At 39.5% G+C, this 60948-nt stretch overlaps 2 protein-coding genes and 3 non-coding genes across 5 annotated transcripts; 1 reads left to right on the forward strand and 4 right to left on the reverse strand.

Annotated features, from left to right (window-relative positions):
- The first annotated feature begins 16137 nt into the window (after positions 1–16137).
- LOC121506689 (tripartite motif-containing protein 16-like) lies at positions 16138–18127 on the forward strand. Its single transcript, XM_041782532.1, has one exon. The coding sequence runs from the start codon at positions 16150–16152 to the stop codon at positions 17824–17826; it is 1677 nt and encodes a 558-aa protein (XP_041638466.1). The 5' UTR covers positions 16138–16149; the 3' UTR covers positions 17827–18127.
- Positions 18128–41195: 23068 nt separating this feature from the next.
- Positions 41196–41268, reverse strand: trnaf-gaa. The gene has a single exon. It is a non-coding gene; the product is annotated as a tRNA-Phe (tRNA).
- A 390-nt stretch (positions 41269–41658) lies between these two features.
- Positions 41659–41731, reverse strand: trnaf-gaa. The gene has a single exon. It is a non-coding gene; the product is annotated as a tRNA-Phe (tRNA).
- A 1466-nt stretch (positions 41732–43197) lies between these two features.
- Positions 43198–43270, reverse strand: trnaf-gaa. Its single transcript has one exon. It is a non-coding gene; the product is annotated as a tRNA-Phe (tRNA).
- A 4007-nt stretch (positions 43271–47277) lies between these two features.
- Positions 47278–48955, reverse strand: LOC121506677 (G-protein coupled receptor 22-like). Its single transcript, XM_041782520.1, has one exon. The coding sequence runs from the start codon at positions 48953–48955 to the stop codon at positions 47402–47404; it is 1554 nt and encodes a 517-aa protein (XP_041638454.1). The 3' UTR covers positions 47278–47401.
- Positions 48956–60948: the final 11993 nt, after the last annotated feature.

Below are 60948 nucleotides of genomic sequence, written 5' to 3' on the forward strand. Positions count from 1 at the left end.
TTTTAAAGTTTTAATCTTTGACACCAATAATAGGCTGTATCCCTAATTTTAAGCTCACAGACCAGCTGTCACAAAAATAAACATTCATTAGAGTAGACATAAAACATGTATTTAAGTCTTTTACAATAAAAAACACAACAGGATATATATGTTCAATACACTGTAAAGTGGAAATTAACTATGCAGAGGAAATTAAACTGTTGTTGAGAGCAACGGATATAAAAAGAAAAAGGGAGGGAAGTGAAAGCTATGACCTTGAAAGACATGGGCCGAGTGCAGCGTGGGGCAGTTAGCAGGAGCTGATGAGGTTGAGCCAGACACAAACAGAGACAGTGGGATGTGCAGCCAACAGGAAGCTGGAAGCCAGCTCTTTTCCTCCAAAGAGAGCACATCTGACATGAAGATAGAAGATCACTTACTAACAAGATCAGAGCGTTTTTTCCATCCATGACAAAAGGGACAGGACAGATTCTAATCTGTCTAACAAGCTACATTAGGGAAGCAGCTAATGGGCTTCTAAGTCTTTTGTTTGTGACCTGTTCTCCTTTTCTCTGACTGTAGGTCAATAAAGATTACTTTGGTAACAGTCACAAATACAGAGTGAGTCGGAGCTCACCAGCTTGCTTTTTCGGTCAATATGGAAATGTCTTAATGTCTGTAAAATGCACAATGTTATAACCATAAACAGTGTCATGAGGGAGCACTGAGGATACTCATAGTTGGCATCATCAGTCCATCATAATAAAGGCTAATAGACCATCGTAGTTTCAGAGAAAGACATTTGCAAAGCTGATGTTCAAAGTTCATGGATAATGCATTATTTAGGCCACAAATATCCATTACCTAGGTTCCGTTCATTCATCAATTCATATATCTGGGCTTAATTCAATGCTGCTCTTTAGTTATTGCCATGGGAACAATGTAAACAATCAAAACAAGCCATAAACATGTTTACTGTCTCTCTCGTCCTTATTTAATTTCTTTGAGCCTCTGCTTTTGCTAATTGGTTAAGCACTAATATGCTTCACACTGGAACACTGACTGATGCAAAGCTGTTTCATGGATAGTATGCAATACCTGGTTCAAAATCTCTGGCTGCAGCTTGTGGACTCCAAAATTAAAGATCAAAGGACAAAAAAAATTAGCTTTGTTCAGTCTTTCTTGCATATAAGGTGATGGTGCATGCCAGGAAGATTGATCAACCTTAAATGCCTCTTAACCACAAAGAGGCTTTTACTCCATAAGAGTCAAACAGAGGCAAAGTCAAGCGGACAAATGTCTCACCATTCTCTCCCTGATCAACACATTTATGGGGATCAAAGGGCTCACTTAGCAAACTTAATCCGCGAGCTCTCATCCATCAACAATAACAAAGCAGCAAAGGCGACTGGGGGAGAGCGGGAATGCCATTGAAGTTCTCAAGTGGGTCGAGGTTTCATTGAAATGAGGGCTGCAGCCGCCCCACAGGGCTTTACAGCACGTTCAAGCATCCTCAAAATGTGATCAGCTGATTATGTGGACTCGTGTGGAAAATGACGGGTGGTGGGGGGGGTTTGAGGTGGGGAACACTGGAAGAAAGTGTGATTGAGGTCAGTCTTTTGCCCTTGTGTGGCCATGGACATCTGAGGAGGAGGCTAATATGAATGTGATGACTGAAATAAGATAGAGAGCACATGCAGAGACGTGCTAGGTTATAGAGGGATAAAGGGACAAAGTTCAAAAATACAAGCAGACAAAAAATAATAAGTACATCTGAATGGGTCTCTATTGCACGGTTTTAATTTACAGTCAAAAAATACACATTTTCCTTGAAAAAAAAAACATCATTTGTTGGGATTTTTTTCAGGAGAGCAGAAGGTACAACAAAACCTACTCACCTCTTCCCATCACTGTCAGGAAGCAATAAATACAAAATGCAGTATAAAAAGAGAACAACAGAAATTCCTACTGCACTCCTAGTAACATATCATAATGGTCATCTGTTTCTACAACCCAATATCCATAAAAGTTGGGACATTGTGAAAAATATGAATAAGAACAGAATGTAGTCTGCAAATCCTTTTCGACCTACATTTAATTGAATTCAGCCCAAAAAGAAGATATTCAAGGTTCTTACAGGTAAACTTTATGTTTTTCGGAAATATGTACTCTAGACCTTCTGAATGTGATGCCGGCAACATGTTCCAAAAAAAAGTTGGAACAGGTGCATGAACAGGTACCCAAAAAGTATAGTTTTTTAGTGGAGCAAAGTGAAATGTAAAAGCAGTTACCATTGGTCCTTGCATACCCACCATCCTTTGCCCTCCACTCACTTGCTTGATCTAACAGTGCAAAAATGGTGGATGCAAAGAGTGACGAGGGAGAACTGAGTGACTTGTTGCTGAGGTATTCTTGTATCTTGAGATTTTGGTATATAATTATTATCCAGGCCATAAGCACTACTAAACATCTGCAGTATCTTCATCTGCACATCAGATGGTGGCTTGTGAAATTAGAGTTGATAACCATCTGGATGGTCTTTTTCCTCAGAGGACTTTACAGACATGATTTTCAAAATAATTTGAAATGTGGGCTCGCCAGACACAGGACACTTTTCCACTTGAGGTCCGTCCATAGACAAGCTCAGGCCCAGAGATGCTGTTGGTACACCTGTATGTTGTTCATGTATGGCTTTTGTTTTGCATGTAGAGTGTTTTAATATTTTTGGATGACACAATGTGCTAAGATAACTGACTTTGATTTTCCAAAATGTTTCCAAGCCCACATTGTGATATTAATCACAATGATGCTTGTTTTTAATGCAGTGCTGCCTGAGAGATCAAACATCACACGTGTTTAATGGGGTTGTTGCCTTGCCCCTCATGTGCAGAGGTTTCTCCTTTTCTGAATCTTCTGGTGATATTTTGGTCTGTAGATGGTGATCTCTCTAAACTTCTTTGCAACTGCAATGTTGAGGAATGTTGGACTGTATGCCCTCAATGTCTATCACATTGAAAGCTGGTGTTGTCGTCACTTTTTTGGAATTGGGACTGGCAAAACTACATTGGATCTTCAAGAGTACATAAAGACTGTGTGTGTGAGCTGTGATATAGCTGAGAGAGGGTTACCATGTTACTATATAAACAGAAGTACTAGAGAGCTCTATGAGCCAGGCTTAAAAATATCTATTTGTTCCAGATACCAATCAATACTGGACTGACAAGGATTTCCAATGGTTTAGATTTCTAGCAGTTAAGACCATACTAGGTTTCACATTTCTGGATCTGTATTTCAAACACATCATCCACTGTGCATTACACTGTAAACTACGTAGTTTGTGTTTTTTCCTACTCTCTAGACCTAATCTACTCCAATAGCCTTAAAAGATTTAGGATGAGACAAATGATCTGAATGAAGGGGCACACGTCTGGATTTACCTGTGGTGATTTACACTGTCCAGGGGAAAATATGCACAGATACGACTCCAGTTCAGCTTATATTCATGTGCACAGAACACTAAAATACCATGAAGATCACATACACAGAAAGCTGATACTGGCAGAAACAACTAAACTTGAAAAATGTGCACATGTGCAGTAATATACTGCAAAATGTTTTTAAAATAAACAAAAATAATCTTCCTTTGCTGACCAGGGACTAAGTGCAGGTGTAGTGGAAAAAGACTAATCCTACCTGAGTGCTGATCTGCAGGGTCAATTTCCAGACCGATTACCTCACATGACATCAGACAAGATAAACCCACTGACCAAATCCTTAAGGGTCACCAAACAACTAAGCCCCCACTAAAAATACCACATGGTGTAAGCAATCCTGACTGAAGACGAGCTATTAATAGGTGAAGTCCATTCAATGCCAAGAGACAAATAAACATAGGGATCACAGAAAAGGGAAACAATTCACTGGCTGCCACTGCAGGCTAACAGGATGGATGCTGATGTCTTTTACAGCACTAACTGGTCAGGTGCTCCACATACTTAATGACAAAACAAGCAACAAAACAACTGTAAAGACCGCACAATAGACCTCATTTTCATTATTACTGAACTGTGAACAGATGCTGTCACAAACACTGCCTAAAATTCAATGAAAAAAATGTAACTGCTCCATGCATTCATGTATAGCTAGGAAACATTGTTTACCAAAACGCCTGAGGAAAGAGAGAGGAGCCCGAAAATATAGTTTAATGCTTTACTTTAACCTGACATGCCAGATTAACTGTTTCATATATCCATGGCATGGGTATATTTCAAATTCATCTGGGAAACCTCCCATACAGAGTGTTAGTGAAAGGCAGGACTTTTCATAAAGTTCTTGGAAGGTGATTAGACGAACGCCCTGTCACATGAGGTAAAAAACATGTGCAGCTCCAGTATGAACCTGAGCTCTACAAAAACGTCTTCACTACCAAGATAAGCATCTGGTGTGGTTATTTGCTCTTATTTTTAATTAACGAATTTTAGTCCCAGTCTGATTAAAGTGCAGCTTTTCTACATCTACATCCAAGCTGACCGCTACAGTGGTAGAAGTCATTGTGTACACAGAGTACAATTCAACCCCACCTGTAACGGTTACAAACTCATGAAGAAGCAGGTTGGGAGAAGTATGAAAACATCTTTGCTGTCATAAAAAGCTTTCAGTGTAACTCTTTGCTCTTGTTTTAATAATTGTGGGCCAGTTCTAATGAATCTGCTGCTCTGGCTACATCCCAGCCAACTGCTCCACCATTTTTTATATATTGTACATCCACTCACCCTATAAATTCATGGCAAATTGGTTGGCAGAAGAGTGAAAAAAAAAACCACCTTTTTATTTCATAAAGAAATATGGTCTGGTTCTGATAAAATTGATAAAATATTATTACTACATCTGAGCTAATTGCTAACACCAGCGGCAGCTATTGCTATCAGCTTCCAGTACAACTTAAACCCTACAGCTACCGCCTTGTTCTCTTAAAAGGACGCTGATTGGTCAGACCCGATTTCAGGTCTAGTACAAATGTTGTAGATTGGAGCGTAGCAAGATGGCTTTGCCGGATAACAGCGATAGTGTCTGGCAAATCCATCTGCTTTGCAAGGTTATGCTAATTAATAAACACACAAACAGACTGAAATGATATTAAGTCTTAACAGTGCATATAGACAAGGAAATAGAAGGCAATAATTTCTCAGAGCATTATCTCAGTTGCACTATGCGAGCAATGCAACTATCTTTTATTACTAAGGAAACAAGTGTCACTTCCAAACCACTTTATTTATTCAAGTTTCTTAACAAAACCCAAATCCCTTTTCATGGAGTGACATGCGCTTTGATTATAGGCTCCTTTAATAAATATTTTCTGGAAATGAATAATAAACAGCATGGCAAACCTTCCATTTTAAATGCTGCATTTAAAAACCATTAGCTACAAAACTGTTAAAATATTTAAGGATGATAGTCACTAGAGAATTTTAACTTCTCCCTGTTCCCTCATTCCAGTCTGTAAATACCATTCGATTATGTCATTGCCATCTCTATTTAGTCTGTGCTACAAGGACTGCAAGTAATAATATAATGCAAGTGGTGCTTAAAAAGGCCTGAGCTCTACACCATACAAGGTAGGACAATCAACTCTGACAGCTAACGGGGGGGAAGACTTCTTGACTGTGTGACAGTCATGTGCATGAATGCATGTGCGTACGTGTGAGCAATGGGGGCTCTCAGCAATGAGATCATCTGGTCCTCACGCGCACCCATCCCGGACCTGTTTCCTGTCTAATATCTCTAATCTCATCCTGACCGGGGGGGTAAAAGATGCTCCAAAGGACACAGGGAGAGGGAACAGAAAAAGGAGGAGAGAAAGACAGAGTGAAAATGTAATAAAGAGGACCACACCAGGTTTCTGCTTTGACTGGCCTAATTAACTTGTAATGAGAAGCACCAAAAATACCCTAATGTCCTCGATTAATCTTTCACTCATGTCGTCTTTTTCAGAAACTTTGGTGAGTGACAATGGAGGCCTATTATAAAGACTTACACGGTTAAAGCCTGTCAATAGTGCTTGTAGTCAAGTACAGTACATTGAGATGTTTATTGATAAATCTAGCCTGACTCACTTTAGGAGAGTTAGTCCTGCACTGGTTAAGAGTAAGTGACAGAGAGTTTAAGTTTGCTTAGAAGCAAAAGAGGTCAAAGTTGTTTCAGTTACAGGCTGAATTAGGTTTTCACATTATATTTATACAGTTTTCCTGATAATACAGAAAAGTTTTTTTAAAGGAAACAACTCACTGCTGTTCCTTGTTCTTCCTTTAACGAAGAAATGTCGTCAAGTTCTGATAAAACTGGCGCTTTAGCAGCATCCATGCTAATCTCTTCTGCCACATCTGCACCAGCCTCTTGTTGCTGCTTTCTTACGTCACAACTCCACCGCGCCCAAAATTACTGCCCCTCGTCGCTGATTGGTCCTGTCACTTTCTAACAATTTCTAACTAATTATAACCAGGAATACATAATCAGTGACTGGACCTTCCAGATAATCATCACTTGATACATATTCACTGCATTCAATTATTTCACTAACTGTGAGAATACAACTATCAATTGTCTGGACCTCTCGTCAGTCACTTTAAAGGAAGATGAACATTTATACAGTCACATATCTTACCATTTTTATTTAAACAAAATAACTTTGTAGAAATCTGTTTTCACTTTGATATTAAATTAGGTTTTTGTTAAAAAGCCAAGTTATATTGATCATGATTGACATAGACTTTATTTTTTCACAGGCCCTGTAGTTGGCTTGCAAATCCAGCAACAAAAGAAAAAGAAGAAACAACCATGGCAGCCACTCACATCATCATTTTTATGGGCCATAAGCACAGTGAGGTCCATCCTGCAGGGTACTATGAATGTTTTACTATTTTTGAGACCCCACCAATAACCCTTTTACTTCAATGTAAACCATGCAACTCAGAGGATGAAATGTGCCCATACTGTAAGGATATGATGGTTTTGAATAGACAGAAGACCTAGGTCCCTAATCCAAAACCAACCAAGAAAAAACAGGAACAGAGCTTTGTTTACAGCAAAAACCATGTCACATTGACCTGAAAGGCAAAAGCATCAGTGTTGGTTGAATGTTTTTTTCAGGTGTCCCACTTCCATGGTCCTCTTGTGTCTACAAAGTCACTGGCAAGGTTTTCTGGCACACTTTAATGTGACAACACAAGCTTTAGTGTCATTATGTTATAAGCCAATTTCTTTTGGCCTCTTGGAAGCCTGGTTTAATTCAAGAAGAAGGGGGGCGAAATGTGGGTCCAAGATATTAGACATCTGTCATACAGAGGGAGGGGTTTCAACAAGTAGGACAGTAAGGATGAAACTGAGCAAGCATCTAACTGGGAAGAAGGGTAGATTAAAGCACTGAGCACTCAAAGGAAAGAGGAATGGAGAGAACATGCTGTAGAAAAAAACAATCTCCTGCCAGTGGTAAGCCGTCCAACCTCAAGTATCCAATTTAATTAAACACAAACAACCAAAAACAGAGATGCTCTCTGATCATAGCTGTCTTTAGATTGTTGCAAAGGAGATGGCAAGAAAAAAAAAAGTTTTTAAGCAGAACATTTAGGTCTTCTATGACTTAAAAGGGTACAGGGTTAAAATGTTTCCTCTTAGTCTGGATGATAAGGTGTGTCTGGTAACTAATAATCCAGTTGTTCTGCCAAAGCAGTGATTTACAGTGATTTAATTAATCAAGGAGCCCTGATAAAGCCGATGACTTAGAAACAGGAAATAGGGATATGCACTTCTTGTATTTAGGTGTAATCTGCCCACACTTCTCAGAATCATTAGACAGAGACCCAGCTGGCTGCACTCCATTGACACAATGCAGTGCTCCAGCCCTAGTCTGGCAAAGAGTTGCTGACGGGTCCTACTTAATGCCTCGCCTCTTGCACACTGTGCTTTCATTGTTGGAACAAGATTTCCCATTCACTGACTAAGGCGTAATACACAGCACATCTAATTCTTCATCAGGCTTTTTTTATTCTGCATAGATCTGATTTCAAGCTGTCTTTTTCTGATACATATTCACTGTCATTACAATAAACTAATTTTCCTTTATTTGTTTTGTTTCTGGCATTTGGCTCATACAGGCTTTGACTTGACTTTTTCTATGGCCTTTTGAATGAATTCCTTCTCTGCAAATGAGAAATGCCAAAGAGCATTGGTTGACCCATTCTCCAGTTCAGTTATAAATCTTCATAGATATGACAGTGGTGCAGTTTCCAAGCCCGCCCAAAGACATGGCAGGGCCCCTGAAAGACCCAGAGAATGGATTCTTAGCAAGATATGGATTATAATATCAAGTGCATCAGAATAGCAGTGGTGTTGCTAGCCTTTTGGCTAATATGTGTCTTTCTTGGCACCTCAGATCAGATTTTGGAGCCGCCGTGTATGTGTTTTGTAACTTTTTTGGCATGCTGACATCTTCAGAGTCCTTGCATGGCTTAGGTTAGTAAGATGACTGGGTATAAAAGGAACATTACAGAGAGGCAGGGTCTCTCATAAGTAAAGATGGGCAGAGATTCACTTATCTGGGAAGATCTGCATCTTAAAAATGTGGAGCAATTTCAGAGAAAATGTTCCTTATTGTAAAATTGTTAAGACTTTTCAAGCCTTTTGTTGCCCTCACTTTTTTGGATGGATTTATGAGATTGCAAATCATTTTGTCATTTTTAATCATTACATTTTACACAGTGCCCCAACCTTTTTGGAAATGGGGTTGTAGAATGACTCCATGGGCAACCTTCGCAGTTTCTCTACTCCCTAACAGCTCTGCAATCTGGTCTGAGGAAACCTTTGGCTGATTGCCTATTGTGTGGACCATGCTCAGACAAAAACCTGGCATTTTACTCAGAGAAAAACAGTGAGTTATTCTCAATGTACAATTTGGCAACAGTCGCACAGTCATGAGAATAACACTGAGTGTCCCTTTCCAATAAAATGTGGAAACAACACATGAAACAGCACAAAAGCCTCTGTCCTCACCCTCTCCAGTGTTTATTTAAACACAAACCTACAAACAATCCATTTCTGTTAAGTGAGACAGTAACATGGTCCGTTGTCATAATTTCAAACTAATGTTGACTGAGAAAGGCAGGTAAACGTTAGGTCAACACTAGATATTCATGATAGTCTCCCTGTGTTTGGCAGGGACCTTCGAGTTGGGTTACATCGTTAGAGCAAGTGATACCTGTCGCTGTATCAGTGTCACAAGCACCCAGGCTTGCTCCCAACTCTGCCGTATTGAGGCTGAAGTCAGTGTCAGGTTAATCCTATAGATAGGGGCCCCTTGACATAGTTGTAAGTCAACAACACTCCATCAGTGATTTCACATGTTGCTCTGTGACAGTGGAGACACTTGAAGGCCTGCCAAGACAGACAAAACACAGCACAGCGCTGATGCTGCAGTTGTAGAGGCGGTGTTGAGAGATAAGTATATGTGTGTTTTCAATGGATAGAATTTCAGCACAGCAATAACTTATCAAATGAAGACACTTATCTATTGCTGGACTTTGTTGCACTGAGACATGAGTACTATGCTTTGCAAGCACCACTTGCTTTATTTCACTCGATTGTCAGGGGGTCCACGTTTTTCTATGTTGTAGCCTGTAACAAAAATGTAGAGATAAAGCTAGAATGTATGACTAGTTCATGTCACCTGGCACAGGATAATCAAGTCAGAAGTAGATTAACTCTGCAACAAAGCAGAGAAGAAATATATAACGCAGTTGAGGTGAAGAATGTTCTTGAATGGACAGTGTGTGTAAAGCTGTAGTTGTGTACAGTCTAAACAAAGGAGGTACCTGTTTCAGTCAACTTCACATAACCTGCTCTGACATCCCTGGTTTTATTAATCTAAGATGTATATGTGTGTGGCTGTGTCTGTGTTGATGTCAGTACGGTTTGTGCATCCTTGACATTTTCTCACCTTTAGAGTGTGTCATCTCCTATCACACGTGAGGTGACGAGATGGAGGGCTGCACACTTCTCACACCAAATATAAAAACACATGCACCTCTCTTACCATAAATACCAGCACTCACACGCCTTATCACACACTATTGAAAGCTGGGCACTGATATAAACACCATGGCATGCTATCAGTGTAATTCCCCAAGGCCAGCTATCTCCAGACACTATGCTACTAGGACTCAGGAGGTTTCACAGAACAAAGATTGATGGTTAGATTCCTGGTAAGGTTTAACATTTGCTCTGAAAGTAAGATATTGTCAGCATGATACCAGTTTCTGCAGACATAGCATAAAACACTAGCCATCTGCTGATATTCACAATAAATATATCCGCAGTAAATACCACTATATGTGTAGCAGTCTGTGGAGTTATAGGCTGGATCAACACACCCACGTGAGCGAAAGCCTTTTTCTTTGTTCATCCTCAATTCTTAAACTTTAAAGTATGTTATAAAAACTGAAGTTTTAGGTCTGAACCAGTTATACTTGTGTAAATCTGCTATCTCAGATTTTTTGAATGCTACAAAACACCAATCAAAAAAAGATTTATAATTCGGAAATGTATGTTTGACAACTCTAATGATTTATGCACTCAGTACTTACTCCAGAGATTCTCTATGGGGTTCAGGTCAGACAAGTTGACAAGTCCTGCTGGAAAAGGAAATCAGTATCTCCATAAAGCTTTTCAGTAAAGGGAAGCATGAAGTGCTGTAAAATCGCCTAGTAGATGGCTGACAGCATTGACTCTGACTTCATAAAGCACAGTGGACCAACAGCCACAGATGACATGGCACCCCAATCAATCACTGACTGTGGGAACTGAAAACACTAGACTTCAAGCACCCTGAATTCTGGGCTTCTCTGATCTTCCTCCAGTCTCTTGGACATTGAAATGTAATGAAATGTAACTCAAAGTTTACTTTCATCTGAAAACAGGGCTTAGGATCACTGAGCAAACGGTCCAGATCTTTTTCTCCTAAGCCCAGGTGAGACGCTCATAATGTCTGTGGTTCAGGACCGGCTTTACACTGGAAACATGACACTTGTATCTCACACCCATCTCCTGGACCCATCTGTGTGGTGCCTCTTTATACCCTGACTTCAGCCTCAGTCCGCTCCTTGTCAAGCTCCCCTAAGTTCTTAAATCTGCTTTGCTTGACAATCCTTTCAAGGTTGTGCTCATCTCTGTTGCTTTTTCCTGCCAGTAAACTTTCCTTGAGTATGCTTTAATACAGCACTCTGAGAACAGCATGTCTTTTCAGCAGCAACCTTCTGTGGCTTACCCTGCTTGTGGAAAGTGTCAGTGGTTGTCTTCTGGACATGTCTGTAATCTTCCCAATGATTGTGGCTGTGTGTACTAAGTGAATAAAGGCTCAGGAAATGTTACCAGTTGGACATCTCTACAATATTCTAACACTTTGAGAGAGTGGATTTCTGATATTTGTGTGCCATAATCTGTACTCATAATGATTAAAACAAACAAACGTTTAAATATTAAACTTTCAGAGTGATGACTAGAATATGTGGAACTTTCACTTTTCGAATTAAACTACTGCAAAAAAAAGAACTTCTCATAATATTCAAACTTATTGAGATGCACTGGTATATCGGTAAAATGAATACCCAAGTACCAGTATATTGGATATTTGCAAAAATCCAATATTGTGCATCCAAATTGTTCATGTGTACTTGAGCAAAATACTCAACCCAACACTCTTCTTGAAGGCCGTGTAACTGGTGTATGCGTGTGTGTCAAAAAGTGACGATCCTGGTGAGCAGGTTGGCACCTTGCATGGTAGCCTCTGCCATCATCATTATAATGTAGTCTTCAAATGGTTAGGACAGAGCAGTAATCACTTAAGAGCCTTCACCAAGCATTTTCATATTAAAAAGAAGTATGACATAAAATCTGGATGAGTTAGGTTCAGAAACCTGAAGAATACAATAAAGAAACCAGAATAAGTTGAAGCTAATACAGACAGAAAAAAAATGTGAAGCCATGGCTCCAAACATGATATCATAATTTTAAAAGGGAGCAGACAAAAACCTGCTCCATTCAGGACACCTAATACTGAAAATCAACACAGTGTGCACGAGGCACACAGACTCAGCCTTGGCTGACTGCTACCCAGATGAATATTAATCCTTGGAAAAAGCCTGCACACGTGCAAAAACATAATACGGTAATATAGGCTCCAAGACAGAGTACAGTTACAGCAACTTAGAGGCTCAGTGCAGAGTGACCTAGAGTGCATTTGCGTGCACACTCATGCTCTAGCAAATGCAAGTTAGTATCCACATATACCATGTCAAAGACAGGCAAACATACCTAAGAGTTAGTAATTCTTTCTTCTGTGACATTTCACAAGATGCTTGGGGCTATGAGCTAGGTTAGGAGCTACTGTAATATTCTGCTGTAAATCCTGAACTCAGCATCTCAGCACAATGAACATAAAACAGTCCTGTGACCAGGATGGCAAATAATCTGTTTCTCTTGAAGTGTTTCTTAGATGTTGCTCTGTTTATGCAGTCCTTATTAAAGCTGACTCCTGTGGTAATCATATTAAATATAATGATAACTCCTCTGTGTAAACTTTAACACCTTTTGCAAATATATTCACATCAGATAGACATTTAAAATATATCAATTATGTGTAGCTAAAGCTAATATTCTAATATCATTAAATCATTTTGTTGGCATCCAAATAGGGCCAACTATCACTGAAAATCTAAGTAGGTCAAGAAGCAAATCATGATGCCCATAATTACTGTGGCATTCGGTGCTAAATAATGAAGAAAAACATAATTAAGTGTGGCTTAACGGTGGAGCTTACATTGTAGCATATCAGTAGGGTAAAGGAGGGAGAGTGAGTCCAGCCGTAAAGCCCTAAAGTAGCACAGGTGAGAAACAGCAGGGAGCTCTGTAGCCCGTTCTGTGATGAAACGCGTGGTGTGTTTACAGTCAGTGTGGGTAGGGACGTTGGCTGTTGATACAAAGCAGTGTGGGCTGCGCTGGCAGCAGTGCAGCGTGTTTCTGTGCCATAGACAGATCTGCACTGCAGTGCTTGAGTGTGCACGTGAGGAAGAGTGCACATGTCAGAGGATTACAGAAGAGCCCATCCATATCCCCCTCCAAAAGACCCCCTCCCTCTTCCGACAAAATCTGCACCCCTTGCTGCACTAATTTAGCCTTCATTTCTGTTCCTTTGTAGAGTGAATATTCAGAGCCCAATTTTCCCTAAACAGACACGTTTATCCACTGAATACACATTTCAAAACCGTATACCTGCTGCCTATGTAACAATAAAACATAACAGACAACATTCAATCCATTTAAACTGATATCTAAAAACAGATATCTGGTCTAAATGTGCAGCTTCATTCTCATAACACATCTAATTATTCTCAATGACTGCAGCACCCTCAGTTAATAACTTGCACATCAATAGTCTCGATATTCAGGCACCTTTCTGTCACCTTTTTTTTTTTTTACCTGAGCCAAAGCTTTGTACCTTGGTAGTAGGCTGTGCAGTTGATACATAAGTAGGGTGGTGTAAAGGGCTCTCAGACTCCCACGGTTTGGGATGCTGGGCCTGATGATGGTTTCTTCATAGGTGCTGAAGGGAAAAGCTTGGCCTTGTTCCAAAAGAACACCTGAGGTCCACAAAGAGAGAGAGAGAGAGAGAGAGAGAGAGAGAGAGGGATAAAAGAGAGTTAAATGATGCACAGTGGAAAAGTACTGCAGCATCTTCGATGCAATACTGATGTAAGACAAAAAATACACACCTGCATGCAGAACACAAACTCCATCCCCCCTCCTACCACTGTTATCCAGGTGTTTGTACAAAGCAAGACAAATTGTATATGCTTATGTGTTCAAAATGAACAAATGTGCAAGTTGTTCTCTTCTAAAGGATGTGCTGAGTAAAAAACAAACTAAACGTCGAATTTGGCAACTTTTTCTGTTATGGATGAGCTGATTGGATGACAGAATTTTTCAACAATAGGAAAAGTTGTCAGCATGGAAACGTGGAGAACAGCAACTAAAACACATGCTTTGCGCTTCTGTGGGTCTGTCTGAATCAAATTTGAAGCAGTCTGCCAGCCTTCAGGTTCTGGTTCAAGTTTAGTCAGGCGCACACTTCAGCTGGCTGGGAAGCAAATTTTCAGTCACACGCCTCTCTTGGAGGTCAGGCCAACTTTCTCATTTGTTATGCAGTGTACAGGGGAGACACAACAGGCCATGGCCAAACAAGCTGCTCCCAACTGGTTGGATGGATTTCTGGCATGTTTGATATTTTGGTTGTGTGACTGCACACTCTCCCACAGTGGGGGCAGAATCACAGAGCTGAATCTCCAACTTTGAATCTCTTCAGAACAACACAGTTGCACAGCAGCTTTTATTACCATGAAACCAGCATGATGTGCCTTCCCTGACTAAAATAAAGGAAATAAACAAGTAAAAATAAGCCTAACTGCAGACCTCTAGCTTACATGGATTATTTGTTATTAGTTAGCTGCTACTTGTGTTTGCTGGAAAAAGCATTTATGTGTGTGTGTGTGAGAGAGAGAGAGATAGCCATAGTGGTTTTGCATTGTATGTATCTATTTAAAGTTAAAACAGGACAATAGACCTGACTTCAGCCTCTGAGTGTGAGATCTTCAAAGAAAATTTCCACTGACATTTCCTTACACTCTGTGCCGACTTAACTCGTACAGTATGAGCACTACTCAGTCCCACTGTGTGAGCTGACACTCCACCATGACTGTTGTAGAGTCATCTTAAAATCACAGTGAACACACAGCTTAACATTAAGCAAAGCTGTAACTTTGGGTAGATTTGTTTTTCAGCAAGCAAAATAACAACATCTATTATAAAAAACAACACCATATAGAAGAGGAAAAACTATTTGAAACCTGGCAAAAATTTTATCACATAACATATAATGTACTTGTGTAAAATTTCGCCTCTAGAGGGCTCTCAACCTAAACAATAACACAGGATGACGTGGCAGACCGCCTCTGCCCTGATTAGCTCCACCAAGTTCTGCTGTTTGCTTCTTGTTTTGAACTGAGGACTCTGTTCTACAAAAACCTCCCACCATAAGGTGTATTTACATAGAAAATCACGTTCTGTTTTCATTCATTAAATTCTCATACTGAGGGAGAAATGCATGGGCATAGGCACTTTCTGGTGCACTGGAAGTGATATAAAAAAAACGCCTTTTTCTCATCAAACTGTTGTTGCACTTTATCTTTCAACAACCTCACAATAATAATTCATATTGGTAAGCCTTGTTACGTTTATTCTGGTGTATGCCAGTTTACTGCCTCAGGTTTTGTGTGTATTTCTTCTTTCCCTTAAATTTCATGAGCTTGTTATGTTTTTCATCAGTAAAAAATTAGGTTTGGTTTAGGCTAGCACTAAACTTTTATTATAATTATTATAAATCATAAATGCTTAAGAATGTATGGATGGTTTTAGTCAAATGGAGGCTAAATGGGCCCTTCCCCACTTATATAAAACAATTATAGCCAATGAACAAAATATTCTGAAGCACCTCCTTTCAGCGAATAAAGCCAGAGAATTACAGGATATATCAACATGTGAAATATAAATACCCAACATGTAAACCGTACCTCAGCAGACTGTAATATTTTTATATCTCTATTGGGTAGGTGTGACTTAAAAATATATATGCTCACTATTGGTGCAATATCTGTTCCTCTGCCATGAATAAGGCATTCATTGCATGCCATTTTCACCAGTTCTTTTTTTTGGTGTATCCATAGGTATCTATCTAACTATAATTTGCTTTATATGGTGACATATTGGGAGGTTTTGAGGATTTTAGTAAATGATTTTCAGAGTTCTTTATGGTACTGTTCCTCTTCCTGAAATAAAGCAGAGCAGAGAGATAGCCACTCCCACTTCTTGTTTCTGTAATCAAACACAACAAGCTGCAGTATGACCGCATATTTCCTCATTTCCTCTCCCTCCGATCTACAGTTTGATGATGGGTACAATCAACATGAGCTTGCAATCACTGCACAAACACATGGTGTGTAGATCAGAGGTGAAACTAGTTTGACTTCTACGAAAATGAAACTCAGACAGTTGTTGTCACTCTGAGGTGAAATGGCGCAGAAAGGAGTTCAGCTGGACCGGGAAACTTTCTCTTGTGTGATCTGTTTGGATCTACTGAAGGATCCAGTGGCTGTACCCTGTGGACACAGCTACTGCATGAAGTGTATTAAAACCCACTGGGACAAAGAGGATGAGAAGCGAATCCACAGCTGCCCTCAGTGCAGGCAGACCTTCAAACCAAGGCCTGTCCTGGTGAAAAACACCATGTTGGCAGAACTAGTGGACCAGCTGAAGAAGACTGGACTCCAAGCTGCTCCTAATGATCACTGCTATGCTGGACCTGATGATTTGGCCTGTGACATCTGCACAGGGAGAAAACTGAAAGCCTGCAAGTCCTGTCTGCAATGCCTGGCTTCTTACTGTGAGAAACATCTTCAGCCTCATTCTGAAGCAGCCCCGTTAAAGAGACACAAGCTGGTGGAGCCGTCTAAGAAGCTTCAGGAGAACATCTGCTCTCGGCATGATGAGGTGATGAAGATGTTCTGCCGTACTGATCAGCGGTCAATCTGTTATCTCTGCTCTGTGGATGGACACAGAGGCCATGACACAGTCTTAGCTGCAGCAGAGAGGATCAAGAGGCAGAAAGAGCTCGAGGCGACTCAACAAAACGTCCTGCAGAGAATCCAGGGCAGAGAGAAGGATGTGAAGCTGCTTCAACAGGAGGCGGAGGCTATCAATCAATCTGCAGATAAAGCAGTAGCTGAAAGTGAGAAGATCTTCACTGAGATGATCCGTCTCATGGAGAAAGGACGCTCTGATGTGAAGCAGCAGGTCAGATCCCAGCAAGAAACTGAAGTGAGTCGAGTCAAAAAGCTTCAGGACAAGCTGGAGCAGGAGATGGCTGAGCTAAGGAGGAAAGACATCGAACTAAAGGCCCTGTCACACACAGAGGATCACAACCAGTTTCTAAACGACTACCCCTCACTGTCACAAGTCGGTGAGCCTGCAGACCCAACAAGCATCCACATACGCCCTGTAACGTACTTTGATGGTGTGACAGCAGCTGTGTCAGAAGTCAGAGATAAACTACAGGACTTTCTGAGAGAGAAATGGACAAGCATCTCACAGACAGTAGCCGACGTGGATGTTTTACTGTCAGATCCTGAGCCAAAGACCAGAGCCGAGTTTTTAAAATATTCATGCACCATCACCATGGATCCAAACACAGTAAACCCATATCTTTTATTATCTAAGAGGAACAGAATAGCAACACGCATGGGTCAAAAACTGTCTTATTCTAGTCACCCAGATAGGTTCTCTGATATGTGGCAGGTCCTGAGTAGAGAGAGTCTGACTGGACGTCGTTACTGGGAGGTGGAGAGCAAAGGGGTTTCTGTAGCTGTCGCATACAAAAGTATCGAACGAAAAGGGAGCTCAGATGCTTGTATATTTGGGCGCAATAACAAATCCTGGATATTAAAGTGTGAAAATATCGGTTATAAATTTTGGCACAACAAAGTTGAAACTCCTGTTTTTGGTCCTCGGTCCTCCAGATTAGGAGTTTACCTGGATTACAGAGCAGGTACTCTGTCCTTCTACAGCATCTCCAAGAAGACTATGACTCTCCTCCATCAAGTCAAAACCGCATTCACTCAGCCTCTACATGCTGGACTCTGGATTAATTACAGCGCTCCTGGAGACACTGCTGAGTTCTGTGAACTGAAATAGACAGAAGTCATTTAAGGGTCGGTGGGTAAACTTCTGTGTTTTAATTCTTAAACTTGATTTTTTCCCATAACTTAATGATCTTAACTCTAGCTATACTTTACATATTTGACATTGCTTGACAATATCTCACATTTATCTAAAAAAAAAAAAAAAAAAAGGAAAAACTGCCATGTATATGTGTTGGAGTGCTTTGTAATATTCTTCTCATGAGTTGGCTAATTCATATTTTAAAATTAATGCCAACGTGCTATATATACAGTGCTTAACAAATTTTTTAGACCACCATCCAAAGTAAGGTTTATGCCACAGCTGCCCTAAATCAACAGCACTGGTAATTACCAAAATCATTTTTTTATGTTTTTGCAATGGTTAATACAACAATATGTAAAAGCTCTTTAACCCAAATGATATTTTTAATGTTAAAATATCATTATTATTGTTATCCATGAATTTTCAAATTTACTGATTTACAAAAAAACTAAAAAATATAGTAAAGCACATTATTATTTCTTGATTAATATGTCAAATTATAGTTATTTACTTGCATTCCTGAAGAGAAAAATGAGTTTTAGTGGTTGAATGTTATGCTTGATTAATTTCTGACGTCTCAGAGAAGCCCAATGAGTCGGCTCAAATTTGGGTATAAAATGGTGAATTCAGTTTGAAATTCTTCAGTCCTGTTCAAAATGGTAAAAAGTTTTTTAGTTTTAAACAAGTTTTTGAAAGGTTTGTAAAATATATATGTTTTCTAGTTTTTATGACAAGTGGTCTAATAAATTTGTTAAGCACTGTGTATATATACAGTATATATGTATATAAAAAGATATAGATATTGTATAATATGGCATTTTCAAAATGTAAACCCATTTTCTCGAAACCATTTGGAACCAAAACCAAAACCAAAACCACCTTAACTATTAGGAAAGTAATGTCTGACTTCATAAGTGCACAATAAGCACAAATATCAGGATGCCAGAGAATAAAATAGAAGGAAGTGAAATACTTTAAGGGGAAAACAATTAAATAATTGCAAAAAAAGGCATAAATGGCAAAACTGGCAGAAATGAGTGATAAAAAGTGGTTAACCCTTTGAAGCATATTGTATCATATTTGATACACACTTCTGTCTGATAAACATGATCATTAAATTACTTAAAAACCTTTTGAATACAATCTGATAAATGATTTAAAAAAAAATGCCCTCCAGTGGATTATCAGTTGCCAAAAACGCCTAATGTATGCCTAAATGTTTAATAAACACATCAGTTACAAAAAAAAAATAGAATTTCCTGGCTATTATTTGTTATCAGGCTTCAATGGGTTAAAGAGTGGCAAAATGGTTTCAAAGTGGAAAACAAATGGCTTAAAGTGGCAGGAAATTTCTCAAAGTGAAAAAATGGGCAGTAAAAATGGTGAAAAGAAGATAAAAGTGGCAAAAATGGGTTATAAGTTGCAAAATAGATTAAATGTGGCAAAAAATGTGCAGAAATCAGTGTAGACAAGTGGTTAAAGAGTGGTAAAAATTGGTTAAAAGATGCAAAAAAGGGATAAAGCATCAGATATGGGTTAAGAAAGAAAAAACAGGCAAAAATTGGTTATAAAAAGGTAAAAAGCAGTTACCTTAAAGCTGTTAAAATAGGTTAGACATGTCAAAAAAAATCTGGCAAAAGTAGAAAAAATAAGTGGTAAAAATGGTTGGACATGGCAGTTAAAAAGTAACATAAATGGGTGAAAGAGGCTAAAAGGGGCAAAAATGAGCAGCTATAATGATGAAAGGGGTTAAAAGTAGCAAAAATTGGCTAGAAGGGGCAAAAAAATGATTTAATTTGAAAACACATATGGCAAAATAGGCAGACAGTGATGAAAAGGGATTAAAAAGTGGTATCAAATATAATTTTAACATCAAAGCCCAATAACAGCTTGACACACTTTTCAACTCCAAAATGAAGTAACAGTCATCCAGGATGCTACACGCCACAAACACTGGTATCATCAACAAATTGCAACTGGTGCAAGCCCACTCTCTGGGTTTTTTAAGGGGCTCAGCCAATTCTGTGGGCAGGCCTGATTAATTCTGATCACAGATATTTTTTCATTTACTGTAACTGTCCTGTAATGATTACATGTGGCTTCAACTTGATTATGTAGATCTATGAAGACTTGTACATATGTTTCTAATGAATATGTTGTAAATAAACAACAATATGCTGTCTACAAATCACTCAGAGTGGCCAATTTAATGATACTATTGTCTTTTGTGGTCTGAGAATCTGGGAAAGTTTCTCCTCTGTTAGAAGACTAATGTAGTCAAAGCTTGTTTATGCTGTATTCTGACCTTTGTTACTGTAAATATTTCTTCACATAATCTTACATTTGGTGCCAAATCTTTGATTGCATTAACTTGGACATTTTTGCAGACCTCACTTCATTGTTGATGTAAAAACTCATGGTTTAGTGCATTATTCTTAAAACTTACATCAATACAGATATGTTACTTATACATAGTTGAGATTCTGATCAAACAAATGGATTTTGTAGATTAATGAAATCAGTGAACAAGAGTCATTCTTAAGACTTTCACTGACTTAATGTGGGTGAACTGAAGTTTTACAGTGTGAAACAGTACATAGTTGTCCTTTTGTCTTTACTGCAGGGTTTTGTTGGAAATGAGAACCAACATAAGGGTAAAACTGAGGCATTATGTTAATGTTTACTAACCTGCAAAATCCCAATCAATTTACATCTGGAGGATTATCATCACCACACACCCTTTTAGGGTCAGAGCCCCAAAATTATGTAGCTTAAAGATCTCAATAGTCTCACTGATCTCACAGTCACAGGCTAAAAATGATGTACATTTTGGAATAAAACAAAAAAAAAATTAATTATAAAGTATGTTAATGATACCAAAATATTAATTTTACTTCAGTTCTTTGGTCAATCTGTCAATAAAAGGGTGGCACTTGTAGCCTAGTTGATGACCCTGGATAACAGAAGAAACATCTGACATTTTTGGCACTTTGAATGAAAAGTTTACACCTTTTCTTGTAAACTGGTGCCCTGTTTTGCTGTTAACATTCTAAAACAATGATTAACTAATTCATAAGTCATAAGACAAAAAAATAACCAAAAAGTTGCTCATTAAGGCTTTGATTATCACTACATATTATTTATAGTGCTCCAGCACCAGGCTTTGCAAGCTTGGAGCAATGAATCAGCCGCTTGTAACACAAAGTAATTTTTATTATCACTAGAGCCTTGTGAGGGACTCTTTCAGTAATATCTCTCCTGCTGGATTTCTGACCATTACTGCCCACTCCCACAGCGTGTGTCATGCACCCCTGTCCGCACCCGCAACAGGTGTGTCAATCCCACCTGCAACCCCAGACAGATTCTGGCAATCCATGTAAAATATTCAGAAAAACAGACAGTAAATTCAATTAAAGGCAGCACTGAGATGTTTACATAAACACCACCCTGATTAGGTGTCCCTCTGAATGAAGGCATTATAGAAAGTAATAACTTGGAAATATGGTAAAATTAAGGTAAAAGTTACCTAGTAAGAATCTATCAATTATCAAGTTATTCCTTGTAATATTGTGGTAATTTTCTGATAATTAGTCAGTATTTAAGCCTAACCCCCTAACCATAACCATTACCGTAACACTAACCCTAACATTTACTTGAAAATTATTTAGGAAGGACTCACTTTAATTTAGTGGGCCAGAATAAAGAAATTACCTGGGAAAAATCAAGCAATTTACATTGAAAATCATCACCATTTACCAACGGATACGATAAATGCTTGAGTTGAAGTGGATACAACCTGGTCTACACAGAGGGCTGAGGTGTGCATTGGAAAAGAGGTGGTTGAATATCCTTGGCACTTAAATAGGAAGCTTTATCTTCATTCCCAAACTTTTATAGAAGTTTTTTTTTTTCTCTGCAGATTTATCCCTCTAAATGTGTGACTGAAACTTTGGATACTCTGAACTTACAGTTCCATGGCCTGTCATACTAAAAAGAGTTAGTGAAAGTGAAAGGTGTAGCAGGTGGGGATCATCTCAGCTATGATGTAACACATGTGTTATGAGACATGTTGATGACACTCTAACTGAAGGTCAAATAGCTGTAATTTCTAAATCAGACCCACAGTTTATCCCTCTGACGACTTTCTTCAGAGGCATTTATATCAGCATTAAAACAGGGCATGCCAACTACCTTTGCAAATCCACCTGCAGAGCCTAATCTTCACTTATCTCCACTGAGAGCCAGCGAAATGTTTGGCATTTGTAGGCACCTTCCCTGCTAGCTGCTGTGTAGTTACAGCATGTTGCATCAGTGGGTTTGTTAGCAGCCACTGTTTCTTGTTTTGGCCGTCTTTGTTTCGCACTCCAGCCTACACTTACATAACACTTAAAAACCTGTGGTCTCATTCATAAAACACTGCATACATACTTAAATAATTCATTGTGAAAATAATTCTGATTTATAAAACCATGCACCTTCATCTTCACACAATGTTCACTTTATAAATCCTGATCCACCTTGACAAAGGACAATGCAAAGCTCCTTATGAATGTGAATGAATAAAAAAATTAATAAAAATGAGCCAGCAAATCAAAGTTTTCTTGGCTGTGAACCACAATGGCAAGGAAGTAATTTCCTTCCTCAGTGTCAAAATAACACATCATTCACAAGTTTAACTTTCAAGTTTAACATTCACAAGTTTAGTGAGCTTTGCATGAACTATGAACTATATTAATATGGTCTCATATTGGATTAGTAGTAGAGCATGTCTCACAAGGCATGCAAGAAAATAAAAAAACCTGGTTGGAAACAAGACTAATGGCATAGTGGACATATGTAGCCCTGGTGAGTAAACTGTTTAGCAAGAGCTTGACTGGTAACTGCTATCATTGTTCACCATTGGTTAAGCCAGTTGGCGAATCAAAATCATATTAAAGCCAGTTGTGATGAGTTGCCAAGAGAAGCTTTCAGTATGGTTCTCTGCTCTTCTTTGTATAAAGAAATGTTACCCAGTTCTGAAAAAACTGCAATTACAGCTAAATCTGAGCTTGTTGCTTCACTGGTAGCCAGCACAACTAAATCAAGCCTTTTGCTACAGTCTCACTCATCTAAAGTGATGCTGATTGAACTATCTATTCTGAGACTGAGCACATACAGTGCCTATACAATGTATTCACCCTCATATGTTTTACCCTTTTATTGATTTTATAAATCAATCATGGTCAATAGAGGTCGGCTTTTTTGACCAAAAAATCCCTCTATAATGTCAAAGTGAAAAAAGTTTTCCACAAAGTATTGTCATTCAAATAAAAATATGTAATGTAACATAAGTGACTGCATAAATACTCACCCCCATCAAGTCAGCATTTAGTAGATGCCTCTTTGGCTTCAATCACAGCACTGAGTCTGTGTGGATAGATCTCAATCAGGCTTACACATCTGGACACTGGAATTTTACTCCACTCTTTTTAGCTTTATTAGGTTGTATGGGATCTGGCCTGAATAGCCCTTTTCAAGTCCAACTACAAATTCTCTATTGGATTGAGGTCTGGGCTTTGACACAGCCCATCCAGAAAATTCCCCTTTTTGTCTTTAAACCATTTGTGTGCAGCTTTCACTGTATGCTTTGGCTCATTGTCTTGCTGGAAAATAAATCTTCTCCCAAGCCATACTTCTCTTGCAAACTGAATAAGATTGTCCTCAAGGACTTTCCTGTATTTTGCAGCATTCATTTACCTTTAAGAGCCCTCCAGGGTCATCTGCAGAGAAGCATCCCCACAACATGATGCTGCCACCACCATGCTTCACAGTGGGGATGGTGTGTGGTGTTGTGTCTGGTGTCTGCCAAACACAGCGTGATGTCTGATGAACAAAAAGTAGAGCATAATTTTGGTCTCATCAGACCAAAGAACTTTCTCCCACTTGGCCATGGAGTCGCCCACATGCCTTTTGGTGAACTCATCAAGATTTAATATGAGTTTGCTTGAACAGTGACTTTCTCTTTGCCAATCTCCCATAAAGCTTTGACTGGTGAAGAACCAACAGCTGTATGCAGAGTCTCTCCCAAACCGCTGAAGCTTGTAACTCCTTCAGAGTAGTCATAGGTGTCTTGGTGGCCTCTCTCACTAGTCTCCCTCTTGCATGGTCACACAGTTCCATTTTTTGATGATTGATTTAACTGAACTCTGGGGGATGTTCAGGGCCTTCAAATGTTTTTTATCTCCACCCCCTGACTTATACTCTTCAATAACCTTTTTTTTTAACCTTTGAATTACTTGGAGTATTCTTTTGTCTTCATTGTGTAATGGTAGCCAGGAGCACGGATTAACCAGTGACAGAACCCTCTAGACACAGGTGTCTTAATACTACAATTACTTGACATACATTCACTGCACGCGGGTGATCCCCATTTCACTAACTGTGAGACTACTAGCACCAATTGGCTGGCCACTTAAAAGGGGTGAATATTTATGCAATCACCTATTTTACCTTACATATTTTTGTTTAATTGACATTACCTTGTAGAAATCTGTTTTTACTTTGACATTTAGAATGTTTTTTGTAATTTTTTTGGTAAAAAAAATGCCAAATTACATTGACCACTCATGATTTATAAAATCAATAAAAGGGTCAACCATTTTGAAAGCTGGATCTGTCTGATGGCAGACATGAAATCAGTCCATCAGCTTTGCACAGTAAGGACAAGCCAACTTTAGGCCCCTTTTGCATAAACAGCATTTATAAATAAGACCCCTGGCCTAGAAATGCCACACCTGAAGAGGGTCAGGGTAAGATGAGCAGGTAAATAATGAAACCAGGATAAGGTAAACACTGGTGGCTGAAAAAGGATGAGTCATTGGCATCCAGTGAAGTACTTCCTATTGTACACTTACACACCTTTCAGCTACTTGCTGGTCTCATGTGAAAAACTCTATGAGGCTCTGGCTACCTGCAAAAAAGAAACCAAAGAACTCTATCGGGGTCCTGACTTCACATGTTGCTAACGAAGGGATCAACGGGGTTAAACACACACAAACAAAACCAGGTCCCAAAAATAGACACTGGTGTTTCCATGCAATTGACCCCTTCTACCCTCACAGGACGGAGCTGCTTTAGTGCATTTCTTCAGTGGTCAAACCCAAAATACCAAAGAGTCAAATGTGGCAAATTAAAATTCACTCTTCTTGACTCTCTCAAGCCCTGAGGGAAGGGAACGGTATGTTCCTCAAAAGGAGCACACAGACTACAAACAAAAAGTCCCCCAGGGCATTACATTTGCATGTGCGTGTAACCGTGCAAACACAAGCTCTGAGTTGAATTAGGAAAATGTGATGCATCTTTAATCAGAGCTGTGATAATGTTATGAACAGATGAAGGCATTAATTTAAAAATATTCAGTCACTGCAGCAGGGACCACCAAAGGGGGAATCTGGGTCCTGCACCAGCTAAAATAGATCAGGCAGGGAGAGAGGTCCTTGGAATAAAGACATGCCTGACAAAAAGGCTGAGGATGTGGAGAGACACTCAGGAGAGTGGGACACCAGCCAGACACAGATATGGATTCAAAATGAGCTGGCAGTGTCGACAACTGCTTCAGCAGTCCAGCGATATTGCGAACAGAGGTTAAATATAAACTCAGTAATCCCTCAACAAAAGGGCACTTAATGAGAGCCTGCCTGGATGGTAGGATATGAGCTCGAGGGAATGAGGTAGAGTGAGGAATGGAGCTGGCATAGGCCCAGGTTTATGTCACAGCAACTCAGGGCAGATCAGGCACTCACTGAATACCAGGGCTCCAGATTCAGTGTCCTCTCAATGTCAAATACCAAACACTACTCCTCTTTCCAGCTGGTTTGCCTGGCATACACAAAAAAAAAAAATCAGCATGATCCTGAATCACAAAGAACCTTTCAAACTGGGGTGACACCTGCTAATCAGAAAAAGGGGATTACCATGTTCATTCTCTACAGCACACTTTCCATGACTGAGACATGATGACTAACTGGTAAGTCCCAGCCTTGAACAGGAATGATGCCCTGACGGTTACCCTATTGGATTAAAGTGAGAACCTAAATCATTCATAAAGGTCAAAGAGGCACTGTTGGCTTCACGTCCAGGCCACAGTCTGATACTTTAGTTTCAAATAAGGTCCCTGCATAGTGCTATAAACCCTGATGTTGATTCAACAACACATAGCTGAACTGTATCAAGTGTCTGCTTCTCTGTACATTCTGAACTGAGAGTAAATCTAACAGACCGCAAGAGGCACTGTGGGATTGAGACTAAGATGTTTTTGACACAAAACATTTGCATGACTCTGTGACCGTCATCATCAAAGAATGTTTCCCCATAGCCAAATCTGGCCAGCGACCAGTCAGAGTGAGACTTCACATGATTCAAAGCTAGGGTGAAGTGTGTGACCATGTCTCTTTGACAATTCAGAGTGTACAGACCTAATCATACCAGCCGTAATAAATGTATTGTAACTTAACGCATGAACTTACATACGAATATATTTATAAAAAATCTTGATTAACCTACCCCAGCTGTTTTCCGCTGAAGTTTCTAAATCCCACTGAGTACAATGCCAGCATATTTGACAGTAAGTATGAGCATGTGCAGTAAGAGCCCACACATCAGAGATTTTGAAGATAAACAGGACTGAATGATTGTCTAACTGCAGAACCTACGTGTCTAAAGCTGGCAGATAGTGAGTGAGACGGAGGCTGTGCTGATGCTCAAGAGTTGGGGACAAAAGTGTAGTAGTGCCTTGTGAAGTGGTTATTGTCTTAATTCATCCCCCCAATATTTTTCTTTTTGGGTGGTGGGTGGGGTAGCCCTTATTGGACAGGACAGCCAAAGAGAGGAAGGAAACACAGAAGGAGTGATTAGGGTAAGACATGTACCAAATGTTCGAGAATGGCTGGACCAGTGCGCCAAGGACCACAGCCTCTTCACATGGGCACCCACTCTACCCAATGAGCCAAACCCACTCCATATCCCCCAAATTTTTGTGCAGTCAATCCAGCTGAGGATAACCACACTGTTTCATGAACAAAGACACCAGAGAGAGAACTTTCTGTTTGATGCCATGAACTTTAGAACTCAGTGACTCGCTCAGTAACACATTTTTACTTGCATTTTATAAAAGGGCCACTCAAACAGGTTATGCACTGTGGTTGAAATGCCAATGATTGAATTTGCTTTACTTTTAAGCTGAAAGTACATTCAAGCCTTTTTACAGGGCCAAATCAGACTTTCCAAAGGTTACTCTATGAACCTGTTATGATTTATGTAAGGAAGATTTTAACAGGGAAGCCATAAAGCCATTAGACTATTCTGTCCACTTGACTGCCAAGATAAGCATGTGTGGCGCCTATCAACTTCTGATTTATTGACTTACCATCAGCCAAGTTGTCAGCAGCTCCCCTTTCTTTCTCAGAGTTGTTACCATATAAACAGGGAAGTCCCTGTGTCCAGGGGATCTCCTCCTATAAAAAGACACAAGCAGAACTGAAGTCTAACCTGTCATAACCCTCCTTTGCATATAACCTCATGAAAGTAAACATGCCGTTTTGAAAATGCTACAAAAGGTTGGTTAATTTAAGAGATATAACAATATTTGAATTTCCTATTATCAATATAGTCACCTAAAATATCATGGTTATGAGTATTATCATGACAGCTTCATAACTGCAGAAAATATTCAGAAATTATCATATTAAGTTTTACATTAAAAGCAGTGCAAATCAAATTAGCAGAACACCAAACATTTTGTTAGTGGGTGGGTTTTGGGAAAGGGTTGGTAAAAGAGTAAAACAGTGAAAACGAATTAAATCCTGCTTTAATTAATTAATTATCAAGGTACTTGCAGATAACATTTCTGTGTTATTATGAGTAAACATATTGTGTTTAAGAAAAGAAAAGGGAAAACAGGGCTCTGGTTTTGCTCAGTGTTTTGAGCAGGTGCACATATACAGAGGCTATAGTCCTCAACGCATTAGCCTTGGTCCCCGGTCTAACTATACCTGTTTGTGTTGTCAGCCCCAGTCAGTGCGCATGCACTGTTAGAGATCATGCAACAGGAAATGAGAAGTGCCTGTAAAATATGTGGTGCTACAATCTATTTTCAGCAAGAAGACAGCCTGTCATCATCCATGCAGCCACTAGGCTTCATTTTCAGTGACACTGAATACTATCACTGCATGGGGAGAGACAGCCATGCAAGAGGCTGTTGCGTTTGGGGGAATCCTCTCCATAACTTTGGTTACGTAAGTCCCAAACATGAATCCTATCCATTAAGGGAAATTGCAGAACTTTCCAAAGGCAAGTTCACCAGCGGGGCAGAATTTGAATAAAAAACAAGCAGGATGCCAAAGAAACATAAAAAATTAATCAAACCTGTTATCAATTTTGAAACCCATTCAGTAGTCTTTGAATTAATGCTTTAAGACATAGCCTAGGCGTTTTTAGACCCTTTATATTGATGCACGTTTCTGGACAAAGTTTGATTCATAATGACTTCATGGTTCAGAAAGACAGAGGAGAGAAAATGCAAATGCACGTTTAGAGGACATTCAAGAGGCACATTTCAAATCATATTTTACCACCAGTGACTTTTATGACGGTGCTTATCCACCTACCTATTACCTACAGATAATCATAAATTCATCATTTGTAAATACTCTCTCTGACCACTTTATTGGATACATCTGCAATGAAATGCTCACTAATAACAACATCTCTAAAGTATGTCTGGATTCATTTATAGACTTGCTATTTTATTTTGTGATTTTATATGCCAGAGGTCATTGCATTTGTGCACAGCATTTTGTTATGATAGTTCTTTTTTTGACAATAAAAGTATTTAAAAATAGTCAAATGTTCTGCCTTCAATTTACATCTTTGTAACACATGTTTGAACTTTATTTAAAGGATCAAAAGCAGCTATTTGTTTTATTTCAAGTCAAGTCTAATTTATTTGTATTGCATGTTCAGTCACAAATTTAATCACGATATATGGGTTATGAGAATTTTTAATCACCTACTGAGTATCAGCATCCAAAAATCCATAGTGGTCAGGGTGTAGTTCAAACTTATGTCTTTGGGTTTTTTTTTACTCAAGGGACTTAAAGCAATAACAATTACAGTATTTTATGAACATGTAAAACATGACATTTTATGACAGTTATTTTAAGGTGTAGTAAATGACCTCACCGAGCCCACCTATGGGACCTCTGAGCCCACACTTTCGGAAGCACTGTTTTAGACAATATAAGTTATATAAATTTCATTTCGGTATCATGAAAAACACTCAAATAGTGTTCTTTAGAAAAAAAAAGTAGCAATTATAATGAATGTAAAGATTCCCAGTAAAAGTCTTGCATTCTAAACTTGATTGATGTGTTTTTTTTAGGGCGCAGTGTTAAAATATGTCAATAACAATTAACAGAATTTTCTTTGCTGAATGGCTGACAAAGTTTTTACACACATATAAATATCAATACCATCTCTTGGTCATTAATACTTTTGCAAAACAGAATATGGACTCTTTTTACTGTTTTCTGACATTTGTAGTAAATACCATTGATAAAAAAAAAGACTAATAAAAAAAAAAAAACGTTGCAGCCACTTTGCTTCTTAACCTAATGATTTGAGATTAACGGTTGCAGTTAGCAGTGATGCTAATTTACACGACTTTGAGCTAAATGAGGTACAAATACATTCAGAGAAAATCTTACTGATTCAAAAGTAAACGTAAAACACATCTGGCTGGAAGCATAGCCACATTTTCTCTACTCAACCTCCCTTCGCAGAAGTTATTTCGAGTCGACACGTTGAGTTAGCTTAAATTGTCAATAAAACCCAATAGCTGGGCCTTTGTGCTAGCGGTACCAGGACGAAGGATTACGGATGTTATGGTTAAACATTTACGTGCATTTATTTGCCAGTCAGTGTATTAAAGTTATCAGAGTAGGCTAAAATCTATATGAAATGTAAAAAATTACCTTTTCATTCACAGTTTCCTTTCTTCCCCTCTTGAGTCTGCATCTTCCGGTTTAGACAAATCAGTCTCACTGGCCCACTACTCCGGATGTTGCTATTCAGTTGTCATGGTAACAGAGGGGCCTTATTGTGGTCCCTGGAGCTGTTCCAAGTAAATACATGTAGACTACTCACAATTCTGTGGTTGTAGAATCATTTAACTGCATATTAGTATCTAAAAAGCAATACAGTCATTGAAATCAAATGCATTTCCTGGGTTTTTAAACTTCTCATAATGTCAGACTCAGCTCCACGTGAAAATTTTTAGTATTACGTTTAATTTTTAGAAATATACAATAACAAAAAATTGATTTAATTCATACTTGCGTCTCTTATAAAGAAAGAGAAACTGACCAGTTTTCTGGGTCAAATAGCTCTGTCCCATTCAGTCCAACAGTTGATGGTCAGAGTTACATAACAGGCCATGAACTGGAGTCTGCAAAGAGGGAGGTGGGGGACACGAGCTACAAGGCTCCAGACAGATATCAATAGACGTGGCTCTGGAGAGACACTCAATCCTGCTAGGAGGTTCTGCACTTCGTGTTTGTAAGTGTGAGTGTGTGCTCGAGTGACAGACTGAGAGTGAGGAGAGGAAGAGACACTTTTCCTGTCTGAAAGTGTTTGCTTACTGATCCAGCACCACGGTGGTTATCTTCAGCTTTACTCAGTTTCTATTTTAAATTTCATCCTTTTAAGATGGTGCAAACTCTACGTATCCAGACACAAACGCAAACACATGTTAAAACAAACCCGGATAATGGGTTTCACCAGCATGATGAACAGCAGGACTGTCATGGGAAGTGTGGCTGCTTTGCTGACACATGTTGTCAGCAGGCTGCTTTAGGTAACTGGCATGATGTCACTGTCATTAACCCCTGAGACCCCTGTGAGTCAAGGGGAAAAGATTTGAGATGCAGAACCATAAGAATGTGATGTGATGCTGAATGTGTGCACTGTGTTTTTAAACTGTGAAAGTTCACAGACACTATGCGTAAACTGGATTTCTGCACCTGCTAATGTCAGTCTTCATCAGTGATGTCAGTGGATCTCCATCTGGCCTTGGGAGAAACATTGAAGGGATCAGTCATCTGCATGCTTTACCTTTTAGTAGACTGTATCTATTTGCAATTCCCCTGGCTGTACAGTAGCCCACATAAAAAAGGATGAAGTCAGGATTTACTCTCTCAAAAAGGATAAACTGACAATTCTGTTGAAATAAAATCATAAGGAAGAAATCTTAAAGGCTTCAATAAATACTGAAAGATTTCAAACAACTGGATTCATGATGGATAAATAAGGCATTTACATACAGTATCTTGCGTGGTGGAATTAGATGGATGAATGATTTTGGAAGATCATGAAAACAACAAGCCAGTTAACATAAATGCATTTTTCAGAATAGTTTGGTAGTGTGGGTATATTCAGACTATTAATGATGTTTGAAATCATTTTATAAATCTTCTTATATAATCCCTTAAATTTCCGTCCACCTCTTCGCTCAGTGCAGAGAACAATAACAACAAACTTTACTGAATTGCTGCTTTGAATTGATGACGTAAAACAGCGCCCAGGCGTTTACAAAGGTCAGCACAATTCAGAGAAAGGCCAGCACCAATCTGTACGACATCTACACAGAATACACAGGCACAAGGCTCCCCACTGTTCTTGGAGCTTGTTCAAGGAACACTGTGTGGGTTCCTCGCTTTCTTCTCAGACAGAGTGAAAAGACAATGTCTCCTTTTTTTCTACAAGGACAAGGCGAGGTCATACTCTGTTCCCTTAGAAAACCTTCTCTTGTCACATTTGGACTGCATCCATCACGGTGGGTTATGTCACAAGAGCTCCACAACAAGAGCATCTTAGAAAAAAACTCAGGCTTACTTCACCTCTGTGAGATAGATGTTTCCAGTTCAGAGACATGCTACTCAGAGTTATGCAACATCTGATGAATAGGAGTTGTTTGGTTATTCCACAAAGTTTTTAATTTAGTATTTATGTGTGAACCACTGAACCTCGTTCTCCACCCACTTGATTATAATGACTTAAGGTCAGTCTTTGCTATAACAATGTGATAATGTCAGAAACTATTGATTTTATGTCAGTTTCAGTTCAGTTCAGTTCATAAACAACTTCTATTTTCAAATAATTGATTGTAAAAGACTTTACAAAACCCCAGAATAAGTTAGAAACTTAAAAACATACAAAAGTTGTAAAATCACTCCAAACTGTTAGCCAGACTAAAAAGATATGTTTTCAATTTACTTTTAAAAGTCCCCAGAGAGCTTGGAATTTTACTGTCCAGAGATCTTAACTGTGCTATGTGACCTTACAAATACTTTCCCATCAATGTTTATGTGTCTAAAAGCAAAGCATTTACTTTGGAATTCCCTGTTTGTGAAACAAAAATATGATAAATAAAAGGTAAATATTTGAGTCTTCCATTATGGTCATTCAAGAATATTTTGTGTCCCTCAGAAGATTTTAAGATCTCAAATAGAGCCGCAGCAGACTGAAGTTTGGGAGAGGCTGCTCTAAACTGCCTGAGGATGACAGACCAGGTTTTATAATTAAACTTAATTTTTTATTTGGCTCTAAACACAGAGTACGTAAATTCCTCCATTTTAGGACTCTCAGTTTAATACACTAATAAAATATGCAGTGCTTAACAAATTTATTACACCACCCAAAGTAAGGTTTATGCCCTAAATTAACAGCATTAGGAATTACCAAAATCATTTTTTATGTTTCTGCAGTGGTTAATACACCAATATGTAGAAGCTCTTTAACCCAAATGATACTTTTAATGCTAAAAAACATTATTATTGTTATCCATGAATTTTCAAATGTACTGATTTACAAAAAAACCTGAAAAAATAGTAAAGCACATTTCTTTCTATATATATATATAGATAGATAGATAGATAGATAGATAGATAGATAGATCTATCTATCTATCTATCTATATATATATCTATATATATATATATATATAGATAGATAGATATATATATATATATATATATAATTTCAAATTATACTCTAGACATTTCAGTGAAAAAAAATCAACACAGTGTTCAATGTGGAGTCATTCTGCAGCTGCATCTTCAGCAGCTATTGTACCCACCAGCTCACAGTTGAACTTATTCCGCCCGAAACATTTGCAAACCCATGTCAAAGCAGCTCAGAGAAATTCGAAAACATCTGTCATCCAAAGCTTTCAGTGTGGCTCTTTGCTCTTTAACTGAAATGTGGTCCAGTTTTGATAAAATTGCTGCTGTACTATGGCTATATCCGACCTAATTGCTACACCAGGTGGAGCCATTGCCAACCACTTCCAGTACAGCTTAACCCCACCCATAGCTAGCCGTTCTCCTCAAACGCTGCTGATTGTCCAGACCAACAGGTTGGAGGTTTGTAATATGGATTTGCCTGACATGGACTCTGGCAAATCCATCTGCTTTACAATGTTTTGCATAACTAGGTGGATCATTTTCTACACCTGTGGCAACAGATCTGATTGAAACACCTGAATTTAGTTATTAACAGGTATGGCCACATACCTTTGTCCATATAATGTGTCATTTACAGAGAGGATAGTGCCTTTCATTGTTTGTAAAAGTTACTTTTCTGTCTGCCTGAATGTTTGTAGGTTCTTACTTTTTTTAACATGTCAAATTTTAAAAATCCTATCTATAACATGTATATACCTCTGTGTGCAGTCAAAGCTCCCTATGGCTGTGCATTAAGACATCACAGCTCTGCTACTGTGAGCCTGACCTGTTATGCAATTAGGACAGAAACTGGGGAAAGTCCGCTGAATAGAAGTCACTTCTGCTCCAGTTATGCAAGCCTTCAGGCCATGCCAAGTTGACCGGTGCGTCTGTGGGAGCTACTTGGAAGTGGAACCAGACTGAATAGAGTTTTGATTAATTAGAGCCAAAACATCCTTTCCTTCCCAACCGTCTCTCCGTCCGGCTGCCTGGCCTGTTCTCCACCTGCAGGTTTTATTCAAACACTTAAATGAATGGGTTCAGAGCTTGACTGGCATCCTCAGGAATTCATTGTGGCTCTCCAAGAGCAGTAGAACAAAGCAGCCAGGAAACCAAACTGCAACAGGGATAATCAGAAAGAGGAGAGAGAGAGAGAGAGAGAGGGGGGGGCTCTTGCATAACCAACAGCACAGGATATTGCATGGCAACTAATTACATAGCAACAAATGAGAAGGCAGAGTGTCTGTTGGACATCAACACCTGGTGAGTTTGTCATCTCTGTGGTATAAATGTGATTAAAGTAAGAAGAAGCTGAAGACTAAAGAACACTCACAGGATAAGAGTACTGTGGTGATATGCTGCTGCCATCTGATTTTTCCATGAAATGATAAAATGTCTCATTTTCAACATATCATCTGATATGTTGTTCACGCTCTATTGGGGTTTCTTAGATTGAAAATCATTGCATTCTGTTTTTATTTACATTTTTGACAATGCCCCAACGTCTTTAGAATTGGGGTTGTATTATTTCATCTGTGCATGTTTTGTCACATGCAAATACACAGAAACCACAAAGTCTAATGGTGTAAAGGAATCAAGCCTGATTTATGTCAAATTAAACTTGATTACTCTTAAAATTTAGGGTCCAATTTTTAATCCTATTAAATGCCCTTTTAAAATCACCTGTGTTAAAATTTGGTTACGAATTCTTCTTTTGAGCTTTACCCAGCTGCACACATTATCACAACAAACAGTTGTATATTGTTTAATCTAAAGATGTTTGATTGTGGCGTCAGTGTTGGAGCAGTAAAGTCATCGTTAGTTGCTGCTGCTGTTCCTGCAGTCTTCAACACTGATTTATGTCTGACATCGCTCCTTATTTTTAGCTTGGAAAAGTGAAAAATTCAACAATCTCCATCAGCTGTGAGATTTGTAGATCCTGTAAGCACATCACTTTTAAATATGCCAAGTTTATTAGTGGTATGGAATATATATCATACTTTGTGTTTTATTTGGTTTATTTCATTTTGTCATTGTTAAAACATGATGATAAATTCATCCGTGTCTAACACGTCTTGATGGCGTCTACGTTATGATCCACCACCTTCACTGGGAGTACATGTGGAGGTGATAGATCTTTCTCTGAGGCTTGATCTCTGAAAGGAAGGGCCAAGTCTCCGTCAGGGAACAGTTCTGTTTATCCTCATGCGTAGCCTGTGAAGACCATGATCTCTGCTCTAAATGTGAGGACTCTGTCTCCTCCTGGAACCTGAGCTGCTTCCGAGGACCTTCTTGGTCTTCCTAAGGCCTTTTTTAAAATTTTTTCAGGCACCCTGGCTTTGTCGGGTACTGATTCCTACTCAGATTACAGCAGATGTCAGTGTACAGCTCTTCCTCTGATGGACTTGGAGGTAAGGGAATCCCCCTAAGAGCTACAGTAGTAGTACTGTGACGTGACAACAAACATTTGGTCTTCAAGAGATGGATGCTTAAAGATTTTCAGGTCTTGGAACATGTTCCCTCTGGCATGTTGAATGTCCTCGATTTTGCAAAAGTGGCAAAAAAGGGGGGGAAATTGCAAAGACAACAAAAAAGTGACATAAGTGAGCCAAAACAGCAACAGTGGACATAAAGTAGCACAAAGGGTGCAAAATGTGGCAAATGACTAAAAGATGGGAAATTAGGGGCAAAAAGTCACAAACTGCGGCTAAAAATGGGGGGTTGCAAAAAGATGTTGCAGAAGTGGGCAAAAAGTGGCAATAAGGGGCAAAAAGTGGAGAAAAAAGTGGCAAAATAGTCAAAAATGGGCAGAAAAGTTGCCAAAAGAAGCAGCAATAATGGATGGAAAAAGAGATAAAAACAGGGTTAAGAAGTAGCATGAATGAAAAATACCATCTTTAGAACCCAATAATATATTGACACACTTTTCAGCTCCAAAATGAGGGAACTGTTAGCCAGGGTGCACTAATGCTACCAATCCAACACACATGTATTAATACCATCAATAAATCATAGCTGGGGAGGGAATGTTGACTTGGTTTTACAGGTTCAGTTCTGTCTGCAGCGTCTGAACACTGCTCACCCATGCTTGTGTGCGTTCATGAGCAGCTGTATAAGAAACTGTCCAAAAGCATCCCTTATCCATCCATGTCAAGGACAGGGAAGTGTACTGTGCTTGAACACAGTATGGAAAACTCACACTAGTTTCTTTTAATTGGCTAAAATTGCTGCCCTGAGGAAAGATAAGTCAGCGGCATGTCTGCCTCTATCCTTTAGGGTTGGATAGGTTTCCTGGGATAGGTATGCTTGGTACCCCAACAGAAAGGGGCCAAAAGATAAGGATGGTACAGATCAGTTATGTTGGTACCCTTCCCAACTTTTGACAGTGGACACACAAACAGTTATGTTACATGTTAAAGGCTACAATATGTGGAATTTTTGCACTGAAATGGCTACGTTAATATAGTATAAATATATTTAAAATGAGTGCATGCAGACAGTATTAAGACCCCCTTCACAGAGGCTCCCATCTAGCCACTCTGTCATAAAGCTGAAGATTAGTGGAGGGCTCCACTGACAGTTGTCCGTCAGGAACTTTGTCCCATCTCCACACAGGACCGCTGGAGTTCGGTCAGAGTGACCATCAGGTTCTTTGTCACCTCTTTTACTAATGCCGTTCTCCCCTGCTCACTTCTTCTATTTGAGAATTAACGAGGCCACTGTGCTCTTGGGAGCTTTCAGTGCGGAAAAAAAATGTATTGTAGCCTTCCCTAGATCTTCATATGTACAAATGCCTTACAATCTAACATGAGCATTTTCCTGCAAAGGATTAATTATCTATCTATCTATCTATCTATCTATCTATCTATGAAATTTGATATTGTGATATGACAATGTGTTAAAAAGTGCCAAAATGAGGGTGCATGCCATACAATTGCAAGAAAAAGTATGTGAACCCTTTGGGATTTCTTGGATTTCTGCATAAATTGGTCATAACATATGTTCCGATCATTTAAGTCACAACAATAGACAAACACAGTCTGCTTAAACTAATACCGCACAAAAAATGATATGTTTTCATGTTGTTATTGAACAAAAGATGTGAACATTCACAGTGCAGGGTGGAAAAAGTATGTGAACCCCTAGGCTAATGACTTCTCCAAGAGCTAATTGGAGCCAGGAGTCAGCGAGCCTGGAGTCCAATCAATGTGATGAGATTGGATGTGTTGGTTAAAGCTGCCCTGCCCTATAAAAAACATACACCAGTTTTGAGTTTGCTGTTCTCAAGAAGCATTGCCTGATGTAAACCATGCCTCGCACAAAAGAGCTCTCAGAAGACCTATGATCAAGAATTGTTGACATGCATGAAGCTGGAAAGGGTTACAAAAGTATCTCTAAAAGCCTTGATGTTCATGTGTCCATGGTAAGACAGACTGTCTATGAATGGAGAAAGTTCAGCACTGCTGCTACTCTCCCTAGGCGTGGTCGTCCTGTTAAGATGACTGCAAGAGCACAGCACCGAGTGCTCAATGAGGTGAAGAAGAATCCTAGAGTGTCAGCTAAAGACTTACAGAAATCTCTGGCCCATGCTAACATTTGTGTTGACAAATCTACAATAAGTAAAACATTAAACAAGAATGCTCATGGGAGAACACCACGGAGGAAGCCACTGCTGTCCAAAAAAAAAAAAAAAAACATTGCTGCACGTTTGAAGTTTGCAAAAGAGCACCTGGATGTTCCACAGCACTACTGGCAAAATATTCTGTCCATAGATGAAACCAAAATTGAGTTGTTTGGAAGGAACACACAACGCTATGTGTGGAGAAAAAAGGCACAGCACACCAACATCAAAACCTCATCACAACTGTAAAATATGGTGGAGGGACCATCATGGTTCAGGGCTGCTTTGCTGCCTCAGGGCCTGGACGGATCGCTGTCACTGACGGAAAAATGAATTCCCAAGTTTATCAAGACATTTTGCAGGAAAGACCATCTGTCCGCCAACTGAAGCTCAACAGAGGATGGGTGATGCAACAGGACAACGACTCAAAGCATAGAAGTAAATCAACAACAGAATGGCTTCAACAGAAGAAAATACGCCTTCTGGAGTGGCCCAGTCAGAGTCCTGACCTCAACCCGATTGAGATGCTGTGGCATGACCTCAAGAGAGCAATGCACACCAGACATCCCAAGAATATTGCTGAACTGAAACAGTTTTGTAAAGAGGAATGGTCCAAAATTCCTCCTGATCGTTGTGCAAGTCTGATCTACAACTACAGGAAACATTTGGTTGAGGTTATTGCTGCCGAAGGAGAGTCAACCAGTTATTAAATGCAAAGGTTCACATACTTTTTCAACCCTGCACTGTGAATGTTTACATCTTTTGTTCAATAAAAACATAAAACATATTTTTGTGTGGTATTAGTTTAAGCAGACTGCGTTTGTCTATTGTTGTGACTTAGATGAAGATCAGAACACATTTTATGACCAATTTATGCAGAAATCCAAGAAATCCCAAAGGGTTCACATACTTTTTCTTGCAACTGTATGGCATTCACCCTCATTTTGGCCCTTTTGAGGGTTTTTTTGTTTGTTTGTTTGTTTTGCATTGTGCACATATACGATGCCACAGATTTGTTCACCTACTGAATTAATGTAAGAGCTAATGTAAGAGCTATAATTTTGAAAATGAGGTGTACGGTTCTGTTTTCTTGAAACAGAAATATCATTTTTAGGTCATAAATAAACTAAACCATTTGGAAAGTAATGTCTGATGTCAGGAGGCCACGAATTGAAGTAGAAGAAAATGGGACAATTTTAGTGGGAAATTGATTTAAATTGTGAAATCATGCAAATGTGGGCTACAAGTGGCAAACATGGGTTAAGAGTGTTTTTTCAAAAAGGAGGCAAAAAATTGGTAAAAGGGGCAAGAAGAGATTAAAAGTTGCATAAAAGTGGCAGAAGGGTTTAGTATCGGCAAAAAGAGGCGAAAATGAATTAAAAGTGTCCAAACAGGGGTCAAAGAGGCAAAAAAGTGGCAACAATTTGTGGGAAAAACAGTGAAAAAAGGCTGAACATGGCATGATATAACAATCAGTCCTAATAATAGCGTGACATACTTTTCAGCTCCAAACTGAAATTACTGTTATCAGGATGCAAGCACCAATGCTACTGATCTGACACATGCATTAACATTGTACATAAATCACTGGTGGGACGTCCCACTCACTGGGCTTTTCAGGGCCCAGGGCCTATTCTTTGGGCAGGCCTGAGTGGAAGTGATTTATTTTGTTGCATAAGTGATGAATGGGTTTGTTAACATTTCAAATCTAAACTGGTTTATTCAATGGCTTGAAATGGTGCAGATAATACCTGATAAGCTAAACTTCAAGGGGAGCATAAATGTATGGGCTAAGCCCTGGATATCTAACACTTCTGGCTCCACACCTGCCCACTCATCCAATCCTACCAACCAATCTCTAAACATATCATCGTGTTTCCAAAACCCAGTACAATTAACATTAAAGCATAAATATAAAACTCCAGTGTTCCAATTAATAACATAGTGATAACAAACACAATCCTGAAGTTTATTTCTTGCACAAAATAAAAACAGATAAATAAATGACTCAATGTGAAGTTACCAATTTTTACAAGACAGTGTGAGTAGATCCAATAAATGGTACTTGCACAATTAAAGTGTTGGGTGTATGTTGTGTTTCAACTTTGTATTTTTTGTGTTTAATTATTTATGAAATGATCCTACCTTCTTAAATCTTTCATTTTTTTCTATTACCATTTTTCCTCATTTCCTTTCTGAAAACTAATCAGATAGTGTTGTGTTCACTCTACCTCTAAACCCTCACTTGAAGCGAGTCAGAAAAAGGGGGGAAAGTACGTCTCATTTCCACAGGATGTTTTCTGGAAGTTTCTATCACTACATCACCATTGCAATTTTACAGCCATTTAAGTTCCGTTCGAACACCTCTGTTCTTTCTTTTGATCACTGTTATCAAAGTGACGGTTAACCTGCACACACTGTGTTTCTTCAAACACCCTACAGCACCCCAGAACATTTTGCACCTTTCTTGTCCCTTCCTTCCAGTCTCCAGTGTTGTTGGTGCTCTGAATCACTTTCTGTCTATTCATTATCAATGCACTGCTGATTAGCACATCACCACAGAGAGCCGCTCAGCCATTCATTCAGGTTTCAAAGGGTATGACGCAAATCCCTGACCTGCTGGGTGCCCTGTGGCCTGGACCTGCCCTCTTGGATCATGGCTCTCTTGCCTTGACACGTCGCTGCTGGCACCCAGACAGGTCCGAACAGCTGACAGGGCCAGAACACTGAAAGGGTACTACAGGGGGTCCGGTTAACCTGCTGCCGTCCTGCTGAGGGAGTGCTGGCAAGATCTGATGCCTGGTCTTAAATATGTAATACTAGATGGGTTTTGATCCATAATTGCTCTTTCTGCAGCCGCTGATGACGGATGCATTTGGCTATGATATCTGTCCATGCCACATTATTTGTTGATGGCCGATGTGTGGCAGTATGACTGATATTGGCCAATACTGATGTTAAACTGATACACCAGTGCATCTGCAATGTCTTGTATTATCTAAGGTTCAAAATACATTTTTAATGAAATTAATTTGAGAAATTTTCTGGAATATGGGCTGTGATTTCTCATGTATAAAGTCTTAATTTTTCATCTGCTGCACAAGCATCACCAATATTTAAATTTTCATACTTATTATACTGCCACTGGAAAAAACAGCAGGTTTAATCATTACCTGATCTAAATTTGCCTAAATTTGCTAAATTTGCAAAAAATGATAAAATAGCACAAAGGGGATAAAACATGCAGGAAAGCATTTTAAAAGGGGCTGGAGAGTGACAAAAATTGGATTGAAGTATCAAAAAAGGGGCAACAAGTGTCAAACATACAGCAAAAATAGCCTGGCACAGTTTTTGGAAAGGTGCTAATAAGTAGCACACAGGGGAAATAATTAGCAAGAAAGTGGCAAAAAAAAGGGTTAAAGAATGGCAAATGTGTGAAAAGTGTTAAAAATTGGTTTAGAGGTGGCAAAATTTTAAAATTCAATTTTTGTTTACTTGAAATTCTGGCCCCCAGAGTTTATGCCAAGACTTATACGTGACTCTTCTGTGAATGTACTTGATGACCCCTGGAGTATGTTGTTGAATGAATAACTTCTTTCTTTCTCCTTTCATCTAATAAGTATCTATCTGCTGTACTCTCAAGTATCATCTACATCTTTTTACCCTAAAACTGTTCCACATTCTGCCGAAACCCGGGATCGAACCAGGGACCTTTAGATCTTCAGTCTAACGCTCTCCCAACTGAGCTATTTCGGCGCGTACACCTTCTGCTATTACCGTGTGATTTCGGCGGGCGACCACCAGAGGGGGTCGTTCGTGAGCAGACTCACAACTCAGACCAACGATCTTAAATTATAAACTCCTTTTTCTCTCTAAGGTTTCTCATTACTTGTCCACCAAGAACTCACTCTAATTTATTAATGTTCTCAGTAAATGATCATTTATCTTGGAGAAAAGTGCTTATTTCACCAGATCATCAAGTAAAACAGTTAATGAAAAGTTTGATAAATCAGAGGCTGTCACAGCACTGTTTAATGTCTTTCTTTTCGGCCAAAAAAGCTTTGCGGTACTTGGCTGAAAAAAAATCACATTACTGTTAAAACGTTGAGAACCACTGTTCCGGGACACGATGAGTTGATCTCACACTGCCGAAACCCGGGATCGAACCAGGGACCTTTAGATCTTCAGTCTAACGCTCTCCCAACTGAGCTATTTCGGCCTGTAACACCAAGTATTAAGCGTGCAATCTCAACAAGAGGCCACCAGAGGACGCTCTAGCCTGGTGGTTTTGTTACTTACCCCAACAAGGCCTTACAGACAGTTCATATTACTTATATTGCCATCACTTGAGTCAGTTTTAGTTTTGACCGTGAAATTTAAAGTGATAAACAAGTGGGAAAACAGAAGTGGAAAAATATCCTATCTGAAATGGAAACTGATGAATAATATTTATTTACTGCTTTAAACACCAAAAAGGCATATGCCTATATGTTGTGTAAAATACTTCACAGCTTACTACAACACATTACATATTAACCAAATAAGTGGTTGAACATGTTTTTTAAGTGTGGTTCACAGTTACTAATGAGAAGGAAAGTGGTGGTGAGCCCTGATAGGTAGGATTACTGAAACTATAACAAAAGAATCATAAAGACAATCATCAGTTAATGGGTTTTTGTAACTAAAACAGAAGTCAGGTTCTGTAACCTTTAGGCTACATACAGTCCATGTTATCCATCTAAAATGTTACCAGCCAACTGTATTTGACAACCATTACCTGGTTTGTAATTTTCTTTCTTTTCTTTCTTTCTTTCTTTCTTTCTTTCTTTCTTTCTTTCTGCCTTTCTGTCTTTCTTTCTGCCTTTCTGTCTTTCTTTCTGTCTGTCTTTGTAATAACAGTATTTAATTTTTAGTTGTAGATTTCATTTATATTCTGGGTGCATATATACTTAAATTTTAGAATACTATTTATTTAAATTCACATTAAATGGTCAAACAAGCTGTTGTTGTCACCACAATACTGCTGTCACAATTGAACAATGCTGTCAGTACCAAGAATGGGCATGCTTTCTCAAAAATAATTTAAAAAAAGATCTATCAATAATGATGTTTTATCTCGTTTAGTTAAATATTTATTAAACCTCACAAATCATTTACTTTAAAATCAGTTCAATCAACTTTATCCCTTTTACAAAGAAAAATCTGATTTAAAATAAAAATGATTAAAAGAATAATGCTTTTTAAAAGCTCTAAAACATTTTTGTGTCGTGATAACAATGATAACAATCTTTGAAGAAATTATAGAAATACATATAAATGTAGATGTTACCAAAACTTTAGAGCTTTATTTGATTTTTTATTTTTATTTTTATTTTAATTTACTTTCTTGTATTTTTTGTTTGTTTTTCTGTTTTGGTAGTGACACATTTTATAAGACAGCAGAATACTTATGAAACTATAAAGAGTAAAAGTGTTAAACTGCACAGAGAAAGTTTAGGGATTTTATTTATTGATTGCTCTGAATGTGTTTTCTTCTTCTTCTTCTTCTCTTTTTTTGCACCAATCCTACCAATTCAATTGGCCTGCGTGATCTCTGGCTTTATAAAAATAATACTGTTTAGCGATTGGAGGGGCGGCTGGTCGTGTCAATGAAAAGGAAATTACTCAAAAGCCTTGCAGGCATGCTGCCGAAACCCGGGATCGAACCAGGGACCTTTAGATCTTCAGTCTAACGCTCTCCCAACTGAGCTATTTCGGCCCGTCTGCAAAGTCCCTGTAATAACCGATAATATCGACAGAGGTCCCTCGCGAGTTATAAAAATTATGCTTGTGAGTATTCCTATCAAAAGTTGCAGAAAATGTAAAAAAAAAAAATCAGATCTGCGGCAGTGTTATTTGCTGTCCAAAGTATAACATGAAGACTGAAGACTAAGTTAGAAATCATAAAAGGCAGAAGTATTTTCCTGACCGTTCTTCCTATTCTCTTTCCCTGTAGGCTTCATCCCACATAAATGACCTTTCCCATACTGCAGAGGTCTGGAGCTCCTCACTCCCACGCAACACGAAGCCCACGCAAGTTTTCAAAAATCCTGCTGGTAGCTTTTGTACTACTGTGAGCAGTATAACTCGCTGGTCGGGGCATGGCTGATACTCTGCAGGTGTTGAAGGTGTTCTGTGCCTACTGAGGGCACCCATGCTGAACAAGCATGCACCCACTGAAACAGCAAATGATGGTTTTCTCATCAGAGAACATAAAGTTCAACCTCTGAGTTTGATTTTACCATGCCAACAGCAATAAGACAATGCTAAAATTAACACGTTAACACATTGCACCACCCACTCATTATATTACTGGCTGCTTTGTTCCATGAGCATATAGCCGGCTGTATATCATGAGAAAAATGCAGCCTTTGTATAACACTGACCGCTGTAATGAATGTAAAACAAGAGTATGTTTATTGATTGGTGGAAAAAAAAGATGTATGTCTGTGTCCAGAAGCACTTAATGTTCTCTAACCCAGCAGTATATCTATGGGTGTCCATTTAGGTTTCAAGGGAAATATCATGTGAGATAAACAGACAGAGCTGTAGTTGTCCTCATGCTTCTCTCATCACAGCAGGTTTCCTCCAAGTCAATTTCTTCATGGGGAAAAATGTCATTATCACAGCTACACCCCAGGCTGAGGCTTTTTAGTAGCGTGGAGCAATGGGAACCTCTGGCATCAGGCGTTCTGGTCAGAATTATATGATGTATTACACCAGTGAAGACAGATGTTAATTCATACAATCATGGAACAAATGAACATCTAGTATTTCATATTTATTTATATACACCAACAATGCATGATGATACATTCACATAAAACAACACCATGAAGAAAACCCAGACCGATAACATAGAATTGGTCTACATTAAATACAGTATAAAGCTCTTTTTGATGAGTTTACGCTCAGAAATGCATCATTTGTGTGCATGTGTTTAATAGAGAGAGAAGCACAATTCTTCTGAAATGACCTCCACTTTAAGGGCATGAAAGTAGTGAAAGTGTGAACACACAGGCAGGGAGAACAAAGTCAACAACAAACACTAGTCTGTCAATAGGTCCACTAATCTGTCAGAGCTTGGCTGGAGTCAAAGTTACTCTATTGTACTTGCCGAGTTTGAGTTAGCTCATAGGATCGAATGTCATCTAAAACTGCAATAATCCAAAGTGTCTTTAATGAAACACAAAGTGGTTCAATCTTTAAGTTTCATATGCCATATAATTACATCTGGTCAATATTTACAGCATGTACATAAGTGTTAATTTAGCAGCTTTACATGAAAGAGTTCACACAGCCTGCTGTCAGCATCCTGTGCCATAAATTAAACAACAGGAACTCCCTAAAGAAGACAAACAACAGAGCAGGATGGAATACTTTTTTATCATGAGGCTATAAGTTTTCAGGTGTTAACGACAATGTGTCAGCAAGGTACTGATTGAACTCAGCGGTCAATTTTGTGTTATTACCTCCAAGGAGGTTATGTGATTGGCAGGGTTTGTTAGTTTGTTAGTTAGTTTGTTAGCAACATAACTCAAAAAGTTATCGACAGATTTTGATGAAATTTTCAGGAAATGTCAGAAATGGCATAATATCATAACTTATTTTTGTATTTGGATGACGGTCTCATGTCTTGTAATCATCATAGCGTGAAAAAAGTTGCTTCATTTAGAATCAGCATCGAGGGGCAGTACTTTCAGGCGCGGCAGAGTCACGAGCAGTGAGAAGAGGCCGGTGCAATTATGGCAGAAGACATTAGCATGGATGCTGCTTAATTGTAAGTTTTTATCAGAACTTGACGACATTTCTTTGTTAAAAGAAGAACAAAGAACAGCAGTGAGTTTTTTTCTTTTTAAAAACGATAAAAGTCGTGTACTGACATGTCTACAGTCACCATTGTTCGCGTTATGCAGCTATCTACGGAGTTTATTCGTCAGTAGCGGCGCACCTCAGTTTGGGGACGTCACATGTTTTGTTGCTCTGATTGGCCCGTAAAGATGTGACAGACAGAACGTTCATCCAATCACCCTCCAAGTTCTTTTTCAAAGGCTCTGCCCTTTCCCAAACGCTGTGTATGAGAGGTTTTCCAGATGGATGTGTGAAACAGGTTAGGAAAAACGTGAGTGATGGCAGATAGCTCAAGCCTGTTGTCTGACTTTGGCACTATGGTCAGAATCTGGTTAGGTCTAGAACTGCATACTAACTGTCAAACATAGCAATATGTTCTTTTTTGTTTGAGCCATTTCAATAATTCGAAGTGTTTTTATTGTTTTTGCTGCTTGTTTGTACAGAGCTGAGGTAGCTGCAGTCTCAGACTTTGTGCTAAGTTATTTGTCTGTGGCTTCATACTCGTTCTGAGTGGCATTGATCCTTATGTCTAATCTTTAATTTGTTAAACAGTTCTCTTACCTCTTCCCCAGAGTACATGGCAATATCAATAAGATTTCACACTGTTGAATAAATAAGGGAGCAAATAGGTTACCTTCATGTGAGAGGATTGTCAAGATGTTGCATAAACACTGTGAAGTGGACTTCTTTTTAACCGCTGTAGAGGAAATTTGCATTTAAAACCTCAAAACTGCCCTTTATTGTTCTCTGACTTGTTCCTCACCTCCAGATTTACAGTGCATTCAGAAAGTATTCAGACCCCCTTCACCTTTTTCTATTTTGCAATGTTGCAGCCTGATGCTACAATCGATATGGGCTTATGGCAGAGTGGCTAGATGAAGCCTCTCTGCAGTGCACAACACACATTAAAGCACCCTTGAAAGTTGTTCTTCTGAAACTTTGTTCCGTCTCCACACAGGATCTCTGGAGCTCAGTCAGAGTGACCATCAGGTTCTTGGTCACCTCTCTTATCTCTTTTTTTTTTGTAGCCTTCCCCAGATCTTTGCCTTGCAGCAATCCTGTCTCTGAGTTCTACGGGCAGTTCCTTTGACCTCATGGCTTGGCTTTCACTCTGATATGCATTGTCAGCTGTTAGGCCTTCCATGGAGAGGTGTGTGCCTTTCCAAATCATGTCCAATCATTCAATTTTCTACAGGTGGACTCCAATCAAAGTGTAGAAGCATCTCAAACACAATCAAGAGAAATTAAAGGAACCTGTGCTAAATTCCAAGTGTTTTAGTTCATATTTCTGTTTTTTATTTCCAATGTATTTGCAAAAAATCTAAAACTCTGTTTCCAGTATGTCATGATGGAGTACTGAGTGTAGATTAATGAGAATAAAAATAAAACTTTAAAACTTAGCATCAGGCTGCAACATAACAAACCTGAAAAAAGTGAAGGGGTTCTAAAAACTTTTGAATGCACTGTGCATCCTGCTTTGTTTCATGTTACCACCCAGCGTGTTTCCTTTTTCAACTGAATACACAGCATAACACCTAGCAAAGCTTTCAGAGCAGAATTAAGGCAGACAATATTTAAAACATTCAGGAGTGATTCTAATTATTCATAATGTACAAGTGCATTAACATTTCTTTAAAGCTGCCTCTGAACATTTGCAGATATGGTCTCTAGGCTAAACACATTCTTTGGAGATGCCGAGAGTGCCTCCATGTATAAACAGAGTTCACCATGTGATGAGCTATGTACACTCATGTTTGTTTTTTCATCTTCATTTACAGATGCTGTGCACACCACAGTGATGACAGCATCCTGCCTGAGGTGAGTGTTAGCTGTGTGTAGCATTTGCTTGCTGCTGGTTTTATTAAAACATCTCCCAGAGGTAGAAATGTGTTTTTCACATTTCTTACACTGGTTTCACACTCCAGTGAGTTTCATAATGGAGCACACCTGTGCCTCCACTCTGCTTTTTAATTATAGTCTGTGCCCATGTGGGCCGGTCTTATAGGACCTCTGCCAGGCAGCGTTCAGTCCCTTCGCTTGCATCAAGTCGCACCTGTCGGCTGGTTTTTCTGTTCTCCACCCAGGAGTTGTGTATGACCGTGCCCCCTGGGGAAGGATCCACCTGCAGCAGTGACACCACCCTCTTCTTCACCTTTGAACGAAGGGCACGGCGCAGCTTCTGACGGGTGAAGGCGTAGAGCAGAGGGTGGGACACAGTGGTGCCATAGGCCAGGGCTAGGAACCAGAGGCGTGCGCTGACCAAGGTGTCACTGGGACCAAAACCAAGGATCAGAACATTTGTGACAGAGAGTGGAGCCCAACATCCCAGGAAGGTGGTGATAATGATGAGGGACATCCTGAACACCCGCCTTTGCCGCTCTCTCCGATCCCTGTGTCGGCGCACTGCCCGCCTCAGAGCAATGATGGCCGACACAGAGGCCTGGACGCCCATGGTGGCAGGCATAGGAGTCGCAGCAACTGTGTCTGAGGTCACCACGGGGGCAGTAGAGGACAGAGCAGGAGGGGAGGTGGCTGTAGGGGTGGGGGATGGAGAGGGGATGAGTGGAGGATGGCTGAGCTGTTTGGTCCCATCCATAGTGCACTGCTCCCCTCCTAAATCCTCACCATCAGTCATTCTGAGCCCTGCCTTCTTTTTTTTCTGCTTCCTGTGGTGGCCCCTGTAGGAAGGGCCCCTGAATCTCTGATTCTTCTTCATGTGGGAGCCAATTCTGATGTTTAGAGCCCTCAGTATTTTAGAGTAGGTAAACAACATGACTGCCACTGTGGTGAAGAAGATGGGTACCTGCAGGAGGAGATGGTAATACATGCCCAGGCCTGTGTGGTAGCCCTGCCCACCCACACACAGCAGAGTCCGGTTACGCCACGCTGGCACCACTGTGGCACTGACGCCATTGGAGGACAACGTCATTGGTGTCTCCTGTCCTATTTTCTCTGCTCCATCCCCACTGGACCACTGCATTTCCAAGAAGGGGATAAAAAACACTGCCACAGAGGTGACCCAAACAGCAGCCAGGAGCAGCGTTGCTCTACGTGTGGTCAGCAGCCTGTTGGCAGGTCGTACTGAGATGTCATATCGGTCCAAGCTGATAACCAGAATGTTGATAGCTGTGGCTATGCTGGCAAAAGTGACACAGGCCTCGTGGAAGCAGCAGAGCAGGGCCAGGTTCGGTCCAGGAGGCAGCAGCACGACCACCAGAGTGAGTGGCAGACACAACACGCACACCGCCACATCCAGCACGTGCAGATTCACGGTCACCATGTTGCTCACTGAGTCCACTAGATTAGAATGAGAGCAATAGAGAACCAGCACAGTCAGGTTGCTGCTGAAACCCAACACCAGCTCCAGCATGAGGAAGGCGGTGAGCGACACCTGGAAGCCTAATGAGTATGGCATGTACCAGGACACCAGGCTGCTGGAAGACACCCCTCCTCCATGCTCCTGAAGGACTCCCACCCCCTCCAGTCCAGCTACTGACCCTACCCAGTCTGTGGCGGTGGTGGCTGGACCTGTGGTGTAGCTGTCAGTCTCCATGACGACCTCTCAGCCCTCATATATTATATCTGTCAGTCTGTTGATGAACTCCCATGATGCACCAGGCTGAGTGTCCATGATGCAGGGATGGGAAACAGCTTGGTGACAGGCTGGGGAGACAGGAACACAATGCAGACAGATGAGAAATGAGGCGAAGAAGAAAGAACAAAACAGTTTGTCTCTAGAGTGTCATCAAAACTTTAGATAGAAAACTCTGAGCAGTGATTATATCCTGTTTTAGCTAAAGGAAGAAAACACCCATAAATGCATCCATCCATGATTCGAAAAGTGCACGTTTCTATCCTAGCACCTGCAGCCTTAACAGGTGCTGCATTATGCATCCATCCAGCCTTCAATCTGTCCCCTTTCAGTGTCTCTCATTATGATTTTGGCTCTGCCGCAGCCTGAGACCGGCTCACAAGCTGTCAGAACCACAGCCTGCCACAATGGGCCATCACTAATGTGAACACGAGCTCAGGGGAACAGGCAAATTGAATGAATCAAAGCAATCAGCCTATCAGCCAATCAACAGCCCTCTGAGTGGATCAGTAAAAAAAACAACACATTGAGAGGGTAAAAGAGGCTGAGTTAGGATCTCTACTCTACCTGATGTAGAATATCTTATTATTTATTTTTTTAAAGAAAAACCTCTGCTGCCAGAGTAGAACATTTGTAGTGAGGTTTTTGTCAAAGTTGTTTTACTTTGGTTAGCACTTTAATTTGGCATTTAAAACTATAGGAGGATATAAAGGAAAAAACTTCTTTGATGGCCACTCTCACAGAGCGTTCATCCGAGACACCAAATAGCTCAGAAAGGGAGAGCCACAATTTGCCCATGCATTTCCAGTTTTTTTCTGTGTTTTTTTTTTAATTCAACTTTATTCATAAACAATGTCTGGTGTTCACATTTATGACATTTATAACTACACTGACAACATTACAGACCAGGCAACATTTCATAAATATAACAGAGAAATGGGTCCGAGGTCTAATCTGGGATAAAATTATGTACAGGCACCTTTTAGAAGTTACATAAATGTAATATTTAGCTAAAGCTAAGGCTAACATAGCTGCACTAGCTACGTAATTAACATCAACTAAATGAAGCTAAAGCTATCACAGATATGAAAGATGTATCAGTGTAGCTTATATAGCTTTTCTGTGATCTCAGCTTTAGCTATGTTAGCTAGGTTGCTACATTATCTATAGTTAAGATAAGTTTAGCAAAGGCTGCTATATTGCTCACGCAGCCAAAGGAGCTAATCCACGCTGGCTGTTAGAAAGTTTCCATGGAGGATTAGCTTGTTTCCTGTAAACAAGTTTTGAATTTCAGGTTTTTAACTTTTACTATTTGCTGTCCTAACTGTTACCTTAACCATTCCCCTTCATGGAAGTTAAATCTGATTTTATTTCAGCATTTTAGCGTGTGCGTCGTATGGTCTGCAGTCAGACTGTCTTGCTTGAGTTAGACCTTCCAAAATGCCAATTTTAACATTTTAATGGTGCAAATTTCAAACATACAGGGTATTGTTACTGTATTTCTATGAATGTGCATACAGCTGGGGTAAGGGGGTGTTACGTTTAGCTTAGTACAAAGACTGGAAGCAGAGGGAAACTACTTCTCTGGTGCAAAGTTTAATCATTTGAGTACCTGCACTTTTTAAGATGTACATTTAGGATGTAAAGATGCAATTACCTAAAAATTCCATACATACAAAAATAGTGTGTTGACTTTAGATTTTATCACCATTTTCTATTTTTTTTAATAAAGAAATGAAACTGAAGAGAGTGAGCAACTACATATGATTTTAAAAATTTCAATAGTATGACTAAAAAATTTGAAACATTATTATCAGTATATTATGCTTTTAGATACATTACACACTGAGTCTCATATTTTTGGATGCATTTTTTTCTGATCTGTAATCCAAAAAAAGTCACACACTCCAACCTTGCACACTGAGTCTGTTGCGTTTTTATTTGCCTTCAACACCAAAATTTGTAGAATGTGGCAAATTGTTTCATATTGCAAACCTGTGACTCTGTTACTCCTTTAAAATGACTCTGGATCCATCCATCCTGACAGAGAGCTTCATATGGCATGCCTTATAGTGTTGAGCCAAGTTGGAGAGATGGAGAGCAACTTTTGAATTCAGCCTCTGTTATGACCTGAGTAGGCTACATACTTGTGCATTTATCAGTTATATTTCCATGGTTGATATCAACATAATACACGAGTAAAGTGTAAATTAATTGCGAGAGAGGGGAGGGAGATGAGCGAGTGAGAAGGAAGCAGCAGGCGCTGATTTAAATCATCAATCACCATCTAAACGACTGATGAGAAAATTCACATTAAATCAAACTTCTGAAAAAAAAAAGTATTGGATAAAAGTTTTGGTGTATGTGCGCAAACATAAAAACCTGAGCTTGAATTTATTTTTAACCTGAAAAAAATTCGACGAAAAAAAAACTGACTCAGTGCAAATGTTTTAATAGAACTAGCAGGCATTGTTACATCCCTTTTGCCTAACATGTATTTTGTTTGGTGATAAAAAAAAAAAATTCAACCACATTACACAGCATACATAAGCACTTTCTTAACAAGACTCCAGAGTGCTTCATAGAAAAGAAAATATAAATGTTAAGACAAAGCAGAAAAAACAATGAAACTCGATAAAATGAGTAAATTTAGTCATGTCAAGTATATTAAAAGTTACAATTAAGTCAATTAAAACACATCATAAAATACTTTAAGAAACACAATAAAATCTGTTATTATCTGTTTAGATTAAACATTCCCATCTTGAATTGAAGGCCACAGAGAAAAGATGAGTTTTTAACAGGTATGGATCAGCTAGCACAAGTTTGATCTCCCCTTGTTTTTGGCCTGGCCATGGGCACACCTAAGAACAGCTGGTTGGCAAACCTTAATGCTAGAGCGTGAATATGAAGTTGTTCACTTAAATAAGGTAGTGCCAAACAGTGAAGAGCTTTAAAGGCCAGCAATAAAATCTTACTTTTAATCCTGTAGCGAACAGGAGTGGTCCAAACCAAAAATAAAAAAAAAAAACAAGAAAGAAAAAAAATGTTTGCAGCTAAACTGGCCACAGGCTGGAGTCAGTGTATCCAGAGCCACCACATATAGATGGGTCCAGGAAATGGGCTGTGGGTGTCATGTTCTTAGTGTCGAGCCACTCCTGAACCACAGACATCATAAGATTCTCAACTGGACTAAAAAGCAAGAGAACTGGACCATTGCTCAGTGGTCCAAAGTCCTGTTTTCAGATTAAACTAAATTTTGCATTTTATTTGGAAGTCAAGGTCCCAGAGTCTGGAGGACAATCAGAGAGGCACAGAATGAAGGTGCTTCAAGTCCAGTTTTTTCAGTTTCCACAGTCAGTGATGGTAAGAGGTGTCATGTCATCTGCTGCTGTTGGTCCACTGTGCTTTATCAAGTCTAGAATCAACACTGTCAGCCATCTACCAGGAGATTTTAGAGTATCTTTTGCTTCCATCTGCTGAGAAACTTTATAGAGATGATTTCTTTCTCTAGCAGGGCTTGGCAACTGCCAACAGTGAAACCAGAACTACCAGAAACTGGTTTACTAACCAGTACTAACCACTACTGCTTGGGTTAGAGGAAGATGAGAGATACCAGACTCAACAATGCAGATGAGCTGAAGGCTACTATCAAAGCAACGTGGGCTTCATAACACCCCAGCAGTGCCACAGACTGATTGCCTTCATGCCATGTTGCATAGATACAGCAATTAGTGCAAAAAGGAGCTCCAACCAATTACTGAGTGCATAAACGAGCTTAATTTTCTAGAGGGTCAACATTTCTGTATTATAAATCTTTTTTAGACTAATGCTTTATAGTATTCTATTTTGAGATGGTTGATATTTGATTTTTGTGAACTTTGTGATGACATCTGGTCATGTGACTGTTCATGTGATTACCCTTACCTGCATATAATGAAGCATGAGTCACTTAAGTGTGATGAAGAGCAGCAGTGCTCAAAATGTCACTACTTTGGTGCTTTAAATAACTTTGACTTTTAGGGCCTTGTAGTGTGCAAGATGTTTTTCTGTTCACCTCGTTATTTCTTTAGGCTCAGCACCTGCCCACGTCAGTTTGGATGTGGGTGTTTAGACTTTCCTGTCTCTATATCAGCCATCTTTCTCCCAGGTGCACACTGACAAGTTGCCATGGTGGTGGAGCAGCTGTACTGGTACTGGTACACCCTGAAGGAAGCGTATTTGCTTCCAAATAAGACACATATACCAAATCCAATATTCTGAGAAAGGTTGTTCAGAGCTGGTTTATACAGGTTCAAAACCCCTCCTCTGGTGCCTAATCCTATGATGTTTTGACCAAAGCATGCCAAGGACTTTTCATTTAGACCACAGGGATTGTGTTAAAGGTGGAATAGGGCTATGATGTCGACTGCTTTCTTTAGTGCTGCACTCACAGTGGTAATCTGTTGCGGCAGTTAGACTGGGCTTATCAGTGTTAGTCTGCACACAGAAAGTATCTCTAGGTTATATTGACACCCAGAAGATTAAAGGTTGGGTGTCAAACAGTCGCTCTACATTGATTGGAAGGTGATTGCACCTGTGGGAAATCAATTGAGTGATTACAATCACAGCTTCCTTTCCCCTGAATAGATCATGAGCTGAACATTTCTGCATCAAGAGTAAGAAGCACCGAAAACAAACAACTGGGTGAAACAACTCTCAAGCATCATCAGCACAACTCCACTCAGGCAACAACACACCCAGTTGAGTGATGGACTCGCTCTGCAGTTTCCCCAGTTTTTGTTGCCATGGCAACTGCACCACAAGGGTCTAGATTAATGAGGACACAGGTGCCGTAGCATTGAAGAGTATGACACCTAGCTCTTTGGTAACACCATGCTGGTGGCAGTGAAATAGTGGAGAAGTTGGGGTGAAAGTCTCTGAACTGCAAAAACAAAGCTCTCCAAAAATGTTACAAACACAGAGAAAACGAAAACAAAAACTGATCCTCATGCTGCAGCACCAGCATCGTCTAGAGATGTGAGTCCAATTCAGCTGGACAAGTACATTTGAAAAAACGACTACAACTCACCGCTGTCATTGTTAATCTCTTCCTGTTTTCCAATAAATGTACTTTTTAAGCATTTTATTTCAGAGATTTGAGGAGGTAATTAACAACCATAATCTTTGGTCTAACCAAAATGTTTTTATGTTCTTTCAAAATTTAAACAGGTCTGCATCCCAACAGAAATTAGTTACCCTCAGTTTAAGACAGTTTAAAAGTCTAATATGAAACAAAAACAGTCATGACAGAAAGTGAGATTAATGGCAATTAATAATTTAAATCGTTTGACAGCCATTATTCTACTCTTTTATTTTATATCATATCCCATCACTTCTGTCAAATGGTATTATTTTGTACCAAATTGTTTAATACTATGTTGTTTGGTGTTGTATCCTAAGTTGTTGATAATACTTAAGCTTAATATTTTTTGCTTATTTGAGAGATCGATACCTTTTTTTTTACCAGTATTACAAAGAAGTGATGTGATGGGTATTGCCTTTTGATGTCTGTTATAATGTCAGTATGTCTTTGACTTTCATGCGTTTCTATTCTCCCAGGGAGTTTAGACAGCAGACATAAGAGGGAAATGGAAATCCCCAAAGATCAACAGCACTGTTCTTTATTCTATTTTCAGAAATGTAAGCAAATAATAGGCTTTATAAATGCAAGCTCTACAGAAACAGCAAACTTAATGAGGTACCAGTTATAGGCTAATGGTTTTGTTTAAAACTCCAACTAATATCTCGTGGGAAAGAGAGAGGAAATGAGGGAGGGACTGGGGAAAGTAAAGAGGAGAAAAAACTGCGTACAGTGAAGAATTGAAGGTGTGCATGAGCACAGCCCTGCAGCGTCTCAGGTTGCAGGTTTCCAGCTGGTCCGATCGTGAGAGGACTATTTGATTGATGCCAGAGGCTGGCACAAGGAGAGAGTACAGGTAGGGAGGAGAGAGAGAGGGAGTCTGGATGGAAGGTGCAGAGAAACTTCAAGGAAAGTGGTTGATTGTTCACCCAAAAGTTGGAAATTTTGAATGCACACTAAAAAGCCGAAAGTACTTATAGGGCATGAAGAGAAAGAAGTTTAAAGGAGCCGCTCTGGTAAACAAGAAGTCCCATGGAGCAGAGGTGGCAGATATTTTTCCACTCTAAAATCTTACATCAACCTTCCTTGGACTGCTGCCGGTTTCCTGGATGCCTCAAGTCCCTGATGGGCTGTATAGTCCCAAAAGACTCTGCTCATGATTGCCTGAATGAAAAGCTGAATGACTGCAAAGGCCCTGCATGAGGAAAGGTGGACAAATTCTGTCCTAAAATCACAAAGAAAAGCAGTCAACTGGTTGAAAAACTCTGTGGCTAATAATAAGGCTGCAAAGGTTAACACGTTCTATATGTTTCTATCTATCTATCTATCTATCTATCTATCTATCTATCTATTTTTTTGATCGAAGCCTATTTTAAGGCAAAATGTCCCACTCAAAACAGTTTAGAAAATGCCTTTTTATAGAATTAAGAGCTTGAGTCACAAAAGAGATCCATCTGAGGCGGACCTGTGGAAAAGCAATCAATATGACCCTGCTGTGACCCAAATTGCCATGTCTTCCCCTGCCACATGCTATGCTGTTCTTCATCCACACAGGTTATTAAGACTTTCTCATTTTTTAAAGAGCTCAGTCTGACTGGCCGGTTCAGTTTACACCCTCTAATGCTCTAAATCAAGATAAAACCATGTCAGAAGGCAGCACAACCTCGCCTAATGAGGAGCTTTGAGTCAGGCAGCTAGTATCAAATCAGGTGTATCTCTAAAGATGGTTTCCTAGTCACAGGGAGGAAGATGCTTACCAGGGAATGCTCCAGGTGATGGAGTGAGAAGACTTCTAACCTTATGCAGGGAGATAATGGCGCTTGGCCTGGACAAACTGAGAGCCAGGAAATGTCACATGGGTGTGATTTATATAATCAGTGATTGAGTAAAAACACTTTCTGCAATTACCTTAAACACAATATGACACTGATGTGAGAGTGATGAGTCAGATTTGCCTTCATTGATTTCACATCAAGAAGATGAGAAAGGAGGCAATTTATACATATATGTAATCTTAGTCAAAGTTTCAAAGCGTTGGCTCTAATTGGCTGATCCCACATTTACATGTAAAACCTTCGGGTTCTGTCTGTGTCTGCCACTACTAGTGAATGGATCAAGCAAGTCTATTATCCACCTTGTTCTAACAGTTTATTCACAATCTCAGGCAAAAACAATACATTCCCCATGATCCTGAAGTGTCATAGTCTGTCTGTTGGCAAACACAAATGAAGTTAACAGATGTAGAAAAAGTGGGTGGTAACTCACTTTAACTCCTGATCAGCCTGTGGATTTTTTCCAAAAGAAATCAATTGCAGTAGACAGTTTCACCCAGTAGGATTGGGCAGTATTAACTTTTTAATATCATCATACCTAGCTCGCTGCCTCATTTGCAGCTCATAATGATCCAAAAGCAAAATCAGAAATCCCAAGCCAGAATAAATTTGGTGTTGCTTCATCATTTATGTGGTAAAAAAACTGGCAGAAGGAGATGGCTTCCAGTTTCATCTGCTTCTGTGCCTTCTTTTCTTCTTCACCACGCTTTGTTTGGGATAACAGTGCCACAAACATAAAACTGCTTGACGTTAACCAGACAGTTTGGTTCGTTTGGCCAAGCGCAGAATGAAAGCAAACCAAGCCCAATGAAAAGGGCCACAATGCTGCAATTTGAGCCCAGAAGCGAGCCTAGTCCCCCAGGCTATCAGGTAAGAAAATCAACCAACTTGGCTGCATTTCCCTCTCCACAAACATTCATGTGAATACGAATGATAAGACCAGGTGCACTCAGTGGAAAGATGAGCCTAGAAGTCAGTCATAGTTGAGTCAGATGTAGGAAATTTGACTGACTTTTAACGCCTAGCTGGTGCACACAGCTCAAGAAACTTTTTAGGTTACGGTGCGTTCCATTTAATCTGGAATATTCCAAGTTGATGTCTTTAGAAATGCACTTTGAACTCATAATCCCAACTCATAAAGTCAGAGCAACCCCCAGTAATCCCAGTTATGAGTTTGTAGTGAATAAAACACATTCAATTCAGGTCTGATGTCACTACCACCTCCACCAGTCTGGTGATCTCAACATCTCTCCAAAGTCTAAAACCAAACACATGAACAGAAAGAAAAAAAGGTTTAGAAATTCAAACAGTCATTTTGTTGTATTTAGAAATAGTTCTAGCTCATCAAAAGCCTTTACAGCTTGAATTTCCACAACACTGCATCACAAATCTCCATCATCATAACATCTTTATACATTCAAAGGTTCTGTGCTTTCGTCATCATCAATACCACTACCATCTGTCTTTTTCCTGAGTTTTATTTAATTTTAGCTCAATCTGTGTGCTGTAGCTAAATAAGACTGAAGTATTTTATTATCTAACCAGATGTTTTGTTGTTTTATGCTGGCGTTTTCCAGAAAGTTTAAAGCTAATGTTAGGGACCTTGCAGTGTTGTTAGAAGGGATCAAGGGAATGGTGGTAAACAAGCTAAAGAAGATAGGAGATATACATGAAGACATGACAGGGTTTTGAAAAGTCTAGCAGCAGGAATTGAAAACAGAAGGCGACAGGTTAATGCAGGATGTAATCAGGGAACGAGGACAGTTCAGTTTGTCCGAGAAGGAGAGAAGGTTGAAGGAGGCAGGTTTTTAGGTAGGCACCAGTCAGGCCAGTTAAAGGATGCTAAGGACTGGGAGATGCAGGTAGATTTAGGAGTGAAACTTGTGCCACAGGAGACAGTTTGCACCAATCTTAGGCCTGACATAGTGCTATGGTCTGCCAGTTAGGGCATAGTTTATTTTATGAAGCTGACTGTTCTGTGAGAGGATTCTGTTGAGGAAGCCTATCAAAGGAAGAAGCTGAGATATGAAGATTTAGGAGCAGAAGCTGAGCAGCGAGGATAGAAAGTTAGGACTCGTCCAGTTGAAGTGGGATGTAGAGGATTTGTATTGAGGTCAGCTGTTTGACTTGATACAAAGAGCTGGAAGTGCAGGGACAGAATTAGTTAGGAGATGTCAGATGATGCAGCTCAGGCCAGTCAGTGGATTTGGATGAGGAGTAATGCCAGCTGGGGCAAAATGAAGGTTGACGAAACCCCTTAACTTCTCTATTCATCAGTTTTGCTTAACCCGCCCTCTTCTCTCTCTTCCCTCATGAAAATGGGGGGGCAGCGCCACGCCACGCCAGGCCAGGGTGTGTGTTAGCCCACGACAGGGTACCACACCCTTAGCTCTGCCTCCCTCACCCTATTGCTAAGATTGCTCTTTCTCTCTCTCTCCCCCTATTCTCCCTACTCTGTCTCATTTTCTCTTTTTTTTTAAACTTCTTAGTTATGTGTAATGTTTGTACTGTAATTGTTGGACTGTAATCATGAGCGGTGATAAGGAAGGTAGTATCGGCATTGTCACTACCTGGAGCTTGCATGTAGCTAAAACTAAAATTCCAAAATCATTTTAGATAACTGAAACTAAATCAAAACTAAGCTTTACCAAAAAATGAAAACTAACTTAAAGTGTATAGTGTGCTAACAAAACTTACTAAAATAAAATAAAAATAGAGACAATATATCCTTAGTTTTAGTCTTTGACACAACCATATTGATTGGCACCTACACCAGTCTGGGGAGAGTAAAATTGCCTGAATTGATTGGTTAAGACTTCATACAGTGGTAGTTTTATATCTGGAGTTATATTCAAACATCATCTTTTTGCTGTTTTTTTTTTCTTTCAAAGTTTTATTGGGGCATTTTTGTGCCTTTATTTGATAGAGGAGGATAGTGGACAGAGTTGGAAACGGGGACGAGAGTGGGGGAGAGACATTAGTAAAGGGCCCCAGGCTGGACTCGAACCCAGGCTGTCCATGTACATTGGGCGTGCCTTAACCACTCGGCCACCCGCACCCCCAAACATAATCTTTAAACAAATAAAATGAAAAGTGAAGAGTAGCCTGTTTGAATATGTTTTTTTAAAAAGGCATGACGCTCCCGCAGCCCCGACATGTATCCAAATAAACTAAAACACTAAAACTACTTAAAACAACACTGAAATGAAGCATTTTTGCAAAATAAAAACCAAACTAATCTAACAAATCAACAGTAAAAACAAATTAAAACTAAACTGAAATTGAAAAAAAAGTGAAAATCGAATTTAAAAAAAACTATTGAAAAATCAAAAACTATTATAACCTTGGTCTGTTGAAGGTGGCATGCTGTTTAGGCTGTGTGTGCCATGTGGTACGAAAGGTAAGATGATGTCTCCGTGTTGGCATGGTGGGTGGTGAGAGCCGGCATGGGGGAGTGGCTTGGGACGCTGGAGATCACTGTTCAGCCCTCTGGAGGTGTCGTGGGACTAACTGGACGAAACGCTGATGAAGGAGAGTTCCCACTTGACAACTCTGGTAAAGTGCGGGATCTGCACGGTTGACTTGTGGAGGCAAACAGTAATGGATTAGGGATTTCTTCACTGAGCACTGATCCTCTTTATAGGGCACAAGTAAAGTGGAAAACTTCTTTAAAATTCTTTTAATGGCTGTTGGCTTGACTATTATACTATACTTAAGTACTGCAATTTAGTCTGGTCCCTGAAGGCTGTAAAAAGTAATTCTGCAAAACACAAGAAATCAATGCAGACTGAAGAAAGGCATAATAATAATTTTAATTACAACACCTCATCACAAAACAACAGTGAAAAATGGAGATTTGTTGGATAAAATAATGGCTTTTTTTTAATGGTGCATCAAAACCTCAGAGACTGAAGGTTAATTTTCCAACTGGTGCACAAACATCCAAAGCCTCCACTTTCCACACAGATCTGAGAGATGCTTCACAACCTTTTCCCCTCAGGGCTCAGGAGCCAGAAAATATGTGACAAGAGACTGTATAGCATGTATAATTGAACAGCTATAGTCACATCAGTATTTCCCAGAAGCAGCTGCACAAAGATTAAAAGATGAATGGCAGAGAGGATAATCTGGCTATTCCCGTGAGACAAGCTGATGTAACAGGTTGTCAAAATGACATATAGTGTGAAAATAGGAGTGCACAATAAGGTACAAGAATAGTAAGGGGGACACTTTTTGATATTTGAAGGGCTTCTTTATGGGAATACTTCTTTATGTACAGTACAGTACAGTACAGTATTTTTATCCACATCTTATTTATCAGGAGCCCAGGGTGTTTTACTTCTCATTAAATATGTAATGTTTCATTAACCTAACAAATTATGATCAGTCATCATATGTGTATATATCTCTTCAGATAACATACCAGCAATGACATGCACTCCATAAAGCATCCCAGGCATAAAGCAGTCAGAGGTACACTAAATCAGTTTTTCTTCATTAAGATGCAAAGTTATGCAGCGAGGTGCCACAAAATCTAATCAGACCATCAACTCAACTGAGGGAAGCTGTGGGGGGAAAGTATGAAGTTTCTGTCATGGGGTAAAGACGCCACTGTGGTGTGGCCGGATAGAAGAAAGTCAGTGGTTGAGCAGGGGATTTAAAGATCACATTTAAAAAGTTACTAAAACCTAGAGTTTCAGCTGAGGTACATCTTCCCTGAAATTTCAAAAAAGGCCACTGCATTTGTGAACTGATTATTATATTATTATAACGTCACAACCATCTACTTACCACAAGCAAAAATACACAAGTTTATATTTCATAAACCTTCTTTAATATAAACATGGTTTATTTGCAGCATTGTGGGAAGGACTACTCTATCCACAATCTTAACCCTCATCTCCACTTATATATCTGACTGACGTCTGTTAAGCTGCAAATAAATCGATGATTCTCTGTGTCTTATGCAAGGAATTGCACTCTTATGGATAGAAACCTGA

Source organism: Cheilinus undulatus, linkage group 3 (assembly GCF_018320785.1).
Source record: "Cheilinus undulatus linkage group 3, ASM1832078v1, whole genome shotgun sequence".
NCBI lineage: Eukaryota > Metazoa > Chordata > Actinopteri > Labriformes > Labridae > Cheilinus > Cheilinus undulatus.

What these genes read in the sequence shown, in the direction of transcription:
- LOC121506689 (XM_041782532.1), top strand. Translation starts at nt 16,150, where the DNA reads ATGGCGCAGAAAGGAGTTCAGCTGGACCGGGAAACTTTCTCTTGTGTG.
- LOC121506677 (XM_041782520.1), bottom strand. Translation starts at nt 48,955, where the DNA reads ATGGAGACTGACAGCTACACCACAGGTCCAGCCACCACCGCCACAGAC.